The sequence below is a fragment of the Phalangium opilio genome, unplaced genomic scaffold, assembly GCF_054372755.1.
Source record: "Phalangium opilio isolate 3A_F unplaced genomic scaffold, DU_Popi_V2 ptg000103l_1, whole genome shotgun sequence".
Lineage (NCBI taxonomy): Eukaryota > Metazoa > Arthropoda > Arachnida > Opiliones > Phalangiidae > Phalangium > Phalangium opilio.
Window position 1 is genome coordinate 1,473,601 of NW_028324205.1, and position 72,089 is coordinate 1,545,689.

The following is a 72,089-nucleotide window of genomic DNA, read 5'->3' on the forward strand; positions in this document are numbered from 1 at the left end:
ATAATTACCAATTTCACTTGACCATACATCAATCTACAATTGTGAAGAGTTTCACTTTCTAGCCTGGAAATATTCCCGGCAAATTGACTAACCGGTAGACAAAAGGTACTATGCAAAGTAGCGCCACCTATATTAAAGGCAGCCTTGCCCGTAGGTGCGCATCGCAAAACTTTAACTTCCGAGGGATTAGACCCTGCCTGCTTATTGTAAAATCTAGTAACAGCTTCAAATATGGCACTTATCAAAACGCTTTTTCCAACACCAGCGCCACCGGTAACAAATAGCCGTAAAGGCGTTTCCTTGCATTTTAAATGATGCAGAACTTCATAAAATATTTCTTTCTGTTTCACATTCAGCATTCTAACAAGTACATTGTACTCAGAATCATTGACTAACGTCACTGACGGAGCAATAGTTCTTTCCGCATTACCATCAAGAATATCACGGGTAATATTTCCTATAGACTCCTGAACCGTATTAATTAGAAATTCAGAATCTTCAACAATTAAAGATCTATCTATTTCATTTCGATGTTCCAATTCAGGCTGAATATTAGTAAGATCAGCTTCAATAGCTTCACTTTCGAAATCTCGGACAGCCTGTTCAATGGCCGCTTCGTCAATTTCGTTATGAAATTCTTTTCTACATTCCTTTATAATCTCAAGTTTAAGTTCATACTCTGATTTCAGATCCTTTGTCAAAATGTCCCTACTCTCATCGCGCCAAGGCGAGAACAACATTATTTGCTCACGATAATACTGTTCGGGTTCTTTCACTAAATTGAATCTCCGATACCGCATAATTTTAGAATGACCACGTTTTCTAATAAAACCTGAATCATTTTTCAGTTTCAACCATTTACCATATTCAACTTCAAGGTTTTCACTGTCATCAATATGACTTTGGGTTTTCGCAACTCTACGACTTTTGGAAAACTCGTACCACGTCGCAAATTGAGCTAACGTTATTGCCTCTAAATTAGCTGGCCTTTGAACATAATGGTCCATCATTCCAGAAGCGAAAATGTCCATACTATCTTCTGTCAACTGTTCAAGCTCACTTTTGCTTTTGAGAATATGGACTCGATTTTCGGGCAAATTTGTATTAACGTAAATACAGGCTCGACTACATCTAGAGACTGGAATTTGTAAAGCACTATAAGCCGCTTCCTGCGCGCTTACCTCGTGTGCATTCAAAAACTCATTTGCTATCACTTTCAACTTTTGCTTTAACGTACATTTATCTGAGTGTGCTCGTTTAGCAGCTTCACGCAAAAGCATCGACATACCACGCTGAGATTTTCCTATATAAGACACAATATACATAACCAGAGCGTAAGGATCAAGTACAAACTGAATGTCCATATTCGCTTGCCAAAGGCGCAAAGTGCACGGGTTGTACGGATTAACCCTAGTATCTTTAGGGTGTCTTTTCAATAAAACAACTTTCTTTTTTATGTCATACGTAACTGCCTTAATATATTCCTCTTCACTCATTCGCAACTTTGCCAACAACTCCTCGAAACTATCTACCCAAAATTCCTTTTCTTTCGATTGCAAAAGTTCATTCAATTTTTTGGAATTCCTCTTACATTTCAGTTCTTCGTCAAGAGTACCGGGTTCTCTTAAACTCGGATCATAAACAATAGTTCTAGGCATGGGAGGAAATGGAATTCCAAAACGACAAACTGAACTGTTATTTACCTTTTTCTTACACGTTGTCGTATGCTTGTGCATTTGCAAAGACGTTAACAAACCCCCATTATCATCGTTCAATTTACCAGCGCAAGAAATAACTTTATCAATAAAGTCCTCTACCTCTTTAACATTCGACAAATCATCTTTGAGCTTAGGCGCATCTTTAATCCATATCAACCCATGTTGATGGGGAGACCCCCTTTGCTGTATTTCAACTCTAAAGTAATAATCTTCAATAACACCAAGGGGACCTAGTTTTTGCAAAGCTTTAAGCAAAGCCCGAAAACGGTGGTCAAAATATCTAGCACAAGTAACAGGATCATTCTGAATCAACTTGGCCTTTTCCGAAAAACTTAAATCCCTAATTTCATTATCCGCTAAGCGTTCTTGACCTGATGTCACTCTCAGTATGTTCAAAAGCTCAGGCCATTTGCCTTCCGCAGCTGAAAACGTTATAAAAAAGGTAGCCGTACCAAGCTGCCTAATCATAGCCATTAACTCTTTCTGCCTATGCTGCCAATATGAAGGCGAGGACTGCAAATTTTCTAATACTCTAAAACCATCATCCTGCTTAACAATTGAATCGAGTGCACCAGCAGACGATAAAAACCCAGCAGTGTAATTAGAACCATCTTTTCTCTTGGTTTTTCTCATACACACTTGTATAGATTCACTAACTTTCATTGTTTCCAACTTAACAAAAGCGTAAAACAATTTTGAGACATTCTTGGCGCAACGTCGATCAACATTACGAAACTCCCACTTGGCAATATCCCCAAACCTACCTTTCACCTTAAGGTTTCTCTTCTGACCGACATAAATACTGGGGAATGACAATTCCTCAGCGTCCTCGTCATAGAGCAAAGACATTGGCGTTTGACCTTCACCAGGAGCAAACTTAACATGCATGGTGTTAGTCGGAAGGAAATCGGACAATGACACTAACAACGTGTCTTGATTCCCAACTGGTAATAAATTAAGTTCGTTAGCTTCATTGAGTTCATTCCACATATCATCGCTATCATTTTCGTTCGCTAAATTCACTGACCCTACTGGGTTTTCCCTTAATATATCATCTTGATTTAACCGACGGTCATTTTCGTCAACAATAAATTCAAGTTCTTCTGGAATTGGATCCAATATATCGACTCTTACAGATATTCCATGCTTAATATACAACGGTGTTTTCACCAAAACCTTAAGAGCTTCGTGCATTTTTTTAGGCCTAACAGTTTCATACAAATATGGTGTGTTATATTGCATTCTCCTCATAAACTCAATTTGAACAGTATCTGTTTCACGAGGTAACCGTGGTAACACTGACACTGTAGACTCGACATTTATAGGAACGTTGACCACGTTTCCCTTAATCCCCCTTTGTTGATCACAACCCAACCTTCTTATTTGCATAAAAGGTATTCGTGGTGAAATCATCCTTTCCTCCAAATTAGACAAATTAACTAGTTCTGACGGAACTTCAGGAAATTGAAATCCATTTTCTCTGGAAAACTTGGGGATTTCGTTCTTCTTGACAGCTTTATTGCAAGCACTACATAAAAATACTTTGTCACCCAATTCACGACGGTGAATCCCAGGAACTGCCAAAAACACTCTAGACTCAACTAAGCTACCCGATGCTTTAAAAAAAAGATTTGAACACCCTTCACATGTCCACGTTGGACCTTCTTTTATGCTTTCAAAATACGTCTGCTCTATAAACACAGGATCTGTTCTTCTTTCTGCCACAGACAATCTATTCCTAGAACGTTCAGGGTTCCTAAACTCCACATTTGCACGACTGGCAGCCTTACTCAACTGATTTCTAACACGTTCAGCTTCAACGTACTCTGCATCTTGGCGTTTACTAGCCTTGCTCAACTGATTTCTAACACGTTCAGCTTCAACGTACTCTGCATCTTGGCGTTTACTAGCCATACCCATTTGATTTCTAACACGTTCAGCTTCAACGTACTCTGCATCTTGGCGTTTACTAGCCATACCCAACTGATTTCTAACACGTTCAGCTTCAACGTACTCTGCATCTTGGCGTTTACTAGACATACCCAACTGATTTCTAACACGTTCAGCTTCAACGTACTCTGCATCTTGGCGTTTACTAGCCTTACTCAACTGATTTCTAACACGTTCAGCTTCAACGTACTCTGCATCTTGGCGTTTACTAGCCTTACTCAACTGATTTCTAACACGTTCAGCTTCAACGTACTCTGCATCTTGGCGTTTACTAGCCTTACTCAACTGATTTGTAACACGTTCAGCTTCAACGTACTCTGCATCTTGGCGTTTACTAGCCTTACTCAACTGATTTGTAACACGTTCAGCTTCAACGTACTCTGCATCTTGGCGTTTACTAGCCTTACTCAACTGATTTCTAACACGTTCAGCTTCAACGTACTCTGCATCTTGGCGTTTACTAGCCTTACTCAACTGATTTCTAACACGTTCAGCTTCAACGTACTCTGCATCTTGGCGTTTACTAGCCTTACTCAACTGATTTCTAACACGTTCAGCTTCAACGTACTCTGCATCTTGGCGTTTACTAGCCTTACTCAACTGATTTCTAACACGTTCAGCTTCAACGTACTCTGCATCTTGGCGTTTACTAGCCTTACTCAACTGGTCCTTTACTCGTTCGCTTGCTCTATACCACTCATCAAGCCTTTTAACTCTCTTGGTAAGTATGCCAACCTGATTTTCCCTTTCACGATATGCCTCATTCTCCCGCTTTTTCGCCATTGATCGCGCCTCCTTCATTCTATACTCTTCATTCTGTCTCAAAATTCTCATTCTCTCTAACGGATAAACATTACCATGAGACGTAGAAGGTACTTGTTCATCGTTCGCTACCATTACAGAACTATCTGAAATATTACTAACTAAATTCATCGCTTCGTCGGCAGTAATTAACGCTACGTTTTTAGCAACTTCACTTGTACTTCCGTCTAATACATTAGCCTTCCTTCTACTGTGGCCAACTGGCGGCGCAATAGAACCAACAAACAAATTAGGAATAGAAACACTAGAAACCGTACCTTCAACCTTACTACCATCGTGGCCAACTGACGGCGCAATAGAAGTAATGGGCAAACTAGTACTAGGACTAGACGTACTAGAACCTGTACATTCAACCTTCGCTTTTTTCTGAGCTGCTAAAACTCTTCTCCTTTCATTTTCTCTCTTCTTAAACTCAGGGTCTGATCTTTTTGCCCTCATCCTTTCCCGCGCTTTGCGCTTCCGCATTTCATCCTTGCTCTCAACATTATCTTCCTCCATTTTACATACAAAAATCAAATACTCACAAAAAGAAGCGGCAAAAACCTGCTGGCTCTTTACAACCACTTAATTTGACTTAATATGCAACTTCCAAACACAAATATTTACTGGTAGATAAATTGACAACCGACAAGCAAAGAAAAATTCTCAAGAATGGCTCCCGCAAATTTAAAAGGTCTATTTTCAACTAGGTGGGCGTATCAGATTATATTTAAAATATATATTTTTGAAATTTTTGGTCTGTCTGTTATCTACACCTAGATGGTTTTCAGTCAAACAAACAAGGACCATAAACACAATAGTGGAAGCTTCAATCTTATTTAAAACATGTAAAACAATTATCGTCTCTGCAAATAGCTTACACATGTCTTTTTTACCAATGCCTAACTGTTTGGATTTTTCTAAATCAATCTTAGCACCAAAAAATATTTTTTGATACAAAATAAATGTTTTATATTCTTATTAAGAATAAAACAAGAGGATAAAAAAGGTCTGTCCTCTTGTAATTTTTTAAGCTTTTATCGTGATTACTCTATACAACAGTAACAAGGAGTATAAACCCATTAGTGGAAGCAGTATTTTTTTTTTCCGAAACAATCTCGCTTATGTTTATTCTCTGTAGACTTCGCTAAAAACGTATTACTCCTACGTAAAATATTAATAGACAGGCAAGGATTCATACCATTAAAGAAGGAGCGCAATATTATGCATATTTTCATTTCATATACAAAGAAAAGAAATTATTATTAGCGATTTCCACTGACTGCTCCAAAGAGTGCTATCAGGGTTAGGATGACGTAACTGCCCTCAGCGAGTTTTGGAGAGTATAGTTTCGTCAGTGGAACACGATCGAAAGGTCCGAGCACGCTCTGAATAATCAAAATTGGCGCCGGAGAAGAAATTGTAATAAAGTGTGTATATCTTGACGCAAATGGGCTGAAACCAATTAATAGAATTAACATTTCAATTAATTAACAAAAAATCTATTTTTAGTAATGATTGACAACGTCTCTGATATAATTATTGGCTTTAGGACGAGGCGTAATATCTTTAAAGTAAAAAACCTCGTATTCTTCATCTTCAGAACTTTGAGAAGATGATTCCAGAAATGCATAAGCATAAGCGAGTGCCTGTCTTCTATGAGATACCGCGTGGTCCGCCATTTTAATTTTATTACGTCATACTCGAGCACCGTCGCTCCGTCGAATTTTTCGGAGCACGAAAGAGCAATTCTCGGGCAGTTTTTGGGGTCAGTGGAAAACGCCATTCTGGGCGAGTGTTGCACTCGTGTTCCCAGTGGCGGACGAAAACGCGCCGAGAGTGCACTTAGAGTGCTCTAATGCAGTCAGTGGAAATCGCTATATGTTTCTGAGATGAGCTTCCAATTTTGTTGTTGTTTTGAAAAATATATCGCAATGCACGGGCCTTGATAGATATAGGAGGCAATGAATGAAATATATCACAATGCACGGGCCTTGATAGATATAGGAGGCAATGAATGAAATATATCACAATGCACGGGCCTTGATAGATATAGGAGGCAATGAAGGAAATATATCGCATGCACGGGCCTTGGTAGATATAGGAGGCAATGATTTAATCTCTCTCTTTGTACGAGAGGTTTATCTTTAATATTTAAATAAATATAATTATTTTTAATTATTTTAATCTTCAATTATTAACATTAATAATAGTTAAATCGTTTAAAATAAAGTTATACTATTATCTTCTCAAACTTTGCTAATATTGACGTTTAAAGTGAAGGGTACCCCTCTTCCCGCTTTCTTCAAATTTTGGGGTATATATACGATTCGTTTCCATTATAATAGTAAGGAAAAAGCGCAATTGCGAAAACCTTTGGTAGCGATCCTACCTTAGGGAGCGGCTAGACGTTTCTCGTAACCCTAGCTGATCGCCGCGTATATCCTAAAACCAAACGATGATAATGGAGTAGAAGCCAATGATACAGATTGGTGTCTATGTGGAATAGACGGAAGACCAGTGGATGGTGGTGTTAGAAGCCAGTGTAAGTGCAGACTGGTGTCAATGTGGGATTGACAAAGAATAGAAGATGGTGGTGGTGGAAGCCAGAAAAGTACCAGACTGGTGTTCATATGGGATGGACGAAGACCAAACATGGTGGTGTGAGAACTCAAGTATAGAGTAGCCAACGGAGAGAAATACAATTTTCCAAATTTCTGTGAACTGTCAATGCGGTCCGGAAATTGGGAACACGTTTGCTCCGATACGCAAACTGCGAACGCGGTCACGTGGGTGTAACAACGGACAGACAGACAGACAGACAGACAGACACACACACACACAGACAGACAGACACGGCCGTTACAGAACCTCTCCTGGACTACGTCACACGGAGAGGTAAAAACTGGAAAACGTAGAGGGGTGAAGGGTATTTCTTTGGATTCTTATAAGTCCTTATTAAGAACATTAAGTTCAAAAACACCTCGTATTTTACATAAAACTAGAAGAAATCATAAATGAAGAATTTTTCTGAACTCTAGAAACTCTACCATGATATAGCAAACGCCGGAAGCTACGCTGGTGTAAACCAACTATATAGATCCGCTAAGGATAATGGGATAAAAGTAATATATGAAATTTGGCAATTAGACTTAATGGATCTAAGAAACCTATCACGCGAAAACAGGGGTAACAATTACATCTTAGTATGTGTTGACACTTTCAGTAAATACGCATTTTTAAAGGCGTTGAAAAATAAGAAAGGCGTGACGCTTGTTAAGGCATTTAAGTGCATACTTTCAAATTCTAACAATAGAGTCCCACGTCTCATTCACGTAGACAGGGAGTGTGAATTCTACAACCAAACTTTTAAGAAATTCATCCATTCTCGAAAAATGAAATTGTACTCTACAAGTACAGATACAAAGGCATCAATTTGTGAGAGATTAATAAGAACGTTAAAGGCACGAATGTATAGATATTTTACGAAATCGGGTTCTAAGAAATACATTCATATCTTAGATAAACTTACTTCCGCCCATAATAACTCGCATCACAGAGCAATTAAGATGAAGCCACTAATGGTATCCTCTTAATTCGAAGGAGGTGTGGTTAAACTTGTACGGCGATCATGACTTTTCCCCACCCACCGATTATCAGTTTGATGTTGGTGACATTGTACGAATTAGCAAGACAAGAGGGGTGTTTGATAAGCGCTATCTACCATTTTGGTCAGAAGAACATTTTAAAATAATTGAACGTATCCCTAGGAGCCCGCCTGTATACCGGTTAAAAGATTTAAACGAGGATAAAATTGAGGGATTTTTTTATGAAAATGAAATTCAGAAAGTTGGGAAAGATCTTAAGAACTGCGCGTTTAAAATCGAGAAGGTTTTAAGGAAAAGAAAAACAAAGAGTGGTGATCAATTATACGTTAAATGGTTGGGTTACCCCGAATCTTTCAATTCTTGGATTTTTAGTAACGAGGTTACAAAAGCATAAGTACCTCTCAAATCCATCTCATTCGTTTAAGGGTCATGAAATGGATACGTGGTATTTGAAATTTACCCAACCCTCAGCTTGGTTAGTTACAGGGAGTTCGCAAAGTGGGAAGTCGGAATTCGTTTTCAAAACCTTGAGAACAGCATCACGCCTAAAATACAACGAGTTTGCTATTGTTACGGGGCCTATCAGAGTAAATTCGAGGAATTGAGGAAAGTGGATCCCCTTGTAGAATTTCACAATGGACTCCCTCGAAATCTAGATGACGTTTTTGATCCGTTTATTAACAATTTAATAATAATAGATGATTTAATTAACGAGTCCAAAGATAATGTTAACATCGGAAATTTATTTATTAGAGGTTGTCATTATAATAGTTTATCAGTTATATAGCTTTCTCAAAATTTAATCAAAAATGGGAAAATCATGCGTGATGTTTCTTTGAACCCCCATTACATAATTTCAATGCGGAATACTAGGGATCAGGAGTAAAACAAAATATTTAGCGAATCAGATATATAGCCACAACCCCAAACATTTAACCAGTGCATTTCACCACGCTACTTCGAAACCTTACTCCTATCTTATCATAGATGCCCGTCAAGAAACACCCGATCTGCTTAGGCTGAGAACTAATTTTCTAGAAAAAGAGTCGATGATATTTTACATAAATGACGGTGGTTTTTCAAAATGTTAAGCAGTATGAGGCGGTACAGCACCTTAGACGGTCACCCTTTGAGTGATATTTCTCATCCTCTTTCTAACCTTCAAATAAAATCCGTGTGTGAAATCTGCTTAAATATAACGAAAGCGAACGTTGTTCTTCCAGTGAAAGTAAAAATAGATTTAAGCGGTATAAAAACCTAATTAGAAAATTATCAAAGCGGAGAGTTTCACTAAAGGACAATCGGAAAGAACTTTCTAAATCACAAAACGGGGGTTTTCTCTCATTACTGAGCTATTTTTTACCTTCCATTGTAAGCGGGATATCAGCCCTCGGTGTAAAATGGAATCCTCACGACCTATGGTTTTAGTACCATATGGGCAATTGGAGTCAAACAAAGGTGTGCTGGATAATCGAATGACGGCGTTAGACCGTGATATGTATGATATATTGAGAGAAACAGGAATGTCCTCCCAGGAAAAGGCTAAGCGATACATGAACCTGCTAGAAAATTTCCTACATAATAAAAGCAAAATGCAACCAGATGTAGTTCATGTCGACAGAGAGAATTAAGTAGGGAGCGGAAGCTACAGCGTTTAATAGTGCTAAAGGGAATGTAGCGCTAAACAAGCAGGCTACGTTGCTATTCTGTACAATCTCATTTCCGGTCACATGATATTTCTATAAAAACAAATTTTACGCTCGGTTGTTATTGGTTCTAAGGTGTCGGGGCGGTTTCTGAGTGTAAACCAACCAGCGGTTCGGTTTCTGGCGTCTGCTGGAGTAAACAGTAAAGTGAGTAAACCGTATAAATAGTTACACTTTTAGGCGCGCTATAAAAACCCTTAAAAATACGGCAAAACCAAATGTTTCAAGATTAATCGTGACAATTATTATTGGAATATTAAAAGGTAAATGTAAAATTCCCCACATTATTTAAATATGAATTCAAAATGTGTAATAACGCTACTTTTAACGTTTCAAGGTGAAGGTCCAAGGCTTAGGGAGAGAGTGGCAAAGAACCAAACTCACTCCTTTGTTGGAACTGTTTCGATATTTAGCAAGAATAATGCCCCGAATTGTTTGTAAATATGGATCCTGCGCGTCAAAACAAACGTCGGGCAGTCGGCAAACTAGAGGAGCACCCGGTATTTTTTTTGTAAAGTTTCCATCAGTAAAGGAGGAAAAAGAGAAGTGTCAAAGATGGGTTGATGCCTGTAGCAGAAAGGATTTCACTATAGAAAACGTTTCTCGTGGTACCTACATCTTTTCAAGACATTTTCACGGCTTAAGAGGTCCAAGTCAAGAACATCCTGATCCTATTCCTCTATGTAGTATTTGGAAATCTGTTGAAGTAAGCTATTTTATACAACTGTTTCTTTTAAATACTAATGTTTGAAACTTCGGAAACCATTTTTTCAGGCAGAAACAGGAATTACCACAGGTGCAGAAGAAAAACGTCTTGACGTTACAGATACGAAAGAGCCATTTAATAGAGGAAACGGAAAAATCGATGTAAGTCTGATTTATGAAAATACAAACTAATGTAAAAGATATATGCGTAACAAAGCGATTTTTTTAGGTCTATGAGGAGATTAAATCTAAAGATGTGTTGGACCTCAATATCTTATCGCCACCTGTTTCATGGTCGATGGAGAAAACTAATCAAGGGGTTATGTTTACGAAGCACACTAATGGAAAGATTGTTCTATCTTGTTCTTTCTTGGAAAATGGACCTGTGACTGTGGCAATTAAGGCATTGGATAAAGACATAGCTAATGAAAAAATTGAGAATAATTTGATGATTAAGAGCAATATTGATGTATACAACTGCCTATCAAAACTTGATAAGTTTAAAATCTGCCCGGGAAATCATGATGAAGACCTTGTTAGACTTTATATTGAGAGACGTCCAAACCAGCATAAACGAATTGGCAATTATTCAAGTGATTTAAAAACCATTTATAGCAACAGATGTGAAGGCCTCATTCCCGTTAATAAGAATCGATGTGTTGCGTGTCTGAAATATCGGTCAAGTTTACGAACTCTGCGTTGTCGTTATAAAGCCATGAGCAAACAATTGGCCAAAGATGTTAGAATGAAAGCCAAGCCGAAAAAGGCTTCCAAGCCCAAACACGTTTTATCAGAGAAAGGGAAACAAGACTGGTCAAGATTAAAGCTGATTTTTAAAGAGAAACTTAAGCAAGAGGCGCCTGGATCATTCATGTCCCTATTTATTAAACAACAGTTACTTGCATTGGAGAGGTCGAAATACGGCATGAGATGGGACTCTTTCTTTCTTAAATGGTGCTCTTACATAAAAAACAAATCAAAATCAGCCTACAAAGCTTTGGAAATATCTGGAATAATTAAACTACCCACAACAAGAACATTATATAATCACGAACATACGATAACAAATAAATCTGGATTTAACGAAGACGCTATCACCGAAATTATTAAGATTACAGACATTGATAACCTTCCAGAACACAAAAAGTACTTTGTACTTCTTTTGGATGAAATAACTGTCAAGCCAGACTTAATTTGTCATAAAGATACTGGTTACATCACTGGTTTTATTGATGTCTTTGACCAACATAACACTCTTAACGATATTGAGATGAGAGAAAAGGGAACTACTGCACCACCTCTCGCAACAAGTATCCTTCAGCTCATGCTTCGTGGCATCACAAGCAACATTAAGATTCCATTTGCCCATTTCCCCACAAAAGGAGCTACAAGCGGCGAATTATATTCAATTATTTGGGAAGCAGTTAGTATTTTGGAAAATAATGGATTCCGTATTTTAGCGGTCGTTGGCGACGGAGCTTCATCAAATCGAAAGGTTTTTCGTATGTGCGCTGATAATGAAGGAACCACATTTGTACCTTTTAGGACTAAAAACATTCACGCATTTGATGAAGAAAGGGACTTATTCTTCCTTTCAGATGCTCCGCATTTGATAAAAACAGTACGAAACTGCTTTAGTAATAGCGGTGCCAATTCAAATTCTCGCGGGTTGTGGAAAAACGACCAGGATATATCCTGGAAAATAATCTTGCGCCTATATTACACTCAATTAAGAATGAAAGGACAATTTAAAAATGCTTCTAAGCTGACATATAATCACGTTTTCTTGAACGCATATTCTAAGATGAAAGTTAATTTGGCTTGCCAAGTTATGAGCGAAACTGTGGCTTCGGCAATTGAAGTTCTTTTCGGAGATGAAAAATACCAGGAAACAGTCACATTTATAAGGACATTTGACAAGTTTTTTGACATATGTAACGTCGGGAATTCCATTGAAGCCCTAAAAAAGAGAAAACCTAACAAACTTGTTTTCGAACATGAAAATGATGAACGATTAAAGGTAAGGAAAGTGAATATGAAGGTTTTGATAACATAATAATCGTATTTCTTGAATTTAGTGGCTAGAAGAGGACTTTTTAAAGTACTTAAATGATTGGGAGAAAGACGTTGCAAATCGTCCAGGAGAATTTTCAAAAACTGAAAGGAGCAAGATGCTTTTGAGCGCAGAAACAATTGAAGGGCTGCGAATGACAGGTATACACACTCTGAAGTGTTATATAAGCCACAATTAACTAAAGTAAAACCCTTCAAATATAGCCCTTTCAACGGTGCACATCGTAAAATTTCTTCTTAATAAAGGAGCAAAATATGTTTTGACCCGTCACTTGAACCAAGACCCCCTGGAACAGTACTTTGGCAGGCAGCGATGTTCTGGAGGTCGAAACTGCAATCCCTCAGTTCGCCTCTTTGAAGCCAACATGGATAAGCTAAAAGCCTTAAAAGGTCTCGTTGTAGAAGCGATTAATGGAAATACTACCATTTCTGAAAAAACTGTTATTTAAAAATGTTATTATCAAACGCTTTTTACTCTTTTGGGAAAATAATTTAAAATTTGAGAACAAATTTGCCATCAGCAGTAATAACACTGGTCCTGGTGTTAATCAAAGTTATTGCACAGTAGTTTATTTCAGTTTATCAATGAAATCTTTGGCAAATGAAAACATAAAGCAATATCACTTATTTGCAAAATAAAAAACGAAATCCGTTACTCTCACTAAATTATCACATTTGTTTTTCTAATATATAGCTTGGTATATATAAAACTTTGGCAATTATTTTAAAGTGTTACCTTCTTTGAAATAAGGTAATATTTTAAAGTAATGAGAAATAAATACTAAAACACGTTTCACATATGATTTTAGGCACATTTTGATAAGACCTAATGTTGGGGAATGTGATATCACATTTCGTATTGAGGTATAAATTGTTGAAAGAGATCGAAGTCAGGGTCACCATTTAAAAAATCGTAGTCAGGATTTTCATTGATGTTACCCAATGTTTGAGATGAGATGCCAATTTTAGGACTGGATGCCACTTGACTTTGAGGCGGTTTAAATTGTTCAAATAGATCGAGATCAGGATCACCATTTAGGAAACTGTATTCTGAATTGTCATTGACTGTTATCAATTTCTGTGGTGACCTTTTATTATCTGGAATATGAATCACAGGGATGGTTTTTAATGGTTTTGTTGGGGACGGTAATTGTTTATGGTTAGTATTAGCTTTGCGTTTTTTCGATGTTTTGTTTTCTTGTTTAGAGGGTTGAATTTTGGACTCAAGGCTCTTTTCAAGTAACCCTTTTCTTAACGACTTTTTAGCTTTGAGGGCTTCCCTAGTTTCGTATTGATATTGCTCCAACAAGTCACGAATTAAAACCTTTCCCCTGGTGTTTAAAAAACAATCCAAAAGTTTTAGAAGCCATTTCTTAGCATCAGTTTGACTATAAATAGAATGCCAACGTTCATTAATTTCAGAATTTTGAAGAATATGTCGTAAAGCCGTGGTTTTTAAATTTTGATGTCTAATTTTAGAAACATCAGTCACATAGATTAAGTCTGATATTTGTTTTATTAATTTGATGAGATTGAAGTATTGGTCTGTTACTGTGATTAATCCTCCTCTAGATAATTTTAGAGTCCACGCCTCTGTTTCATCAGGTTCTTTAAAATCACCAATAGGAGTTTTGTCCTTCATAATCCTTTTAGCTAATTCTGGAGGGCATTTCTTCTTTTTAATCAAAGAAAATGCGGTGTAGCCCGCAACATATCTTGTAACTGAAGTATTTTCAGTTATTTTGTTGCAATTGGTGATAGTGGTCAAGGCGTTGCGTTTCCGAGGCGACAGTCCAAGAAGGTCAACCTTTTTCCTTTGACGTTCTACTTTAGCATTTTCCTTAGAAACTGCGTTTTCAACTCCAACCTCCATTTTCACCATCACTTCAAGAAAGAAATATTGTACTATGCGACTTACTAAGTTTTTTTGCATTTGTTGTGACACATTTTTAAATGTAGCGCAAGAAGTATGTAAATGATTGACCATTCCTTGCTCATGTCTTTCAGTTTTAAGTATACCATGCGTTTGTTTCAAAAAATCTTCCCTTGTAGAATTTAATTGTAGGCACTGAACCTTCGCTAAAAGGTATGGTGTAATTGCATCTCTAATAGCAACGCTCTCGAGATCCAAAAGAAATTTCATAATATGTTCTTTTTCGAAGCGAAATACAAAACTCAGGGTCCGTATCTTCTTCACAGTTAATTGAAGGCAGTAGTTAACAACCCCTAAGAAATACAACAGTTATACACATTACAATTATACTTTAGTAGTTAAATTAATTAAAGTAAGGACTAAAATATTCACCTTTTAACTGCAAAGTGTTCTGGAAAGACATGCTGCCACCAGCTCTAGCGCCAGAAATTTGAAATTTTACCCCTCGCGTTCCACAACGGCTTTCCTTTAGGCCCGCCCACGAAGGAGGGAGTTACCAACGTCATACCGGAAGACAGATTGTACTACAATTTCAGTCACGTGACCTTTAGAGCTACATTTTTCAGTCGACCTTCCGCTCCCTACTTAATTCTCTCTGATGTCGATAACCTTCCATCCCAGATTCCGACCGCTACAACACAATCACCACATCCACCAAATCTAAACATAATACCCAATGTTAAGCCACAGACGGCAACCCCATCTAATAACAACGCTGTAACAAGAACTCCGACATCTGAAACAGCTTTAAAAAAGAAAAAGGGGAAAAAATCACTCAACGTGTCTCGAAAGCCTAAAATTAAAGCAGGAAAAACGAATGTATCCCATCGAATTCCGAGACCTATATCTCCTTTTCTTTAGGGAATTTAAGGTTTTTAGATACGTATAGATTCATGCCGAGTAGTTTACAAACTTTAGTAGAAAATTTAGCGGAAGGTGGTTTAGCCTCCTTCAAAATTTTAAATTCAGTTTATGAAAAGGAGAAGGCTGAGTTACTACTACGTAAACAGGTTTACTGTTACGATTACATAAGTGATGTTGAAAAATTGAACGAAACCAGATTACCCTCAAAGGATAAGTTTTTTAACAGACTGACAGGGGAAAATATTAGCGATGAGGATTATAATCATGCACTTAAAGTGTGCAGTGTGTTTCAATTGAAAACCTTAGGTATAGACCGCTCTCTTCAGTTAAAAAATTGGAGTAATTTAAAGTAATTTTGAAATTTCTAACTCCTAGGTGATTATCATGATCTTTACGTGGAAGCTGATACACTCCAATTGGCGGATGTATTTGAAAATTTTAGGTCGATGATTAGCGATAACTACGGAATTGATTGTAATAGGTATATTACCCCTCATATTTTTGGTTTAACGTATTATACCCCCCCCCAAACCTTTCACCCCTCTACAGAACATATACCGGACCGGGGTTGTCATGGATGTCTGCTCTCAAAATGAGCAAGGTAAAACTGGAATTATTTAAAGATCCAGACATACATCTGTTTATTGAATCTGGTGTAAGAGGGGGAGTGTCTGTGATTTCCCATAAATTTTCGGAGGCAAATAACCCTTACATTGCTGAATCTTACGACCCTTCTAAACCAACCAACTATTTGTGTTATCTTGGTACGAAAATAAGGGTGGACTATTAATGAGAAACAGATTTGCTGTAAAATATTTTATTTCTTTGAAGATTGTAATAACCTGTACGGTGATGCTATGTCAAAACCACTGCCTATAGATTCGTTTTCTTGGGTGGAAAATGATGAGCTAAAATCGCTTATGGATGATATTAGAAATATACCTGATGATTCAGAGACGGGATACATATTACAAGTTGATCTCGAATACCCTCCTGAATTGCATGATCTTCACAATGATTATCCCCTCGCACCCGAGAAAAAATTCCTAGCTACGATGAACTCTCACCATTATCGAAAGATATTCTAGAAGCTACAGGGAGTGAAGGGGAGTTAAAATTCCCCAAGCTGGTACCTAGCTTGTATGATAAAAAATATTACGTAGTTCATTTAGTACAGGAAAAATAGGTTTTAACCCGCAACAAATTGAAACAAAGCTGAAAATTTCAGATCTTATAGCTTTTTGGGCGCTCTTTAACGTGATGTGGTCTCCCACACTCTCCCATTGGAGGAATTTCCGCCATATTGGAAAATGGCGGACAAAATCGAGAAAACGTTTGATAACTCCGGTTCTACTTAACCGATTAACACGTAATTAGGCTTCAATTGTAGATCGCCTTCAAACACATAATTCATCTTTCAAGATATTTTGTCCTATCACTAACCGGAAGTTCACAATCTGACCCTGAAGATTAGCCTCATATAAAAAGTGGGGATTTACAGCATTTATGGTTTCTATTTTCAGAATACGTTTCCAAAATTAAACATATAGTTCCTATTACTGACAAATTTTGTTACTTTTTTGACAAGAGCTATAATGTATAGTACGGAAGAGGGTAAAACAGCCTTTTAACCATCATAAAACTTAATGTTTTAATATATACCATTGTTCATCCACATTTGTCAATACGGCTAAAGTTGAGTTAAAGCGTGTGAAACAAAGTTGACATAACCAAGAGTATACTTTAAATGAAGATTATGGAATTTAGCTTTTGAATTAGCTTCTCTTCCACCAACAAGTGCGGCAGCAAAGCAACATTCAAATAGAGATTATCACCAAGTTCAATCATGGCTTGGAAGCAACCTAAATGCTAGAGAATGGGGTTGGAGACAGGTAGGATCTGAACTCAAACCAATCGTTACCACTCTACAACCTGCTCCAGCTGAGCTTCTGCAGATGATCCCTCGTAAATGCAATTAAGTCTGTGATTTGAAATGTGAATGCGGTAAAACTGGTCCAGTCGGTTCTTCAATTTGTAGACAATGCAAGGGAGTATCTTGTTCAAATGAACATAGAGATTTTGAGGCTCAACCTCAAGTAGAGGACTATGATTAAACTTAAGCTTAACCAATGTTGATAAATATACTAATATACAAGTTGGTAAACCAAAATAAACCTCTCCGATACGGGACGCAATTAATAATATTAAGAAAATAATTAAGAAAATATAATTGATATTAATTACTTTAGTCGTCAGTAGTTTAACGTAATTCTACTGAAGTCGTTTTAAGAAACTTAATTCCCAAAGTAATTTTAAACATAGCTATTGTTGACGTTTGAATTCTAGCGTATGCCTCTTTAACAATTTTTGGAAATTTAGGGTATATAAGGCGATTCATTCACAATAAATGTTTAGAAATCCGCAATTGCATGAACCTTTGGTTGAAGCCCTGCAATTGGAAGGCTAGACGTTTCTCGTAACCCTAGCCGATCGCCACGCACTTCTTTATCCTAACGTTGGGAGTAGAAGCAAAATGTTTGCTCCGATTTGCCAACTGCGGACGCGGTGACCGACACACAGACAGACAGACACCCCCCCCACACACACGTCCAGTATAATACCTCTCCGTGACGTCATCGTCACTTAAAGAGGTAAAAATATAGTGGGAATAATATATTTTAGGTTTAAAACCCTCTTTGCATTTATTTCGCTTGAAAGCGTTTCGAAATACTCAAAAATTAGATTTGCCTTACCTTCCGGGCTGGATTGTGAACTTCCGGTTAGTTGTAGGACAACATATCTGTTGTATGAATTATGTGTTTGAAAGTAATCTACAATTGAAGCCTAATAACTTATTAATCGGGTTAGTAGAATCAGAGTTATTAAACTTTTTCTCGATTTTGGAAATGTATTCTGAATATAGAAACCATGAAATGCTTTAAATTCCCATTTTTAAATGAGGCTAATCTTCAGAGTCAGATTGTGAACTTCCGGTTAGTTGTAGGACAAAATATCGTAAAAGGTGAATTATGTGTTTGAAGGCGATCTACAATTGAAGCCTAATTACGTGTTAATCGGTTAATTAGAACCGGAGTTATTAAACGTTTTCTCGATTTTGTCCGCCATTTTCCAATATGGCTGAAATTCCCCCAATGGGAGAGTGTGGGAGACCACACCACGTTAAAGAGCGCCCAAAAATCTATAAGATCTGAAATTTTCAGCTTTGTTTCAATTTGTTGCGGGTTCCCTCTATTTTTGGGCTAAAATGACTGTACTAATTACAGTAACTTAAAATACTAGTTCATTTTTAAAACTGGCTGAGGAAGGACCGCGGTCCGAAAGCTCCTAAATTTGTAAAATTTTAAACTTTAAATAAACTTATAAAAATTTACTCCATGAAGTAGCAGTTCTTATTAAATAAACAACATTCGAAATATTAAAATACCATGGATCAGAAATTCAATATCTACGATTAAAATACTACTTAGAACTCGGGATGAAACTTAAAGTAATTCATAAAGCTCTTAAATTTAGACAAGGGAAATGGTTGAAGCAATATATTGACTTTAACACCTTAAAAAGGAAGAGTGCGAATAACGCTTTTGAGAAAGATCTATATAAATTATTGAATAATTCACTTTCCGGGAAAACAATGGAAAATCTAAGATGTAAGGTAGATTTCGAACTAGTCCATACACCCGCAAGAATGGTGAAACTAACAGCCTCTCCAGCTATTGAGAGAATTACTGTTTTTAATGAAAACCTTGTCGGTGTTCATATAATTAAGAAAAAGCTAGTTTTAAATCGCCCCATTTATACCGGTTTCTGTGTTCTAGAATTATCAAAACTCACTATGTACAAATTCCACTATGATTTTATCAAAGCGAAGTACAACAATAGAGCTTTGCTAAATTTCACGGATACAGATTCCTTATTGTATCCTATCCAAACTGAGGATGTATATCGGGAATTTAAGGAACATATGGATAAATTGGCCACCTCCGATTATCCAAAAAACCACTTCTTATTCAGTGAGTCTAACAAGAAAAGGTTGGGCGTGTTTAAAGATGAATTAAATTCCATTCCAATAATTTTCTTCTGCGGTCTTAAACCAAAAATGTACAGCATTAAATCCCTCGCGGGTGAAAAAAAACAGCTAAAGGCATATGTAAAAGAATGATTCAAAGGCATGTACATCATGAGGATTACAAAAAGTGTTTGTTTTTAAGAAAAAACACTACGACGGACATTATTCTCATAACGAGCCAAAAACATAAACTTTTTACAATCCATCAAAAAAAAACAATGCTTAAATTCCTTTGATTCAAAACGATATTTTTTAAAGGACGTAATTACGACGTTAGCATTTGGCCATTATAAAATTAGGGATGAATTCGCTGATTATTAATTCGGAGGTGGTTTATTCGCTATTCCCCCCCTTTAGTCCCATTATCACTGTAAACTAAATCCCCCCTCTTTAGAAATAACACTAATTTCAAATTTGACCAGGTTATTGTAGTTTCTGATGGTGGCGGTGGTGTTGGAATTTTTATTAATCTAGTTTCAGGGCCATGGAAAATGATAATGACACTCTTGAAACCCTGAAAAAACATGGATTCGCGCCTGTTCCTCTGCCCTCACTGCGAGGAGGGACTTAAACATATGCCTGGTGACGGCCAGTTAGATTATTTCTGTACCACTCGGAACTGCGTGAAATTTCGACTATGCGTTTTAAGTCAGACGAAAAAGGTGGTTTGGATGGCCACGCGAGCTCTATCCCGTCGACTGTTGGACGTGAGAAACTTTTGCGAACACTGTGGAGGGTTCAAATATACAATTAGGGGCGAGTGTCCTTGTAATGAATGGCGAAATTCTGATTGCGATGATTCGCTGGAAAATGTAAAAAAATGGTAAAAGGAAAATATATGAAATTATGGATCATTAATAAAATATGGTTTATTTCTTGTTTGAGAAAAAAAATCACTTGTCATATTTTAATGTAGTTGTATATAACGTTATGGTAATTAGTTCTAGGAATCATGTATATAATATGATAGTAATTAGTTGTGGGACGTATTTCAAGGGAGAAGGATGAGGCGAACGTTAGTCATTCCTCTTGAAGTCGTGGAAAGGTTAGAAGCAGCTAGAAAAACTGGAAAACGTAGAGGGGTGAAGGGTATTTCTTTGGATTCTTATAAGTCCTTATTAAGAACATTAAGTTCAAAAACACCTCGTATTTTACATAAAACTAGAAGAAACCATAAATGAAGAATTTTTCTGAACTCTAGAAACTCTACCATGATATAGCAAACGCCGGAAGCTACGCTGGTGTAAACCAACTATATAGATCCGCTAAGGATAATGGGATAAAAGTAATATATGAAATTTGGCAATTAGACTTAATGGATCTAAGAAACCTATCACGCGAAAACAGGGGTAACAATTACATCTTAGTATGTGTTGACACTTTCAGTAAATACGCATTTTTAAAGGCGTTGAAAAATAAGAAAGGCGTGACGCTTGTTAAGGCATTTAAGTGCATACTTTCAAATTCTAACAATAGAGTCCCACGTCTCATTCACGTAGACAGGGAGTGTGAATTCTACAACCAAACTTTTAAGAAATTCATCCATTCTCGAAAAATGAAATTGTACTCTACAAGTACAGATACAAAGGCATCAATTTGTGAGAGATTAATAAGAACGTTAAAGGCACGAATGTATAGATATTTTACGAAATCGGGTTCTAAGAAATACATTCATATCTTAGATAAACTTACTTCCGCCCATAATAACTCGCATCACAGAGCAATTAAGATGAAGCCACTAATGGTATCCTCTTAATTCGAAGGAGGTGTGGTTAAACTTGTACGGCGATCATGACTTTTCCCCACCCACCGATTATCAGTTTGATGTTGGTGACATTGTACGAATTAGCAAGACAAGAGGGGTGTTTGATAAGCGCTATCTACCATTTTGGTCAGAAGAACATTTTAAAATAATTGAACGTATCCCTAGGAGCCCGCCTGTATACCGGTTAAAAGATTTAAACGAGGATAAAATTGAGGGATTTTTTTATGAAAATGAAATTCAGAAAGTTGGGAAAGATCTTAAGAACTGCGCGTTTAAAATCGAGAAGGTTTTAAGGAAAAGAAAAACAAAGAGTGGTGATCAATTATACGTTAAATGGTTGGGTTACCCCGAATCTTTCAATTCTTGGATTTTTAGTAACGAGGTTACAAAAGCATAAGTACCTCTCAAATCCATCTCATTCGTTTAAGGGTCATGAAATGGATACGTGGTATTTGAAATTTACCCAACCCTCAGCTTGGTTAGTTACAGGGAGTTCGCAAAGTGGGAAGTCGGAATTCGTTTTCAAAACCTTGAGAACAGCATCACGCCTAAAATACAACGAGTTTGCTATTGTTACGGGGCCTATCAGAGTAAATTCGAGGAATTGAGGAAAGTGGATCCCCTTGTAGAATTTCACAATGGACTCCCTCGAAATCTAGATGACGTTTTTGATCCGTTTATTAACAATTTAATAATAATAGATGATTTAATTAACGAGTCCAAAGATAATGTTAACATCGGAAATTTATTTATTAGAGGTTGTCATTATAATAGTTTATCAGTTATATAGCTTTCTCAAAATTTAATCAAAAATGGGAAAATCATGCGTGATGTTTCTTTGAATCCCCATTACATAATTTCAATGCGGAATACTAGGGATCAGGAGTAAAACAAAATATTTAGCGAATCAGATATATAGCCACAACCCCAAACATTTAACCAGTGCATTTCACCACGCTACTTCGAAACCTTACTCCTATCTTATCATAGATGCCCGTCAAGAAACACCCGATCTGCTTAGGCTGAGAACTAATTTTCTAGAAAAAGAGTCGATGATATTTTACATAAATGACGGTGGTTTTTCAAAATGTTAAGCAGTATGAGGCGGTACAGCACCTTAGACGGTCACCCTTTGAGTGATATTTCTCATCCTCTTTCTAACCTTCAAATAAAATCCGTGTGTGAAATCTGCTTAAATATAACGAAAGCGAACGTTGTTCTTCCAGTGAAAGTAAAAATAGATTTAAGCGGTATAAAAACCTAATTAGAAAATTATCAAAGCGGAGAGTTTCACTAAAGGACAATCGGAAAGAACTTTCTAAATCACAAAACGGGGGTTTTCTCTCATTACTGAGCTATTTTTTACCTTCCATTGTAAGCGGGATATCAGCCCTCGGTGTAAAATGGAATCCTCACGACCTATGGTTTTAGTACCATATGGGCAATTGGAGTCAAACAAAGGTGTGCTGGATAATCGAATGACGGCGTTAGACCGTGATATGTATGATATATTGAGAGAAACAGGAATGTCCTCCCAGGAAAAGGCTAAGCGATACATGAACCTGCTAGAAAATTTCCTACATAATAAAAGCAAAATGCAACCAGATGTAGTTCATGTCGACAGAGAGAATTAAGTAGGGAGCGGAAGCTACAGCGTTTAATAGTGCTAAAGGGAATGTAGCGCTAAACAAGCAGGCTACGTTGCTATTCTGTACAATCTCATTTCCGGTCACATGATATTTCTATAAAAACAAATTTTACGCTCGGTTGTTATTGGTTCTAAGGTGTCGGGGCGGTTTCTGAGTGTAAACCAACCAGCGGTTCGGTTTCTGGCGTCTGCTGGAGTAAACAGTAAAGTGAGTAAACCGTATAAATAGTTACACTTTTAGGCGCGCTATAAAAACCCTTAAAAATACGGCAAAACCAAATGTTTCAAGATTAATCGTGACAATTATTATTGGAATATTAAAAGGTAAATGTAAAATTCCCCACATTATTTAAATATGAATTCAAAATGTGTAATAACGCTACTTTTAACGTTTCAAGGTGAAGGTCCAAGGCTTAGGGAGAGAGTGGCAAAGAACCAAACTCACTCCTTTGTTGGAACTGTTTCGATATTTAGCAAGAATAATGCCCCGAATTGTTTGTAAATATGGATCCTGCGCGTCAAAACAAACGTCGGGCAGTCGGCAAACTAGAGGAGCACCCGGTATTTTTTTTGTAAAGTTTCCATCAGTAAAGGAGGAAAAAGAGAAGTGTCAAAGATGGGTTGATGCCTGTAGCAGAAAGGATTTCACTATAGAAAACGTTTCTCGTGGTACCTACATCTTTTCAAGACATTTTCACGGCTTAAGAGGTCCAAGTCAAGAACATCCTGATCCTATTCCTCTATGTAGTATTTGGAAATCTGTTGAAGTAAGCTATTTTATACAACTGTTTCTTTTAAATACTAATGTTTGAAACTTCGGAAACCATTTTTTCAGGCAGAAACAGGAATTACCACAGGTGCAGAAGAAAAACGTCTTGACGTTACAGATACGAAAGAGCCATTTAATAGAGGAAACGGAAAAATCGATGTAAGTCTGATTTATGAAAATACAAACTAATGTAAAAGATATATGCGTAACAAAGCGATTTTTTTAGGTCTATGAGGAGATTAAATCTAAAGATGTGTTGGACCTCAATATCTTATCGCCACCTGTTTCATGGTCGATGGAGAAAACTAATCAAGGGGTTATGTTTACGAAGCACACTAATGGAAAGATTGTTCTATCTTGTTCTTTCTTGGAAAATGGACCTGTGACTGTGGCAATTAAGGCATTGGATAAAGACATAGCTAATGAAAAAATTGAGAATAATTTGATGATTAAGAGCAATATTGATGTATACAACTGCCTATCAAAACTTGATAAGTTTAAAATCTGCCCGGGAAATCATGATGAAGACCTTGTTAGACTTTATATTGAGAGACGTCCAAACCAGCATAAACGAATTGGCAATTATTCAAGTGATTTAAAAACCATTTATAGCAACAGATGTGAAGGCCTCATTCCCGTTAATAAGAATCGATGTGTTGCGTGTCTGAAATATCGGTCAAGTTTACGAACTCTGCGTTGTCGTTATAAAGCCATGAGCAAACAATTGGCCAAAGATGTTAGAATGAAAGCCAAGCCGAAAAAGGCTTCCAAGCCCAAACACGTTTTATCAGAGAAAGGGAAACAAGACTGGTCAAGATTAAAGCTGATTTTTAAAGAGAAACTTAAGCAAGAGGCGCCTGGATCATTCATGTCCCTATTTATTAAACAACAGTTACTTGCATTGGAGAGGTCGAAATACGGCATGAGATGGGACTCTTTCTTTCTTAAATGGTGCTCTTACATAAAAAACAAATCAAAATCAGCCTACAAAGCTTTGGAAATATCTGGAATAATTAAACTACCCACAACAAGAACATTATATAATCACGAACATACGATAACAAATAAATCTGGATTTAACGAAGACGCTATCACCGAAATTATTAAGATTACAGACATTGATAACCTTCCAGAACACAAAAAGTACTTTGTACTTCTTTTGGATGAAATAACTGTCAAGCCAGACTTAATTTGTCATAAAGATACTGGTTACATCACTGGTTTTATTGATGTCTTTGACCAACATAACACTCTTAACGATATTGAGATGAGAGAAAAGGGAACTACTGCACCACCTCTCGCAACAAGTATCCTTCAGCTCATGCTTCGTGGCATCACAAGCAACATTAAGATTCCATTTGCCCATTTCCCCACAAAAGGAGCTACAAGCGGCGAATTATATTCAATTATTTGGGAAGCAGTTAGTATTTTGGAAAATAATGGATTCCGTATTTTAGCGGTCGTTGGCGACGGAGCTTCATCAAATCGAAAGGTTTTTCGTATGTGCGCTGATAATGAAGGAACCACATTTGTACCTTTTAGGACTAAAAACATTCACGCATTTGATGAAGAAAGGGACTTATTCTTCCTTTCAGATGCTCCGCATTTGATAAAAACAGTACGAAACTGCTTTAGTAATAGCGGTGCCAATTCAAATTCTCGCGGGTTGTGGAAAAACGACCAGGATATATCCTGGAAAATAATCTTGCGCCTATATTACACTCAATTAAGAATGAAAGGACAATTTAAAAATGCTTCTAAGCTGACATATAATCACGTTTTCTTGAACGCATATTCTAAGATGAAAGTTAATTTGGCTTGCCAAGTTATGAGCGAAACTGTGGCTTCGGCAATTGAAGTTCTTTTCGGAGATGAAAAATACCAGGAAACAGTCACATTTATAAGGACATTTGACAAGTTTTTTGACATATGTAACGTCGGGAATTCCATTGAAGCCCTAAAAAAGAGAAAACCTAACAAACTTGTTTTCGAACATGAAAATGATGAACGATTAAAGGTAAGGAAAGTGAATATGAAGGTTTTGATAACATAATAATCGTATTTCTTGAATTTAGTGGCTAGAAGAGGACTTTTTAAAGTACTTAAATGATTGGGAGAAAGACGTTGCAAATCGTCCAGGAGAATTTTCAAAAACTGAAAGGAGCAAGATGCTTTTGAGCGCAGAAACAATTGAAGGGCTGCGAATGACAGGTATACACACTCTGAAGTGTTATATAAGCCACAATTAACTAAAGTAAAACCCTTCAAATATAGCCCTTTCAACGGTGCACATCGTAAAATTTCTTCTTAATAAAGGAGCAAAATATGTTTTGACCCGTCACTTGAACCAAGACCCCCTGGAACAGTACTTTGGCAGGCAGCGATGTTCTGGAGGTCGAAACTGCAATCCCTCAGTTCGCCTCTTTGAAGCCAACATGGATAAGCTAAAAGCCTTAAAAGGTCTCGTTGTAGAAGCGATTAATGGAAATACTACCATTTCTGAAAAAACTGTTATTTAAAAATGTTATTATCAAACGCTTTTTACTCTTTTGGGAAAATAATTTAAAATTTGAGAACAAATTTGCCATCAGCAGTAATAACACTGGTCCTGGTGTTAATCAAAGTTATTGCACAGTAGTTTATTTCAGTTTATCAATGAAATCTTTGGCAAATGAAAACATAAAGCAATATCACTTATTTGCAAAATAAAAAACGAAATCCGTTACTCTCACTAAATTATCACATTTGTTTTTCTAATATATAGCTTGGTATATATAAAACTTTGGCAATTATTTTAAAGTGTTACCTTCTTTGAAATAAGGTAATATTTTAAAGTAATGAGAAATAAATACTAAAACACGTTTCACATATGATTTTAGGCACATTTTGATAAGACCTAATGTTGGGGAATGTGATATCACATTTCGTATTGAGGTATAAATTGTTGAAAGAGATCGAAGTCAGGGTCACCATTTAAAAAATCGTAGTCAGGATTTTCATTGATGTTACCCAATGTTTGAGATGAGATGCCAATTTTAGGACTGGATGCCACTTGACTTTGAGGCGGTTTAAATTGTTCAAATAGATCGAGATCAGGATCACCATTTAGGAAACTGTATTCTGAATTGTCATTGACTGTTATCAATTTCTGTGGTGACCTTTTATTATCTGGAATATGAATCACAGGGATGGTTTTTAATGGTTTTGTTGGGGACGGTAATTGTTTATGGTTAGTATTAGCTTTGCGTTTTTTCGATGTTTTGTTTTCTTGTTTAGAGGGTTGAATTTTGGACTCAAGGCTCTTTTCAAGTAACCCTTTTCTTAACGACTTTTTAGCTTTGAGGGCTTCCCTAGTTTCGTATTGATATTGCTCCAACAAGTCACGAATTAAAACCTTTCCCCTGGTGTTTAAAAAACAATCCAAAAGTTTTAGAAGCCATTTCTTAGCATCAGTTTGACTATAAATAGAATGCCAACGTTCATTAATTTCAGAATTTTGAAGAATATGTCGTAAAGCCGTGGTTTTTAAATTTTGATGTCTAATTTTAGAAACATCAGTCACATAGATTAAGTCTGATATTTGTTTTATTAATTTGATGAGATTGAAGTATTGGTCTGTTACTGTGATTAATCCTCCTCTAGATAATTTTAGAGTCCACGCCTCTGTTTCATCAGGTTCTTTAAAATCACCAATAGGAGTTTTGTCCTTCATAATCCTTTTAGCTAATTCTGGAGGGCATTTCTTCTTTTTAATCAAAGAAAATGCGGTGTAGCCCGCAACATATCTTGTAACTGAAGTATTTTCAGTTATTTTGTTGCAATTGGTGATAGTGGTCAAGGCGTTGCGTTTCCGAGGCGACAGTCCAAGAAGGTCAACCTTTTTCCTTTGACGTTCTACTTTAGCATTTTCCTTAGAAACTGCGTTTTCAACTCCAACCTCCATTTTCACCATCACTTCAAGAAAGAAATATTGTACTATGCGACTTACTAAGTTTTTTTGCATTTGTTGTGACACATTTTTAAATGTAGCGCAAGAAGTATGTAAATGATTGACCATTCCTTGCTCATGTCTTTCAGTTTTAAGTATACCATGCGTTTGTTTCAAAAAATCTTCCCTTGTAGAATTTAATTGTAGGCACTGAACCTTCGCTAAAAGGTATGGTGTAATTGCATCTCTAATAGCAACGCTCTCGAGATCCAAAAGAAATTTCATAATATGTTCTTTTTCGAAGCGAAATACAAAACTCAGGGTCCGTATCTTCTTCACAGTTAATTGAAGGCAGTAGTTAACAACCCCTAAGAAATACAACAGTTATACACATTACAATTATACTTTAGTAGTTAAATTAATTAAAGTAAGGACTAAAATATTCACCTTTTAACTGCAAAGTGTTCTGGAAAGACATGCTGCCACCAGCTCTAGCGCCAGAAATTTGAAATTTTACCCCTCGCGTTCCACAACGGCTTTCCTTTAGGCCCGCCCACGAAGGAGGGAGTTACCAACGTCATACCGGAAGACAGATTGTACTACAATTTCAGTCACGTGACCTTTAGAGCTACATTTTTCAGTCGACCTTCCGCTCCCTACTTAATTCTCTCTGATGTCGATAACCTTCCATCCCAGATTCCGACCGCTACAACACAATCACCACATCCACCAAATCTAAACATAATACCCAATGTTAAGCCACAGACGGCAACCCCATCTAATAACAACGCTGTAACAAGAACTCCGACATCTGAAACAGCTTTAAAAAAGAAAAAGGGGAAAAAATCACTCAACGTGTCTCGAAAGCCTAAAATTAAAGCAGGAAAAACGAATGTATCCCATCGAATTCCGAGACCTATATCTCCTTTTCTTTAGGGAATTTAAGGTTTTTAGATACGTATAGATTCATGCCGAGTAGTTTACAAACTTTAGTAGAAAATTTAGCGGAAGGTGGTTTAGCCTCCTTCAAAATTTTAAATTCAGTTTATGACAAGTTGGGAAAACCAAAATATTACCTCTCCGTGTCAAGAAGATTATATAAACTTAAAGTATCCAATGAAAACGTTATTATGTTTCTGAGTTGGGGTTTCCCATTTTTGTTGTTGTTTTGAAAAATATATCGCAATGCACGGGCCTTGATAGATATAGGAGGCAATGAATGAAATATATCACAATGCACGGGCCTTGATAGATATAAGAGGCAATGAAGGAAATATATCGCATGCACGGGCCTTGGTAGATATAGGAGGCAATGATAATCTCTCTCTTTGCACCAGAGGTTTATCTTTAATATTTAAATAAATATAATTATTTTTAATTATTTTAATCTTCAATAATTAACATTAATAATAGTTAAATCGTTTAAAATAAAGTTATACCTATTATCTTCTCAAACTTTGCTAATATTGACGTTTAAAGTTAAGGGTACCCCTCTTGCCCGCTTTTTTCAAATTTGGGGTATATATACGATTCGTTTCCATTATAATAGTAAGGAAAAAGCGCAATTGCGAAAACCTTTGGTGGCGATCCCACCTTAGGGAGGCTAGACGTTTCTCGTAACCCTAGCTGATCGCCGCGTATATCCTAAAACCAAACGATGATAATGGAGTAGAAGCCAATGATACAGATTGGTGTCTATGTGGAATAGACGGAAGACCAGTGGATGGTGGTGTTAGAAGCCAGTGTAAGTGCAGACTGGTGTCAATGTGGGATTGACAAAGAGCAGAAGATGGTGGTGATTAGAAGCCAGTAAGAACAGACTGGTGTCCGTGTGGGATGGACAAAGACCAGAAGATGGTGGTGTGAGAACTCAAGTAGAGGAGCCATTTCCGTGACTGTGAAAGCAGTTCGGAAATGGCGAACACGTTTGCTCCGATACGCAAACTGCGAACGCGGTCACGTGGGTGTAACAACGGACAGACAGACAGACACACAGACAGACACACACACAGACAGACACACAGACAGACACACACACAGACAGACACACACACAGACACGGCCGTTACAGAACCTCTCCTGGACTACGTCACACGGAGAGGTAAAAAGGAGAAGGCTGAGTTACTACTACGTAAACAGGTTTACTGTTACGATTACATAAGTGATGTTGAAAAATTGAACGAAACCAGATTACCCTCAAAGGATAAGTTTTTTAACAGACTGACAGGGGAAAATATTAGCGATGAGGATTATAATCATGCACTTAAAGTGTGCAGTGTGTTTCAATTGAAAACCTTAGGTATAGACCGCTCTCTTCAGTTAAAAAATTGGAGTAATTTAAAGTAATTTTGAAATTTCTAACTCCTAGGTGATTATCATGATCTTTACGTGGAAGCTGATACACTCCAATTGGCGGATGTATTTGAAAATTTTAGGTCGATGATTAGCGATAACTACGGAATTGATTGTAATAGGTATATTACCCCTCATATTTTTGGTTTAACGTATTATACCCCCCCCCCAAACCTTTCACCCCTCTACAGAACATATACCGGACCGGGGTTGTCATGGATGTCTGCTCTCAAAATGAGCAAGGTAAAACTGGAATTATTTAAAGATCCAGACATACATCTGTTTATTGAATCTGGTGTAAGAGGGGGAGTGTCTGTGATTTCCCATAAATTTTCGGAGGCAAATAACCCTTACATTGCTGAATCTTACGACCCTTCTAAACCAACCAACTATTTGTGTTATCTTGGTACGAAAATAAGGGTGGACTATTAATGAGAAACAGATTTGCTGTAAAATATTTTATTTCTTTGAAGATTGTAATAACCTGTACGGTGATGCTATGTCAAAACCACTGCCTATAGATTCGTTTTCTTGGGTGGAAAATGATGAGCTAAAATCGCTTATGGATGATATTAGAAATATACCTGATGATTCAGAGACGGGATACATATTACAAGTTGATCTCGAATACCCTCCTGAATTGCATGATCTTCACAATGATTATCCCCTCGCACCCGAGAAAAAATTCCTAGCTACGATGAACTCTCACCATTATCGAAAGATATTCTAGAAGCTACAGGGAGTGAAGGGGAGTTAAAATTCCCCAAGCTGGTACCTAGCTTGTATGATAAAAAATATTACGTAGTTCATTTAGTACAGGAAAAATAGGTTTTAACCCGCAACAAATTGAAACAAAGCTGAAAATTTCAGATCTTATAGCTTTTTGGGCGCTCTTTAACGTGATGTGGTCTCCCACACTCTCCCATTGGAGGAATTTCCGCCATATTGGAAAATGGCGGACAAAATCGAGAAAACGTTTGATAACTCCGGTTCTACTTAACCGATTAACACGTAATTAGGCTTCAATTGTAGATCGCCTTCAAACACATAATTCATCTTTCAAGATATTTTGTCCTATCACTAACCGGAAGTTCACAATCTGACCCTGAAGATTAGCCTCATATAAAAAGTGGGGATTTACAGCATTTATGGTTTCTATTTTCAGAATACGTTTCCAAAATTAAACATATAGTTCCTATTACTGACAAATTTTGTTACTTTTTTGACAAGAGCTATAATGTATAGTACGGAAGAGGGTAAAACAGCCTTTTAACCATCATAAAACTTAATGTTTTAATATATACCATTGTTCATCCACATTTGTCAATACGGCTAAAGTTGAGTTAAAGCGTGTGAAACAAAGTTGACATAACCAAGAGTATACTTTAAATGAAGATTATGGAATTTAGCTTTTGAATTAGCTTCTCTTCCACCAACAAGTGCGGCAGCAAAGCAACATTCAAATAGAGATTATCACCAAGTTCAATCATGGCTTGGAAGCAACCTAAATGCTAGAGAATGGGGTTGGAGACAGGTAGGATCTGAACTCAAACCAATCGTTACCACTCTACAACCTGCTCCAGCTGAGCTTCTGCAGATGATCCCTCGTAAATGCAATTAAGTCTGTGATTTGAAATGTGAATGCGGTAAAACTGGTCCAGTCGGTTCTTCAATTTGTAGACAATGCAAGGGAGTATCTTGTTCAAATGAACATAGAGATTTTGAGGCTCAACCTCAAGTAGAGGACTATGATTAAACTTAAGCTTAACCAATGTTGATAAATATACTAATATACAAGTTGGTAAACCAAAATAAACCTCTCCGATACGGGACGCAATTAATAATATTAAGAAAATAATTAAGAAAATATAATTGATATTAATTACTTTAGTCGTCAGTAGTTTAACGTAATTCTACTGAAGTCGTTTTAAGAAACTTAATTCCCAAAGTAATTTTAAACATAGCTATTGTTGACGTTTGAATTCTAGCGTATGCCTCTTTAACAATTTTTGGAAATTTAGGGTATATAAGGCGATTCATTCACAATAAATGTTTAGAAATCCGCAATTGCATGAACCTTTGGTTGAAGCCCTGCAATTGGAAGGCTAGACGTTTCTCGTAACCCTAGCCGATCGCCACGCACTTCTTTATCCTAACGTTGGGAGTAGAAGCAAAATGTTTGCTCCGATTTGCCAACTGCGGACGCGGTGACCGACACACAGACAGACAGACACCCCCCCCCCCCCCACACACACGTCCAGTATAATACCTCTCCGTGACGTCATCGTCACTTAAAGAGGTAAAAATATAGTGGGAATAATATATTTTAGGTTTAAAACCCTCTTTGCATTTATTTCGCTTGAAAGCGTTTCGAAATACTCAAAAATTAGATTTGCCTTACCTTCCGGGCTGGATTGTGAACTTCCGGTTAGTTGTAGGACAACATATCTGTTGTATGAATTATGTGTTTGAAAGTAATCTACAATTGAAGCCTAATAACTTATTAATCGGGTTAGTAGAATCAGAGTTATTAAACTTTTTCTCGATTTTGGAAATGTATTCTGAATATAGAAACCATGAAATGCTTTAAATTCCCATTTTTAAATGAGGCTAATCTTCAGAGTCAGATTGTGAACTTCCGGTTAGTTGTAGGACAAAATATCGTAAAAGGTGAATTATGTGTTTGAAGGCGATCTACAATTGAAGCCTAATTACGTGTTAATCGGTTAATTAGAACCGGAGTTATTAAACGTTTTCTCGATTTTGTCCGCCATTTTCCAATATGGCTGAAATTCCCCCAATGGGAGAGTGTGGGAGACCACACCACGTTAAAGAGCGCCCAAAAATCTATAAGATCTGAAATTTTCAGCTTTGTTTCAATTTGTTGCGGGTTCCCTCTATTTTTGGGCTAAAATGACTGTACTAATTACAGTAACTTAAAATACTAGTTCATTTTTAAAACTGGCTGAGGAAGGACCGCGGTCCGAAAGCTCCTAAATTTGTAAAATTTTAAACTTTAAATAAACTTATAAAAATTTACTCCATGAAGTAGCAGTTCTTATTAAATAAACAACATTCGAAATATTAAAATACCATGGATCAGAAATTCAATATCTACGATTAAAATACTACTTAGAACTCGGGATGAAACTTAAAGTAATTCATAAAGCTCTTAAATTTAGACAAGGGAAATGGTTGAAGCAATATATTGACTTTAACACCTTAAAAAGGAAGAGTGCGAATAACGCTTTTGAGAAAGATCTATATAAATTATTGAATAATTCACTTTCCGGGAAAACAATGGAAAATCTAAGATGTAAGGTAGATTTCGAACTAGTCCATACACCCGCAAGAATGGTGAAACTAACAGCCTCTCCAGCTATTGAGAGAATTACTGTTTTTAATGAAAACCTTGTCGGTGTTCATATAATTAAGAAAAAGCTAGTTTTAAATCGCCCCATTTATACCGGTTTCTGTGTTCTAGAATTATCAAAACTCACTATGTACAAATTCCACTATGATTTTATCAAAGCGAAGTACAACAATAGAGCTTTGCTAAATTTCACGGATACAGATTCCTTATTGTATCCTATCCAAACTGAGGATGTATATCGGGAATTTAAGGAACATATGGATAAATTGGCCACCTCCGATTATCCAAAAAACCACTTCTTATTCAGTGAGTCTAACAAGAAAAGGTTGGGCGTGTTTAAAGATGAATTAAATTCCATTCCAATAATTTTCTTCTGCGGTCTTAAACCAAAAATGTACAGCATTAAATCCCTCGCGGGTGAAAAAAAACAGCTAAAGGCATATGTAAAAGAATGATTCAAAGGCATGTACATCATGAGGATTACAAAAAGTGTTTGTTTTTAAGAAAAAACACTACGACGGACATTATTCTCATAACGAGCCAAAAACATAAACTTTTTACAATCCATCAAAAAAAAACAATGCTTAAATTCCTTTGATTCAAAACGATATTTTTTAAAGGACGTAATTACGACGTTAGCATTTGGCCATTATAAAATTAGGGATGAATTCGCTGATTATTAATTCGGAGGTGGTTTATTCGCTATTCCCCCCCTTTAGTCCCATTATCACTGTAAACTAAATCCCCCCTCTTTAGAAATAACACTAATTTCAAATTTGACCAGGTTATTGTAGTTTCTGATGGTGGCGGTGGTGTTGGAATTTTTATTAATCTAGTTTCAGGGCCATGGAAAATGATAATGACACTCTTGAAACCCTGAAAAAACATGGATTCGCGCCTGTTCCTCTGCCCTCACTGCGAGGAGGGACTTAAACATATGCCTGGTGACGGCCAGTTAGATTATTTCTGTACCACTCGGAACTGCGTGAAATTTCGACTATGCGTTTTAAGTCAGACGAAAAAGGTGGTTTGGATGGCCACGCGAGCTCTATCCCGTCGACTGTTGGACGTGAGAAACTTTTGCGAACACTGTGGAGGGTTCAAATATACAATTAGGGGCGAGTGTCCTTGTAATGAATGGCGAAATTCTGATTGCGATGATTCGCTGGAAAATGTAAAAAAATGGTAAAAGGAAAATATATGAAATTATGGATCATTAATAAAATATGGTTTATTTCTTGTTTGAGAAAAAAAATCACTTGTCATATTTTAATGTAGTTGTATATAACGTTATGGTAATTAGTTCTAGGAATCATGTATATAATATGATAGTAATTAGTTGTGGGACGTATTTCAAGGGAGAAGGATGAGGCGAACGTTAGTCATTCCTCTTGAAGTCGTGGAAAGGTTAGAAGCAGCTAGAAAAACTGGAAAACGTAGAGGGGTGAAGGGTATTTCTTTGGATTCTTATAAGTCCTTATTAAGAACATTAAGTTCAAAAACACCTCGTATTTTACATAAAACTAGAAGAAACCATAAATGAAGAATTTTTCTGAACTCTAGAAACTCTACCATGATATAGCAAACGCCGGAAGCTACGCTGGTGTAAACCAACTATATAGATCCGCTAAGGATAATGGGATAAAAGTAATATATGAAATTTGGCAATTAGACTTAATGGATCTAAGAAACCTATCACGCGAAAACAGGGGTAACAATTACATCTTAGTATGTGTTGACACTTTCAGTAAATACGCATTTTTAAAGGCGTTGAAAAATAAGAAAGGCGTGACGCTTGTTAAGGCATTTAAGTGCATACTTTCAAATTCTAACAATAGAGTCCCACGTCTCATTCACGTAGACAGGGAGTGTGAATTCTACAACCAAACTTTTAAGAAATTCATCCATTCTCGAAAAATGAAATTGTACTCTACAAGTACAGATACAAAGGCATCAATTTGTGAGAGATTAATAAGAACGTTAAAGGCACGAATGTATAGATATTTTACGAAATCGGGTTCTAAGAAATACATTCATATCTTAGATAAACTTACTTCCGCCCATAATAACTCGCATCACAGAGCAATTAAGATGAAGCCACTAATGGTATCCTCTTAATTCGAAGGAGGTGTGGTTAAACTTGTACGGCGATCATGACTTTTCCCCACCCACCGATTATCAGTTTGATGTTGGTGACATTGTACGAATTAGCAAGACAAGAGGGGTGTTTGATAAGCGCTATCTACCATTTTGGTCAGAAGAACATTTTAAAATAATTGAACGTATCCCTAGGAGCCCGCCTGTATACCGGTTAAAAGATTTAAACGAGGATAAAATTGAGGGATTTTTTTATGAAAATGAAATTCAGAAAGTTGGGAAAGATCTTAAGAACTGCGCGTTTAAAATCGAGAAGGTTTTAAGGAAAAGAAAAACAAAGAGTGGTGATCAATTATACGTTAAATGGTTGGGTTACCCCGAATCTTTCAATTCTTGGATTTTTAGTAACGAGGTTACAAAAGCATAAGTACCTCTCAAATCCATCTCATTCGTTTAAGGGTCATGAAATGGATACGTGGTATTTGAAATTTACCCAACCCTCAGCTTGGTTAGTTACAGGGAGTTCGCAAAGTGGGAAGTCGGAATTCGTTTTCAAAACCTTGAGAACAGCATCACGCCTAAAATACAACGAGTTTGCTATTGTTACGGGGCCTATCAGAGTAAATTCGAGGAATTGAGGAAAGTGGATCCCCTTGTAGAATTTCACAATGGACTCCCTCGAAATCTAGATGACGTTTTTGATCCGTTTATTAACAATTTAATAATAATAGATGATTTAATTAACGAGTCCAAAGATAATGTTAACATCGGAAATTTATTTATTAGAGGTTGTCATTATAATAGTTTATCAGTTATATAGCTTTCTCAAAATTTAATCAAAAATGGGAAAATCATGCGTGATGTTTCTTTGAACCCCCATTACATAATTTCAATGCGGAATACTAGGGATCAGGAGTAAAACAAAATATTTAGCGAATCAGATATATAGCCACAACCCCAAACATTTAACCAGTGCATTTCACCACGCTACTTCGAAACCTTACTCCTATCTTATCATAGATGCCCGTCAAGAAACACCCGATCTGCTTAGGCTGAGAACTAATTTTCTAGAAAAAGAGTCGATGATATTTTACATAAATGACGGTGGTTTTTCAAAATGTTAAGCAGTATGAGGCGGTACAGCACCTTAGACGGTCACCCTTTGAGTGATATTTCTCATCCTCTTTCTAACCTTCAAATAAAATCCGTGTGTGAAATCTGCTTAAATATAACGAAAGCGAACGTTGTTCTTCCAGTGAAAGTAAAAATAGATTTAAGCGGTATAAAAACCTAATTAGAAAATTATCAAAGCGGAGAGTTTCACTAAAGGACAATCGGAAAGAACTTTCTAAATCACAAAACGGGGGTTTTCTCTCATTACTGAGCTATTTTTTACCTTCCATTGTAAGCGGGATATCAGCCCTCGGTGTAAAATGGAATCCTCACGACTTATGGTTTTAGTACCATATGGGCAATTGGAGTCAAACAAAGGTGTGCTGGATAATCGAATGACGGCGTTAGACCGTGATATGTATGATATATTGAGAGAAACAGGAATGTCCTCCCAGGAAAAGGCTAAGCGATACATGAACCTGCTAGAAAATTTCCTACATAATAAAAGCAAAATGCAACCAGATGTAGTTCATGTCGACAGAGAGAATTAAGTAGGGAGCGGAAGCTACAGCGTTTAATAGTGCTAAAGGGAATGTAGCGCTAAACAAGCAGGCTACGTTGCTATTCTGTACAATCTCATTTCCGGTCACATGATATTTCTATAAAAACAAATTTTACGCTCGGTTGTTATTGGTTCTAAGGTGTCGGGGCGGTTTCTGAGTGTAAACCAACCAGCGGTTCGGTTTCTGGCGTCTGCTGGAGTAAACAGTAAAGTGAGTAAACCGTATAAATAGTTACACTTTTAGGCGCGCTATAAAAACCCTTAAAAATACGGCAAAACCAAATGTTTCAAGATTAATCGTGACAATTATTATTGGAATATTAAAAGGTAAATGTAAAATTCCCCACATTATTTAAATATGAATTCAAAATGTGTAATAACGCTACTTTTAACGTTTCAAGGTGAAGGTCCAAGGCTTAGGGAGAGAGTGGCAAAGAACCAAACTCACTCCTTTGTTGGAACTGTTTCGATATTTAGCAAGAATAATGCCCCGAATTGTTTGTAAATATGGATCCTGCGCGTCAAAACAAACGTCGGGCAGTCGGCAAACTAGAGGAGCACCCGGTATTTTTTTTGTAAAGTTTCCATCAGTAAAGGAGGAAAAAGAGAAGTGTCAAAGATGGGTTGATGCCTGTAGCAGAAAGGATTTCACTATAGAAAACGTTTCTCGTGGTACCTACATCTTTTCAAGACATTTTCACGGCTTAAGAGGTCCAAGTCAAGAACATCCTGATCCTATTCCTCTATGTAGTATTTGGAAATCTGTTGAAGTAAGCTATTTTATACAACTGTTTCTTTTAAATACTAATGTTTGAAACTTCGGAAACCATTTTTTCAGGCAGAAACAGGAATTACCACAGGTGCAGAAGAAAAACGTCTTGACGTTACAGATACGAAAGAGCCATTTAATAGAGGAAACGGAAAAATCGATGTAAGTCTGATTTATGAAAATACAAACTAATGTAAAAGATATATGCGTAACAAAGCGATTTTTTTAGGTCTATGAGGAGATTAAATCTAAAGATGTGTTGGACCTCAATATCTTATCGCCACCTGTTTCATGGTCGATGGAGAAAACTAATCAAGGGGTTATGTTTACGAAGCACACTAATGGAAAGATTGTTCTATCTTGTTCTTTCTTGGAAAATGGACCTGTGACTGTGGCAATTAAGGCATTGGATAAAGACATAGCTAATGAAAAAATTGAGAATAATTTGATGATTAAGAGCAATATTGATGTATACAACTGCCTATCAAAACTTGATAAGTTTAAAATCTGCCCGGGAAATCATGATGAAGACCTTGTTAGACTTTATATTGAGAGACGTCCAAACCAGCATAAACGAATTGGCAATTATTCAAGTGATTTAAAAACCATTTATAGCAACAGATGTGAAGGCCTCATTCCCGTTAATAAGAATCGATGTGTTGCGTGTCTGAAATATCGGTCAAGTTTACGAACTCTGCGTTGTCGTTATAAAGCCATGAGCAAACAATTGGCCAAAGATGTTAGAATGAAAGCCAAGCCGAAAAAGGCTTCCAAGCCCAAACACGTTTTATCAGAGAAAGGGAAACAAGACTGGTCAAGATTAAAGCTGATTTTTAAAGAGAAACTTAAGCAAGAGGCGCCTGGATCATTCATGTCCCTATTTATTAAACAACAGTTACTTGCATTGGAGAGGTCGAAATACGGCATGAGATGGGACTCTTTCTTTCTTAAATGGTGCTCTTACATAAAAAACAAATCAAAATCAGCCTACAAAGCTTTGGAAATATCTGGAATAATTAAACTACCCACAACAAGAACATTATATAATCACGAACATACGATAACAAATAAATCTGGATTTAACGAAGACGCTATCACCGAAATTATTAAGATTACAGACATTGATAACCTTCCAGAACACAAAAAGTACTTTGTACTTCTTTTGGATGAAATAACTGTCAAGCCAGACTTAATTTGTCATAAAGATACTGGTTACATCACTGGTTTTATTGATGTCTTTGACCAACATAACACTCTTAACGATATTGAGATGAGAGAAAAGGGAACTACTGCACCACCTCTCGCAACAAGTATCCTTCAGCTCATGCTTCGTGGCATCACAAGCAACATTAAGATTCCATTTGCCCATTTCCCCACAAAAGGAGCTACAAGCGGCGAATTATATTCAATTATTTGGGAAGCAGTTAGTATTTTGGAAAATAATGGATTCCGTATTTTAGCGGTCGTTGGCGACGGAGCTTCATCAAATCGAAAGGTTTTTCGTATGTGCGCTGATAATGAAGGAACCACATTTGTACCTTTTAGGACTAAAAACATTCACGCATTTGATGAAGAAAGGGACTTATTCTTCCTTTCAGATGCTCCGCATTTGATAAAAACAGTACGAAACTGCTTTAGTAATAGCGGTGCCAATTCAAATTCTCGCGGGTTGTGGAAAAACGACCAGGATATATCCTGGAAAATAATCTTGCGCCTATATTACACTCAATTAAGAATGAAAGGACAATTTAAAAATGCTTCTAAGCTGACATATAATCACGTTTTCTTGAACGCATATTCTAAGATGAAAGTTAATTTGGCTTGCCAAGTTATGAGCGAAACTGTGGCTTCGGCAATTGAAGTTCTTTTCGGAGATGAAAAATACCAGGAAACAGTCACATTTATAAGGACATTTGACAAGTTTTTTGACATATGTAACGTCGGGAATTCCATTGAAGCCCTAAAAAAGAGAAAACCTAACAAACTTGTTTTCGAACATGAAAATGATGAACGATTAAAGGTAAGGAAAGTGAATATGAAGGTTTTGATAACATAATAATCGTATTTCTTGAATTTAGTGGCTAGAAGAGGACTTTTTAAAGTACTTAAATGATTGGGAGAAAGACGTTGCAAATCGTCCAGGAGAATTTTCAAAAACTGAAAGGAGCAAGATGCTTTTGAGCGCAGAAACAATTGAAGGGCTGCGAATGACAGGTATACACACTCTGAAGTGTTATATAAGCCACAATTAACTAAAGTAAAACCCTTCAAATATAGCCCTTTCAACGGTGCACATCGTAAAATTTCTTCTTAATAAAGGAGCAAAATATGTTTTGACCCGTCACTTGAACCAAGACCCCCTGGAACAGTACTTTGGCAGGCAGCGATGTTCTGGAGGTCGAAACTGCAATCCCTCAGTTCGCCTCTTTGAAGCCAACATGGATAAGCTAAAAGCCTTAAAAGGTCTCGTTGTAGAAGCGATTAATGGAAATACTACCATTTCTGAAAAAACTGTTATTTAAAAATGTTATTATCAAACGCTTTTTACTCTTTTGGGAAAATAATTTAAAATTTGAGAACAAATTTGCCATCAGCAGTAATAACACTGGTCCTGGTGTTAATCAAAGTTATTGCACAGTAGTTTATTTCAGTTTATCAATGAAATCTTTGGCAAATGAAAACATAAAGCAATATCACTTATTTGCAAAATAAAAAACGAAATCCGTTACTCTCACTAAATTATCACATTTGTTTTTCTAATATATAGCTTGGTATATATAAAACTTTGGCAATTATTTTAAAGTGTTACCTTCTTTGAAATAAGGTAATATTTTAAAGTAATGAGAAATAAATACTAAAACACGTTTCACATATGATTTTAGGCACATTTTGATAAGACCTAATGTTGGGGAATGTGATATCACATTTCGTATTGAGGTATAAATTGTTGAAAGAGATCGAAGTCAGGGTCACCATTTAAAAAATCGTAGTCAGGATTTTCATTGATGTTACCCAATGTTTGAGATGAGATGCCAATTTTAGGACTGGATGCCACTTGACTTTGAGGCGGTTTAAATTGTTCAAATAGATCGAGATCAGGATCACCATTTAGGAAACTGTATTCTGAATTGTCATTGACTGTTATCAATTTCTGTGGTGACCTTTTATTATCTGGAATATGAATCACAGGGATGGTTTTTAATGGTTTTGTTGGGGACGGTAATTGTTTATGGTTAGTATTAGCTTTGCGTTTTTTCGATGTTTTGTTTTCTTGTTTAGAGGGTTGAATTTTGGACTCAAGGCTCTTTTCAAGTAACCCTTTTCTTAACGACTTTTTAGCTTTGAGGGCTTCCCTAGTTTCGTATTGATATTGCTCCAACAAGTCACGAATTAAAACCTTTCCCCTGGTGTTTAAAAAACAATCCAAAAGTTTTAGAAGCCATTTCTTAGCATCAGTTTGACTATAAATAGAATGCCAACGTTCATTAATTTCAGAATTTTGAAGAATATGTCGTAAAGCCGTGGTTTTTAAATTTTGATGTCTAATTTTAGAAACATCAGTCACATAGATTAAGTCTGATATTTGTTTTATTAATTTGATGAGATTGAAGTATTGGTCTGTTACTGTGATTAATCCTCCTCTAGATAATTTTAGAGTCCACGCCTCTGTTTCATCAGGTTCTTTAAAATCACCAATAGGAGTTTTGTCCTTCATAATCCTTTTAGCTAATTCTGGAGGGCATTTCTTCTTTTTAATCAAAGAAAATGCGGTGTAGCCCGCAACATATCTTGTAACTGAAGTATTTTCAGTTATTTTGTTGCAATTGGTGATAGTGGTCAAGGCGTTGCGTTTCCGAGGCGACAGTCCAAGAAGGTCAACCTTTTTCCTTTGACGTTCTACTTTAGCATTTTCCTTAGAAACTGCGTTTTCAACTCCAACCTCCATTTTCACCATCACTTCAAGAAAGAAATATTGTACTATGCGACTTACTAAGTTTTTTTGCATTTGTTGTGACACATTTTTAAATGTAGCGCAAGAAGTATGTAAATGATTGACCATTCCTTGCTCATGTCTTTCAGTTTTAAGTATACCATGCGTTTGTTTCAAAAAATCTTCCCTTGTAGAATTTAATTGTAGGCACTGAACCTTCGCTAAAAGGTATGGTGTAATTGCATCTCTAATAGCAACGCTCTCGAGATCCAAAAGAAATTTCATAATATGTTCTTTTTCGAAGCGAAATACAAAACTCAGGGTCCGTATCTTCTTCACAGTTAATTGAAGGCAGTAGTTAACAACCCCTAAGAAATACAACAGTTATACACATTACAATTATACTTTAGTAGTTAAATTAATTAAAGTAAGGACTAAAATATTCACCTTTTAACTGCAAAGTGTTCTGGAAAGACATGCTGCCACCAGCTCTAGCGCCAGAAATTTGAAATTTTACCCCTCGCGTTCCACAACGGCTTTCCTTTAGGCCCGCCCACGAAGGAGGGAGTTACCAACGTCATACCGGAAGACAGATTGTACTACAATTTCAGTCACGTGACCTTTAGAGCTACATTTTTCAGTCGACCTTCCGCTCCCTACTTAATTCTCTCTGATGTCGATAACCTTCCATCCCAGATTCCGACCGCTACAACACAATCACCACATCCACCAAATCTAAACATAATACCCAATGTTAAGCCACAGACGGCAACCCCATCTAATAACAACGCTGTAACAAGAACTCCGACATCTGAAACAGCTTTAAAAAAGAAAAAGGGGAAAAAATCACTCAACGTGTCTCGAAAGCCTAAAATTAAAGCAGGAAAAACGAATGTATCCCATCGAATTCCGAGACCTATATCTCCTTTTCTTTAGGGAATTTAAGGTTTTTAGATACGTATAGATTCATGCCGAGTAGTTTACAAACTTTAGTAGAAAATTTAGCGGAAGGTGGTTTAGCCTCCTTCAAAATTTTAAATTCAGTTTATGAAAAGGAGAAGGCTGAGTTACTACTACGTAAACAGGTTTACTGTTACGATTACATAAGTGATGTTGAAAAATTGAACGAAACCAGATTACCCTCAAAGGATAAGTTTTTTAACAGACTGACAGGGGAAAATATTAGCGATGAGGATTATAATCATGCACTTAAAGTGTGCAGTGTGTTTCAATTGAAAACCTTAGGTATAGACCGCTCTCTTCAGTTAAAAAATTGGAGTAATTTAAAGTAATTTTGAAATTTCTAACTCCTAGGTGATTATCATGATCTTTACGTGGAAGCTGATACACTCCAATTGGCGGATGTATTTGAAAATTTTAGGTCGATGATTAGCGATAACTACGGAATTGATTGTAATAGGTATATTACCCCTCATATTTTTGGTTTAACGTATTATACCCCCCCCCCAAACCTTTCACCCCTCTACAGAACATATACCGGACCGGGGTTGTCATGGATGTCTGCTCTCAAAATGAGCAAGGTAAAACTGGAATTATTTAAAGATCCAGACATACATCTGTTTATTGAATCTGGTGTAAGAGGGGGAGTGTCTGTGATTTCCCATAAATTTTCGGAGGCAAATAACCCTTACATTGCTGAATCTTACGACCCTTCTAAACCAACCAACTATTTGTGTTATCTTGGTACGAAAATAAGGGTGGACTATTAATGAGAAACAGATTTGCTGTAAAATATTTTATTTCTTTGAAGATTGTAATAACCTGTACGGTGATGCTATGTCAAAACCACTGCCTATAGATTCGTTTTCTTGGGTGGAAAATGATGAGCTAAAATCGCTTATGGATGATATTAGAAATATACCTGATGATTCAGAGACGGGATACATATTACAAGTTGATCTCGAATACCCTCCTGAATTGCATGATCTTCACAATGATTATCCCCTCGCACCCGAGAAAAAATTCCTAGCTACGATGAACTCTCACCATTATCGAAAGATATTCTAGAAGCTACAGGGAGTGAAGGGGAGTTAAAATTCCCCAAGCTGGTACCTAGCTTGTATGATAAAAAATATTACGTAGTTCATTTAGTACAGGAAAAATAGGTTTTAACCCGCAACAAATTGAAACAAAGCTGAAAATTTCAGATCTTATAGCTTTTTGGGCGCTCTTTAACGTGATGTGGTCTCCCACACTCTCCCATTGGAGGAATTTCCGCCATATTGGAAAATGGCGGACAAAATCGAGAAAACGTTTGATAACTCCGGTTCTACTTAACCGATTAACACGTAATTAGGCTTCAATTGTAGATCGCCTTCAAACACATAATTCATCTTTCAAGATATTTTGTCCTATCACTAACCGGAAGTTCACAATCTGACCCTGAAGATTAGCCTCATATAAAAAGTGGGGATTTACAGCATTTATGGTTTCTATTTTCAGAATACGTTTCCAAAATTAAACATATAGTTCCTATTACTGACAAATTTTGTTACTTTTCTGACAAGAGCTATAATGTATAGTACGGAAGAGGGTAAAACAGCCTTTTAACCATCATAAAACTTAATGTTTTAATATATACCATTGTTCATCCACATTTGTCAATACGGCTAAAGTTGAGTTAAAGCGTGTGAAACAAAGTTGACATAACCAAGAGTATACTTTAAATGAAGATTATGGAATTTAGCTTTTGAATTAGCTTCTCTTCCACCAACAAGTGCGGCAGCAAAGCAACATTCAAATAGAGATTATCACCAAGTTCAATCATGGCTTGGAAGCAACCTAAATGCTAGAGAATGGGGTTGGAGACAGGTAGGATCTGAACTCAAACCAATCGTTACCACTCTACAACCTGCTCCAGCTGAGCTTCTGCAGATGATCCCTCGTAAATGCAATTAAGTCTGTGATTTGAAATGTGAATGCGGTAAAACTGGTCCAGTCGGTTCTTCAATTTGTAGACAATGCAAGGGAGTATCTTGTTCAAATGAACATAGAGATTTTGAGGCTCAACCTCAAGTAGAGGACTATGATTAAACTTAAGCTTAACCAATGTTGATAAATATACTAATATACAAGTTGGTAAACCAAAATAAACCTCTCCGATACGGGACGCAATTAATAATATTAAGAAAATAATTAAGAAAATATAATTGATATTAATTACTTTAGTCGTCAGTAGTTTAACGTAATTCTACTGAAGTCGTTTTAAGAAACTTAATTCCCAAAGTAATTTTAAACATAGCTATTGTTGACGTTTGAATTCTAGCGTATGCCTCTTTAACAATTTTTGGAAATTTAGGGTATATAAGGCGATTCATTCACAATAAATGTTTAGAAATCCGCAATTGCATGAACCTTTGGTTGAAGCCCTGCAATTGGAAGGCTAGACGTTTCTCGTAACCCTAGCCGATCGCCACGCACTTCTTTATCCTAACGTTGGGAGTAGAAGCAAAATGTTTGCTCCGATTTGCCAACTGCGGACGCGGTGACCGACACACAGACAGACAGACACCCCCCCCACACACACGTCCAGTATAATACCTCTCCGTGACGTCATCGTCACTTAAAGAGGTAAAAATATAGTGGGAATAATATATTTTAGGTTTAAAACCCTCTTTGCATTTATTTCGCTTGAAAGCGTTTCGAAATACTCAAAAATTAGATTTGCCTTACCTTCCGGGCTGGATTGTGAACTTCCGGTTAGTTGTAGGACAACATATCTGTTGTATGAATTATGTGTTTGAAAGTAATCTACAATTGAAGCCTAATAACTTGTTAATCGGGTTAGTAGAATCAGAGTTATTAAACTTTTTCTCGATTTTGGAAATGTATTCTGAATATAGAAACCATGAAATGCTTTAAATTCCCATTTTTAAATGAGGCTAATCTTCAGAGTCAGATTGTGAACTTCCGGTTAGTTGTAGGACAAAATATCGTAAAAGGTGAATTATGTGTTTGAAGGCGATCTACAATTGAAGCCTAATTACGTGTTAATCGGTTAATTAGAACCGGAGTTATTAAACGTTTTCTCGATTTTGTCCGCCATTTTCCAATATGGCTGAAATTCCCCCAATGGGAGAGTGTGGGAGACCACACCACGTTAAAGAGCGCCCAAAAATCTATAAGATCTGAAATTTTCAGCTTTGTTTCAATTTGTTGCGGGTTCCCTCTATTTTTGGGCTAAAATGACTGTACTAATTACAGTAACTTAAAATACTAGTTCATTTTTAAAACTGGCTGAGGAAGGACCGCGGTCCGAAAGCTCCTAAATTTGTAAAATTTTAAACTTTAAATAAACTTATAAAAATTTACTCCATGAAGTAGCAGTTCTTATTAAATAAACAACATTCGAAATATTAAAATACCATGGATCAGAAATTCAATATCTACGATTAAAATACTACTTAGAACTCGGGATGAAACTTAAAGTAATTCATAAAGCTCTTAAATTTAGACAAGGGAAATGGTTGAAGCAATATATTGACTTTAACACCTTAAAAAGGAAGAGTGCGAATAACGCTTTTGAGAAAGATCTATATAAATTATTGAATAATTCACTTTCCGGGAAAACAATGGAAAATCTAAGATGTAAGGTAGATTTCGAACTAGTCCATACACCCGCAAGAATGGTGAAACTAACAGCCTCTCCAGCTATTGAGAGAATTACTGTTTTTAATGAAAACCTTGTCGGTGTTCATATAATTAAGAAAAAGCTAGTTTTAAATCGCCCCATTTATACCGGTTTCTGTGTTCTAGAATTATCAAAACTCACTATGTACAAATTCCACTATGATTTTATCAAAGCGAAGTACAACAATAGAGCTTTGCTAAATTTCACGGATACAGATTCCTTATTGTATCCTATCCAAACTGAGGATGTATATCGGGAATTTAAGGAACATATGGATAAATTGGCCACCTCCGATTATCCAAAAAACCACTTCTTATTCAGTGAGTCTAACAAGAAAAGGTTGGGCGTGTTTAAAGATGAATTAAATTCCATTCCAATAATTTTCTTCTGCGGTCTTAAACCAAAAATGTACAGCATTAAATCCCTCGCGGGTGAAAAAAAACAGCTAAAGGCATATGTAAAAGAATGATTCAAAGGCATGTACATCATGAGGATTACAAAAAGTGTTTGTTTTTAAGAAAAAACACTACGACGGACATTATTCTCATAACGAGCCAAAAACATAAACTTTTTACAATCCATCAAAAAAAAACAATGCTTAAATTCCTTTGATTCAAAACGATATTTTTTAAAGGACGTAATTACGACGTTAGCATTTGGCCATTATAAAATTAGGGATGAATTCGCTGATTATTAATTCGGAGGTGGTTTATTCGCTATTCCCCCCCTTTAGTCCCATTATCACTGTAAACTAAATCCCCCCTCTTTAGAAATAACACTAATTTCAAATTTGACCAGGTTATTGTAGTTTCTGATGGTGGCGGTGGTGTTGGAATTTTTATTAATCTAGTTTCAGGGCCATGGAAAATGATAATGACACTCTTGAAACCCTGAAAAAACATGGATTCGCGCCTGTTCCTCTGCCCTCACTGCGAGGAGGGACTTAAACATATGCCTGGTGACGGCCAGTTAGATTATTTCTGTACCACTCGGAACTGCGTGAAATTTCGACTATGCGTTTTAAGTCAGACGAAAAAGGTGGTTTGGATGGCCACGCGAGCTCTATCCCGTCGACTGTTGGACGTGAGAAACTTTTGCGAACACTGTGGAGGGTTCAAATATACAATTAGGGGCGAGTGTCCTTGTAATGAATGGCGAAATTCTGATTGCGATGATTCGCTGGAAAATGTAAAAAAATGGTAAAAGGAAAATATATGAAATTATGGATCATTAATAAAATATGGTTTATTTCTTGTTTGAGAAAAAAAATCACTTGTCATATTTTAATGTAGTTGTATATAACGTTATGGTAATTAGTTCTAGGAATCATGTATATAATATGATAGTAATTAGTTGTGGGACGTATTTCAAGGGAGAAGGATGAGGCGAACGTTAGTCATTCCTCTTGAAGTCGTGGAAAGGTTAGAAGCAGCTAGAAAAACTGGAAAACGTAGAGGGGTGAAGGGTATTTCTTTGGATTCTTATAAGTCCTTATTAAGAACATTAAGTTCAAAAACACCTCGTATTTTACATAAAACTAGAAGAAACCATAAATGAAGAATTTTTCTGAACTCTAGAAACTCTACCATGATATAGCAAACGCCGGAAGCTACGCTGGTGTAAACCAACTATATAGATCCGCTAAGGATAATGGGATAAAAGTAATATATGAAATTTGGCAATTAGACTTAATGGATCTAAGAAACCTATCACGCGAAAACAGGGGTAACAATTACATCTTAGTATGTGTTGACACTTTCAGTAAATACGCATTTTTAAAGGCGTTGAAAAATAAGAAAGGCGTGACGCTTGTTAAGGCATTTAAGTGCATACTTTCAAATTCTAACAATAGAGTCCCACGTCTCATTCACGTAGACAGGGAGTGTGAATTCTACAACCAAACTTTTAAGAAATTCATCCATTCTCGAAAAATGAAATTGTACTCTACAAGTACAGATACAAAGGCATCAATTTGTGAGAGATTAATAAGAACGTTAAAGGCACGAATGTATAGATATTTTACGAAATCGGGTTCTAAGAAATACATTCATATCTTAGATAAACTTACTTCCGCCCATAATAACTCGCATCACAGAGCAATTAAGATGAAGCCACTAATGGTATCCTCTTAATTCGAAGGAGGTGTGGTTAAACTTGTACGGCGATCATGACTTTTCCCCACCCACCGATTATCAGTTTGATGTTGGTGACATTGTACGAATTAGCAAGACAAGAGGGGTGTTTGATAAGCGCTATCTACCATTTTGGTCAGAAGAACATTTTAAAATAATTGAACGTATCCCTAGGAGCCCGCCTGTATACCGGTTAAAAGATTTAAACGAGGATAAAATTGAGGGATTTTTTTATGAAAATGAAATTCAGAAAGTTGGGAAAGATCTTAAGAACTGCGCGTTTAAAATCGAGAAGGTTTTAAGGAAAAGAAAAACAAAGAGTGGTGATCAATTATACGTTAAATGGTTGGGTTACCCCGAATCTTTCAATTCTTGGATTTTTAGTAACGAGGTTACAAAAGCATAAGTACCTCTCAAATCCATCTCATTCGTTTAAGGGTCATGAAATGGATACGTGGTATTTGAAATTTACCCAACCCTCAGCTTGGTTAGTTACAGGGAGTTCGCAAAGTGGGAAGTCGGAATTCGTTTTCAAAACCTTGAGAACAGCATCACGCCTAAAATACAACGAGTTTGCTATTGTTACGGGGCCTATCAGAGTAAATTCGAGGAATTGAGGAAAGTGGATCCCCTTGTAGAATTTCACAATGGACTCCCTCGAAATCTAGATGACGTTTTTGATCCGTTTATTAACAATTTAATAATAATAGATGATTTAATTAACGAGTCCAAAGATAATGTTAACATCGGAAATGTTGGAACTCCTCCAATAATGGAAAAAATAACCTACTAATATGTTATCGTTTTTTAACTTGTCACATGTTTTTTAAGTTGTACATATATACCAAAGTTTAACAATGAAAAAGGGCATTCGGTCCGATGGCGGTCTTATCTTAATAAAGTTGTTTTGTTGTTACCTCTTGCGTTCTCTCTCTCTCTCCCCATGAGCCGTTACAACAGTGGTGTCAGAAGTGGGATGTCGTTTTCCGGTCTTCGGGTATAGTCGCGTTACGGACTTCGGGTAAAGTCGCGATACCGATTCCGGGAACATGCCGAAACAGGAAAGCGGATCCTCCGAGGCCTCCTCCTCGTCCGCTCTGGGAGACGTGTTGAACGCGTTTATGCAGCAGCAAATAGCGTCCCAGAAGCAGAACCAAAGGATCATCGACCTTCTACTCCAGAAAACAGGAACCTCCGGTCCGTCAACTTTGACATCAGCACCCACATCCACGATAGCTTGCCTCGACATTCCAATCTTCGAGCCTGATGAACACGATGGCGACAAATTGGAACAATGGCTGAAGAGATTTGACTATCTCGTGGATATTAGTGTCCCAAATCTGACCGACGTTGCCAAAGTCAAGTATCTGGTCTCGAAACTGTCTAACGAAGCATTCAGCGAGTATTATCGGTCCTGTATGCCCAAAGAGCCAACCGACTATCCGTATGCCACGACAGTAGAGAACCTCAAGAAACTTTTCGGGAAGAAACAGACACTCTTCATAGAAAGATTCAACCTAATGCGAATCCAGCGTCAATTGGATGAAGATTATGGCCCGTATTTCAACCGCGTTAAACTACTTCTAAAGCGCTTCAATTTCTCCGATTTGACCGAAGATCAATTCGGAATTCTAGTTTCCCTATGTGGATTGTCCAGACCAGAAGACGAATCCATACGAACCAGAATCCTGCAACGGTTAAATACCGAGACCAACATTGAGCTCAAGAATGTCATTGACGAAGTCCTGACCATCGTCGCTACGAAGACTGAACAGACGGTTTTCCAAGCAAAGGCCACGCCGATCAACAGCTTCCGTCGTCGGAAGACTTCTGTACGGCATCCTTCCAGATCTCCCGAGAAGCGGAGAGCCAAGTCATCTCAAAGATCTTCGAAACCGCCGCCATACGCCTGTTTTCGATGCGGAGAAATGCACTGGGTCAGGGAATGCACGCACGCTAAGACTGAATGCCATAAATGCTCTCGAACAGGTCACCTCGCTAGTCAATGCGAAAATCAGAAACGAGTATCCGGACACCGGAAACCAGACAGAAGCCAGATAAATACAGTCAGCCTGAATTCCATGCGACCTTCGAAACTCATAACGGGGGAATTCTTGGTTAACGACGTTCCCGTAGTTTTCTACTTGGACAGTGGAGCGGAAGGCAACATTATCAATGAGGCGACTTACGAACGAATTGGTAAGCCGAAGTTAACCCCCTGCAGCGAGCAAGGAGTGCTATTCGATGGATCAAGCACTACATTCCTTGGGAAAGCAACGGCAAAATTTAAACTGGGACCAGCAGAAATTCAACACAGCTTCTACTTGGCAAAAGACGGATCCCTAAACCTTCTGGGAGTGGAAACCCTGGATTTCTTCGGTCTTCTGCATAGCTTACGACAATGCTCCCGACTCGGTACTCAAGCCATTAATCTCTGTACCGCCTCACCTGGAACGCCTCAAAGATTAAGAGAAGCAGACTGCATTGCGACGCTGAAGAACGAGTTTCCGGATGTCTTCGAGGACGGTTTGGGGCTGTGTACCAAAGCTAAAGCCCGCCTTACTCTCAAACCCGGAAGCACTCCAGTATACCGTAGAGCCAGGCCAGTTCCGTTTGCCGCCCGCAAAACTATCGAAATGGAGATCCAACGCCTTGAACAGTCAAATGTCCTGAAAGCCGTTGAGCACACTGATTGGGCAGCCCCAATCGTAAGCGTAAGGAAACCTAACGGCACTACCCGTCTTTGCGCAGATTTTTCCACCGGCCTGAATGAGACCATAGAACTCAATCAACACCCATTACCGCTGCCGGAAGACATATTTGCGACGCTCAACGGGGGAAAACTTTTCTCCCAATTGGATCTATCTGAAGCATATTTACAAGTAGAACTGGACGACGAGTCTAAACCACTTTGTACCATTTCCACTCATCGCGGGAACTTCCAATATCAGAGACTTCCGTTTGGGGTGAAATCCGCTCCGGGGATTTTCCAAACCATAATGGACCAAATGCTTGCTGGACTTGAATTCGCAACAGCTTACCTCGATGATATAATCATTGTCAGTCGTAACTTCGAAGATCACCAGCAACACCTCAAAGCAGTACTCTCCCGCATTAAAGGTTATGGATTCCGCCTTCGCCTCGAGAAATGTAAGCTATTCATGACACAAATAAAATATCTGGGATTTATCATTGATAGCACTGGTCGACGACCCGACCCCGAGAAGATCAAGGCTATTGTCCACATGCCAGCACCAGTTGACCTGCCAACATTACGTTCATTTTTGGGAATGGTGAACTATTACCAGGTCTTCGTTAATAATATGCGTTTCATGAGACAGCCACTGGATGAATTATTGGAATCCAAACGGACTTGGTCTTGGACACCTAAATGCCAGAACGCTTTCGAGGAACTGAAGATGACGCTTCAATCAGATCTCCTTTTAACGCACTATGACCCTACACTGGACATCATTGTCGCTGCTGATGCCTCCGATTATGGACTTGGGGCGGTCTTCCAACATCGCATGCCAGATGGGTCAATTCAAGCTGTAGCTCATGTATCACGGGCATTGACCCCTGCGGAAAAGAACTATAGCCAAATCGAGAAGGAAGGTCTCGCGCTTACCTTCGCGGTCAAGAAGTTCCACAAAATGCTCTATGGGCGCCGTTTTACTCTGCTCACGGATCATAAACCGCTGTTAGCAATCTTTGGAAGCAAGAAAGGCATACCGGTCCATACGGCTAACCGTCTCCAACGCTGGGCACTCATTATTATCGCCTATGACTTCAAGATAGAATACCGCAAGACTACCTCTTTCGGGCAGGCCGACGCCCTGTCCAGACTTATCTCGTCACATTCCTCTCCGGACGACGACATCGTACTCGCAAGTCTCCAAGTCACAGACGATGTGGAAGCCATAGTCCGACAGCTTCCCGTCACTTTCCAAGACATTCAATCCTCTGCTCAGGCGGATCCAGTCTTACAGAAGGTTGTCGGGTATATTCGGAATGGTTGGCCGACATTAAAGAATCTCCGAGCGACACCAGAGGCAACCGCCCTCGAACAATTCCACAGAAGGAAGGACCTGCTTACTATCGAGCAGGGTTGCGTGCTTCTACAGAATAGAGTGGTAATACCTTACCCCTTACGAGCAACAGTCCTGAAACTACTTCACCGAGGACATCCTGGAACCAGTAGGATGAAATCTTTGGCTCGCGCTCACGCCTACTGGCCTTTTCTGGACGCTCAGATTGAAGACTACGTGAAGAAATGTTCCAAATGTCGCTCTGCAGCAAAGTTTCCTGTCAAGACTCTGTTGCATTCCTGGCCGAAAGCCGTGAAGGCCTGGCAGAGGATACACATCGACTACGCCGGTCCCCATAACGGCCATCAGTATCTTATAGTCGTCGATGCCTATAGCAAGTATCCCGAGATTTTCGACATGAAAACCACCACGTCATCCGCCACCATATCCGTCCTGAACAACCTATTCGCACGCTATGGTTATCCAGAAGTACTGGTGAGCGATAACGGAACCCAGTTTGCTTCACACGACTTCGCCTCGTTCTGTTCCCGAAAAGGGATCCAGCATATCTTCTCCCCGCCGTACCATCCACAATCCAATGGGCAGGCGGAACGTTTCGTGGACACCTTCAAGAGGGCATTAGAGAAACTCAAGGGCGAAGGAGATGTCCCGTATATGCTAGACGTCTTCCTGCTATCCTACCGCTCAACCCCTAACTACAGTATAGACCTGAAAAGCCCTGCAGAACTCTTCTTGGGCCGAACACTTCGTACCGAGCTAGACCTTCTACATCCTCCGGCCTCTCCGTCATCAGAGCGCAATCCAACCATGGAACGACAATTCAACCGTCATCATGGAGCTCGACGACGCACCTTCAAAGTCGGAGACCTAGTCTATGCTCGGCAACACCAGTCAAAGACATGGTATCCAGGAAGAATTCAAGCGGTCAAAGGCGTAGTTTATGATGTTCTTATGGATGATGCCACTAATAAGAAGTTCCATGCCAATCAACTTTACCACCGTCTGGACAATGATCAAAAAAGCAATCCCTACTCCGTATTCATGGACACATTCGATCTACCCATCCCTGACCGGGGAGTAAATCCCGATCGAGTTCCTGCTGGGACCACAGTGCCCGCTCCCGAACGCCATGTACGGTTCAACATACCAGACGCAGACTCCGAGGATGAGGGAGTACGGCGGTCAGGAAGAGTAAAGAAGATACCCGAGCGCATCAGTATGGATCCCCGCCAGAAGTCCTACGATTTTACTTAAAAGGGGAGGTGTTGGAACTCCTCCAATAATGGAAAAAATAACCTACTAATATGTTATCGTTTTTTAACTTGTCACATGTTTTTTAAGTTGTACATATATACCAAAGTTTAACAATGAAAAAGGGCATTCGGTCCGATGGCGGTCTTATCTTAATAAAGTTGTTTTGTTGTTACCTCTTGCGTTCTCTCTCTCTCTCTCTCCCCATGAGCCGTTACAACAGGAAATTTATTTATTAGAGGTTGTCATTATAATAGTTTATCAGTTATATAGCTTTCTCAAAATTTAATCAAAAATGGGAAAATCATGCGTGATGTTTCTTTGAACTCCCATTACATAATTTCAATGCGGAATACTAGGGATCAGGAGTAAAACAAAATATTTAGCGAATCAGATATATAGCCACAACCCCAAACATTTAACCAGTGCATTTCACCACGCTACTTCGAAACCTTACTCCTATCTTATCATAGATGCCCGTCAAGAAACACCCGATCTGCTTAGGCTGAGAACTAATTTTCTAGAAAAAGAGTCGATGATATTTTACATAAATGACGGTGGTTTTTCAAAATGTTAAGCAGTATGAGGCGGTACAGCACCTTAGACGGTCACCCTTTGAGGGATATTTCTCATCCTCTTTCTAACCTTCAAATAAAATCCGTGTGTGAAATCTGCTTAAATATAACGAAAGCGAACGTTGTTCTTCCAGTGAAAGTAAAATAAGATTTAAGCGGTATAAAAACCTAATTAGAAAATTATCAAAGCGGAGAGTTTCACTAAAGGACAATCGGAAAGAACTTTCTAAATTACAAAACGGGGGTTTTCTCTCATTACTGAGCTATTTTTTACCTTCCATTGTAAGCGGGATATCAGCCCTCGGTGTAAAATGGAATCCTCACGACCTATGGTTTTAGTACCATATGGGCAATTGGAGTCAAACAAAGGTGTGCTGGATAATCGAATGACGGCGTTAGACCGTGATATGTATGATATATTGAGAGAAACAGGAATGTCCTCCCAGGAAAAGGCTAAGCGATACATGAACCTGCTAGAAAATTTCCTACATAATAAAAGCAAAATGCAACCAGATGTAGTTCATGTCGATAACCTTCCATCCCAGATTCCGACCGCTACAACACAATCACCACATCCACCAAATCTAAACATAATACCCAATGTTAAGCCACAGACGGCAACCCCATCTAATAATAACGCTGTAACAAGAACTCCGACATCTGAAACAGCTTTAAAAAAGAAAAAGGGGAAAAAATCACTCAACGTGTCTCGAAAGCCTAAAATTAAAGCAGGAAAAACGAATGAAACCAGTAAATCACCATTAAAATTATTCGATGACGCACTAAATAATTCCGAATTATCACCAAGTTACATCCTGACAAGGAACAGAACGAAATTCAAGAATGCAAAATCTAGTATGATCAAAAAACCTATTGTAATGAACTGGAAAACATTATAATAAAACTTTGACATTCCTAGAAATTCTTCCTTCCAAATTAAAACACTCTCAATAATGTTATAAATCATCAGACTCTTATTAGAACAACTGTTATCACTCTTACAAGGGGAAATATATTTCCTGACGACATTCCTCCTCAATGATTTGGGATCATCTCCACCCCCCCCCCTATTAAAACAGATGTTGTTCGATCGTACGCAAAGTATACACCTATGGACACTCAATCTCTAGTTGAACGCGGAAGTATATTACCACCTGTCTGTCCCCCTGTCTGACCCCCCCTCCTCTCCATAGGGATAGTATACCTAAGTGGGGCATCCAACTCGTAGGAGTCGTGACTCCTCATAGAAATAACATCATAACTCTTGACTCCCCATAGAAGAAGACTCCCCATAGAAATAACATTAACTCCATAGAGATAGTATACAAAAGCGGGGCATCCAGCTCACCTGGGAGTCGCGACTCCCCATAGAAATAACATGGACTCCCGACTTCCGGGTGAGTTGGATGCCCCACTGTTTACCTACTCACTCATTAAAAAGATAATTTAAACCTTCTTGGATATTATTATAGAACTTATTTAAGTTCTATAATAATATCCATTTTCATCGTTATATAGGAATAAAAGTAAACCTAAAGTAAAGTTTCTTTAAGCCTTTAAGAGTTTTTAGAGAATGTATTTGGCTCCCACTTACTCCTAATCAACATGTTTTTATACTGTTCCAAGAATGGAAGTAAACCAATAAAACAGATACTTTAAGCCTAATTGTGTATATTTATAGACGGAATTTAGATACAATTAAGTTCCTCTCAAAAATTCTTTATTTTTCAATTAGATCAAGGTAAACGTATAAAACAATTAAATGCTCGTTAAACGTTTGTTGTAAAAAATGATTTCGACAACAATGGTCTCGTAAATATATGTTATTTAGTAGATCACATTAGAATTTATCGATTGAATTCAACAGTGTAAAATCTTTTAAGGTATCAAATGGAACTTTTTCAGTACGTTGCGAACTTGAGTTCCAAAACCAAAAGAGGTATATTTAAGGCCAAGTAACCCCACCTCAACAAAAGTCAAGGTGTTTTTTCAAAATATCAGCATTCTCCATGTTGAAAACCCAGAAGGGGCCGCCCTGATATAAATAGGGTGTATCTTTTTTATACGCCAATAAAGAAACCTTGAAACCTAGAAGCATTCGAAACATAAAATTATGGCAGAAATTAAAGAGGCCGTTTCTGCAACCTTTTGAGCATCAACATAAATTTCATACAAAGGGCAATTTAAATAATGTTCCTCTGTGTATAAAATAATTGGCCCGGGTTTATCTACGTTTATGGATTTTTTCAAGGAAAAACACTTTGTGCTTAATAATCTAAGCCTTTGTCTATGAAGGGATTTCCACACTAAGCCTGTGGCTTGTTCACACGTGGTTCCCTTTACAATGCATAGAAGAGTGGTGGCTATGCCAGAGCTAACCTTCAGCGCCCTATACTAACTATCACCGTTAACCTCTGCAAGTTTTGATGGAAAAGAGAAACCGGGCTAGACCGCGGAGGAAAACTCCTTTTAACAAGTGGGGAGAGAACTTGCAAACTCTACGCAGTAGGATTTGTTCCCAGATTTTCACCTGGAGCCACAGTCCGGGATCGAACCTGGGATCCTCTTGCTGCGAGGCGAAAGCGCTAACCGCTACGCCACCCCAATTGAAAGAACGTCGGAATAATAAGCATCAAGTTGGGAAACCAAAATATTACCTCTCCGAGTCAAGAGGTCTACTACTACAAACTTACTTACCTAGATATGGAATTATTTCACTTTTTTGAAGTAGAAATTTACGAAATATTGAAGCAGTATTCCAAACAAAGCGAATGTACAGTAAAGCAGACGACATTTTACATCCAATAAGGATAAATCTTGGACACATGGAAATCAGTCAATGGGGAAAACAACAGGAAATGAAGTCTACGCTTCAGCTGTTTAGCCTATATTCTGATAGCTACATTCACAACTGGTTTGCAGTGTAAACACTATCGTCTCGTCTCACCTCAACAATATTCTTAGTTTGCCAACATGAATGTTAACGTTAAATAACACCAAAGCTAAATTGTAGCTAGACGCACTAATAGTCAAAGCGCACCATAAAGAGAATAATAAGTCTGTAACTACTACCCGTTTACCATTAGCCCTTTTACTAATTAAATTGCAACCATGATCTTTTCTTCCATTATAAAATCTTAACCTGATTATTTAAGAGTGTATTTAACTTTCGGCTCACTCTGAATGGTTGATGTCTCTTCATTTCAAACACGAAAATCAAAGCCACAAGTTTACTTCACCTCAGGCCTCAATTATTTACTCTTTATTTCACTAAGCCTATTGCGGATAATACTTGTTATACCCGCCGTAGTCTAGGTCTTAGTTTTCTTCATGAAATCACTAAACCAAGTATTATTCTATATACAGATGTAGTATAGCTTAAGCAATATGTAAACAGCCATTTCAAATAACAATATTAAAAAAAATCTTTGGAATATCAAAATGAAACAGAGCTTTAAAGCTACAAAAGTACTTAACGCATCATAATTACGAAAAATACTTCCACATATTCACTTTATATTATGGAAAAAGGGAATATTAAGGTTCTGTATGATTTCTTAACACATCAACACAAGGCTAACTGCTAACGCGACGCACTAGTGTAAAAATGGACGGACACACACAGACACAAGGAGTATAAACCCATTAGTGGAAGCAGTATTTTTTTTCCGAAACAATCTCGCTTATGTTTATCCTCTCTAGACTTCGCTAAAAACGTATTACTACTACGTAAAATATTAAAAGACAGGCAAGGATTGATACCATTAAAGAAGGAGCGCAATATTATCCATATTTTCATTTCATATACAGAGAAAAGAAAATATTATGTTTCTGAGAGGAGCTTCCCATTTTGGTTGTTGTTTTGAAAAATATATCGCAATGCACGGGCCTTGATAGATATAGGAGGAAATGAATGAAATATATCGCATGCACGGGCCTTGGCAGATATAGGAGGCGATGATAATCTCTCTCTTTGCACGAGAGGTTTATCTTTAATATTTAAATAAATAGAATTATTTTTAATTATTTTAATCTTCAATAATTAACATTAATAATAGTTAAATCGTTTAAAATAAAGTTATACCTATTATCATCTCAAACTTTGCTAATATTGACGTTTAAAGTGAAGGGTACCCCTCTTGCCCACTTTCTTCAAATTTTGGGGTATATATACGATTCGTTTCCATTATAATAGAAAGGAAGAAGCGCAATTGCGAAAACCTTTGGTGGCGATCCCACCTTAGGGAGGCTAGACGTTTCTCGTAACCCTAGCTGATCGCCGCGTATATCCTAAAACCAAACGATGATAATGGAGTAGAAGCCAATGATACAGATTGGTGTCTATGTGGGATAGACGGAAGACCAGTGGATGGTGGTATTAGAAGCCAGTGTAAGTGCAGACTGGTGTCAATGTGGGATTGACAAAGAACAGAAGATGGTGGTGATTAGAAGCCAGTATGTACAGACTGGTGTCCAAGTGGAATGGACGAAGACCAAAAGATGGTGGTGATTAGAAGCCAGGAAGAACAGACTGGTGTCTGTGTGGGGTGGACAAAGACCAGAAGATGGTGGTGTGAGAACTCAAGTAGAGGAGCCATTTCCGTGACTGTGAAAGCAGTTCGGAAATGGCGAACACGATTGCTCCGATACGCAAACTGCGAACGCGGTCACGTGGGTGTAACAACAGACAGACAGACACACACACACAGACACGGCCGTTACAGAACTTCTCCTGGACTACGTCACACGGAGACGTAAAAACGTATATAAATCTTTAATTTCTGAAAAAAAATACAGAAAGCTGTAATTTTAAATTGCACGTATCTAAATTCTATTAAGAGTATTTCACCTTTTCGAAATCGCGGATCAGATTCTGTTAGAACCATTGCAATTATTTGGGATTTTATATTAGTGGTTTCAGATTCTGGGCATTTATTCCATAATAATGGTGAATATTTTTGAAACATCTCGGTGATCTTTTCTTTACGTCAATATTTGTTATTCTTATAAATTTGGCGTGAAGCTGAAATAATTGTTAGGTTTTTCTCAGATATATATATTTATCTTCTTTTTCTTTAAAGGGATAATGAAGTAGAAAAAAGCCATTTTAAGTTGATTAAGGGTGTTTATGTATGCATAAAAACGTTAGGATAATTCACCAAAACGGTGTCGTTTACTTATAATGAAGATGATTATGAAGATTGATTATAAATTAACGAGAACCTATTTTTTAAGTTAACATAATGTTTTATGCGTATTTTAACATCCTTAATGTATTGAAAATAACTTGTTTTTCTACATTATCCCTTTAACAAAGTGGTATTTTTAATACCTGTTTGATTATTTCTTTTACAGACGCTTTGTCTGTAATTTTTTTAGCTCTTTGTGCAAAAGTTCATTTCATTCTTGACTTTATTAAGTCAAAATCGGGATTAGGTTTAGCGAATTCCTCCAAGTCTTTCAGAACTTCTGTTGGAATGAAATGAATTGATATTTTGTACCCGTTCCTCTCTAGCACTGTCACCCGTTCCTCTCTAGAACTGTCACCCGTTCCTCTCTAGAACTGTCACCCGTTCCTCTCTAGAACTGTCACCCGTTCCTCTCTAGAACTGTCACCCGTTCCTCTCTAGAACTGTCACCCGTTCCTCTCTAGAACTGTCACCCGTTCCTCTCTAGAACTGTCACCCGTTCCTCTCTAGAACTGTCACCCGTTCCTCTCTAGAACTGTCACCCGTTCCTCTCTAGAACTGTCACCCGTTCCTCTCTAGAACTGTCACCCGTTCCTCTCTAGAACTGTCACCCGTTCCTCTCTAGAACTGTCACCCGTTCCGCTCTAGAACTGCCAACCATTCCGCTCTAGAACTGTCACTCGTTCCGCTCTAGAACTGTCACCCGTTCCGCTCTAGAACTGTCACCCGTTCCGCTCCAGAACTGCCACCCGTTCCGCGCTAGAACTGCCACCCGTTCCGCGCTAGAACTGCCACCCGTTCCGCGCTAGAACTGCCACCCGTTCCGCGCTGGAACTGCCACCCGTTCCGCGCTAGAACTGTCAGTTGTACTACGTCGGAACAGCTTCCATTGTAATGCTAGAACTGTTACGCGGGCTAAGTCGGAACTGCCCCCCGTGCTAAGTCGGAACTGCCACCCGTGCTTAGTCGGAACTGCCACCCGTGCTTAGTCGGAAGTAAGTAAAAGTGACTTAACTATAGGTCCCACTACTTGTCCCACCTGTTTGCCGTGGGTGGCGTCCCGTTTGCCAGGTGACGGAGTCCTGGAGGGCTGAGATGATGGGTGCCCTGCAATCGTGGTGCCCTGAACCAACACGCTCTCTTTGGTCCCGATCCTGGTTTAGACGGGTTGTCCGGTTTGACTAGTTCCAGATCAATCGGCTGGTGCAATTTATTGTGCTTATAGTTAACTGGGCGTCTTTGACTTGTTCAAAGCGCTCGGGTATATCGCGGGGGTATCTCTGGGCGAGCAAATGCCGCTCCCCTTGTTGGGCTCCGTGGTGGGCGGAGAACACCCGCGAGAATTATATCACCTTTAATATTTCTCACACCTCCCATATCTCCGAGGCTGAAGTACCAATGACCTCTAGCGTTCCGGATATCATGCAATCTACTGTTGCGTTTCTTGAGGATCTTCCCATGGTTAGCGCCAAAGACCTCACCTATCATTAAAAAACCTTGAGGACATTCTAACTGCCCATGGTGCAAGATTTACCGTAGCTGATGCCGCCAAAGTGCGTTCTTGGGCTGGCAATTTTAAGGATAGTTTTTACGAACATTTGGAACGGGACCAACGCTTAACCGCTGAGGTTCATTCCATGACTTCCAAAATTCACATGCTCAGGTAAGACCGGGATCTCCTCTGTCAACAGCTACGGGAGACCCAGGCGTTTTTACACGAAGCCCTGTTTTCCGCTCTCAGGAGAACGAAACTCGAGCTTTATTACAAGAAGCCTTATCAGCCATTTAGAATAGTCGTCCCTTAGATTCGGGTACGCCGGCCATATCACCTCCATTATCTTCTGCAGCTCCTCCGGTTCAGCCGACCCTATCCAACACATCTGCTTGGACTTTGGTGCCTGGCAAAAAGAAGAAGTCGAAGTCTCCAAAGGCTTTGCCTCTTCCGGCGTCAGGCCCGCCCCAAGGTTCAGTCAAATCTAAAACAAAAAAGCCCAAGCCGCCGGTATTCCCCGACCCGGCTTGCACTATTATTGTTTATCCGAGTGGCGCGTCTAATGTGTCCTCTGATGATATAAAAAAGAAACTACAGGAATCAGTCAATCCCGCTCAACTTGCAGTAGGGATTGATGTGATTCGAACTTGCAGGAATAACGGGGTTATTCTCAAATGAACATCAACCTCGCAGGCTACAACTATCTAGGATATTGTAGCGTCATCTCCTACTCTGAAAGATTCTTTCAAGTTTGTGACTCCGTCAAAGTCCAACCCAAAAATTCGTCTCATGGGTGTGGACTCGGATATTAAAGAAAGAAGAGGTCATTCCAGCCATTATGGCTCAGAACTCTCTTCCATTTCAACCTGACGCCCTGACTACACGGCACGCTCTCACGGGTGCTTCCGGTACAATTAATTGGGTTATAGAATGTACCCCAGCGGCTTTTGCCCATCTTAAAAAGGTCCACAAGATTAATCTAGGTTGGACTAAGCATATAGTGAAGGAATACTTCAATATTCCTCGTTGTTTTAAGTAAGGTCTGATTGGCCATACTAATGGCAATTGCTCCTCCTCTACGCAACTCTGCACCAATTGTGAAGACAAGCACAACTTTACCGACTGTCAGTCGTCGTATAAGGCGTGCTTGAATTGCATCAAATCAAATAGTCTTCGTAACACGAAATATAATATCCGTCATTCCAGCATAGAATTCACATGTCCCTGTTATAAGAGGGGAATTGAGGTCCGAAAGAGTCGCACTGAATACCATCACACGACTTTTTCCGCTACAACTTAACCGTTGTAATTTGCTTCTCTCCATACTCTAATTATTAAACTCACTGTTCTTATTATGGTTTCACCTCGCAACACCCTCCCTTGGCTTCTATCACAACACGTTATCTAATGTCAAATTTTTGCTATTCTGTCGATATTCCTTAATTGAAATATACTATTGTACTATGACCAGTTTAAATCCAAATTATCATTTTTAAATTATATGTTTCATTTCTAAGGCAATCTAACATCGCGTTTTGATTTGCCATTATTACTACCACTGGAATGTACTCTGCTTACCAACCAGGGGTATTTAAATCCACAACATCTGCCCCATTATGTGTTCTCCAACACGGTGCAGGGGTATATTAAAATTTAAATCTTGTCCCATTCCCAGTCCCCCCAAAGGTACCACCTTGTCGTGGTGGCGGGGCTTGCGTGCACCTGAGAAACGATGAGCGTTGCCGGTAGAGCTTCTCATGCCGGTTGGTTATCGTGGAGGTGCCAGACTAAGTGTACCCATCCTCTGTTGAGGTTGCGGGTCTCGACAATGGCCCGCGTAAAATGTGTCCCGTGGGTGGCGTTCCGTGAGTTAGGTGAAGGGATACTGGAGGGCTGGGGTGACGGGTGCCCTGCAATCGCTGGTGCCCCGAGCCGACACTCCCTCTTTGGCCCTGATCCCGGTGTAGAAGGATGGGCCTTACTTGTCGTTAATGGTTCAATCGGTCATTTTCTCACCGGCTAACTGGGCGTCCACAGCGGTCTGTCATATTCCGTCTGTGGCGCCTGGGTATATCCTTTTGCTACCTCTGGGTTGCAATTGCAACTCCCGTTATTGGGCTCCATGGTGGGTGGAGGGGTAGACGGATGAATTTTAACAAACTAAATATGGCACTCCATCGGCACTAAGGCTTCTCTTACGTAGTATCTCGATACTTCCTCGAGTAAAACCGAGTTGTTACCCTCCACTGGCCGTGATTCCTTGGCCGACCTTCCTGCCTCGTCTAATGCTCAAACTCTTCGCGCAATTAGAAAATTTGTAATTTAACTAGAAAATACTTTAACTGTTGCTAAAGCTCGCTTCACTCAATGTGAAGCATCCAAAGTTCGCAACGTTTTCAGTCGTATTAGCGCAATGTTGCGCGAACAACTTCATTTGAACACAGAATATGCTGGACAGATATCCGAACTTTCCAATGAATTGACACTTCTTAGGCATGACAAGACTGCGCTGCGGGAGGAAATTTCTAACTCCCAGGCGCTGTTGCGCAACGCTCTTGAATCCATCTGCTCCACTCCTGAATCTGGCCCACCAGATTCAGCCGAACCTACAGTTGCAGCTGAACAACCCTGGGTTACCGTAACTCGCAAACGTGCTCGGCCGCTGCCTCCATCATTACCAACCTTGCAACGGACTGCCCCTGGGAGAATTTAACTTGGCCGGTCGCTAAAGAGGAATTCCGTTACACGACGTTAGGTAGCCCTAATTTAACAAAGGGGGACCTCGTGACAACGTTAAGTCTTAAAAACGGGGATTCTAAAATATTTAGTTAGCCTAATCTGACTGGGAATCTTAATTATAGAAATTACTCATACCTTCCGCTCATGTTACTGATTTTATTTGAGATCAAAAGAAGACAAAGTTTAAAAATAATTAACGCGATCCACTCTGGGATATCGCGGCAAAATTATACAACGCGGTCCATAATTTCGGAGTAGTCTGCGGGGAGAGACTGTGCTCCTCGGCAGTCAAAAAGAATTCTCTCTATCTCGAACCGGCTCGTCTAAGAAGAAATCTCGGCTCGAGACGAAAAAGAAGGGGGAAGTGACGTAGACGGCGGAGAGGCTGAAGCATACCGGCTGAACATATTCCCAGCAAAAATATAAAGTCAAATTTCAGCTCTCCGTTGTCTGCAACGGGGTTGGAGGGCGAAACCGTTGCATTCACCCACTCGGAAAAGAAGTTTGAAAATAGGCGCGAAATTAACATGAGATCAATTTTTAGAAATTGAGAAATTAACTCCGTTAAGCGGATAGCTAACGAAATATTTTTTCTTTTTCCTTTTCACTATTTTGTTTCACGCGATATTTTTCAATTCTAAAAAGAAAATAAAGAGATATAAATTAAGAGTTCCATTGGGATCGGAGTGACACGGATCGCAATGTTCTTGTGATCTCTCGTCTGTGGCTAGACTGCCGTTAACACTGTTCTCCTAGGGTGGGCTATCCTAACTCTTTCCCAAGGAGGTTTTGCTATAGGTACTCGTTTGAAGTTAAAGTCTTCTGGTTCTAAATCGATGATTTCCTTTTCTTTTAAATATTGGGATATCTCGTTTCGAGAACGCAGCATGCGGCATCTTGGGCCTGGCGGATAATAGTATACGTCCATATTCACTTTTCTGGGTTGGACTGTATGGCGGTAGCACAACTCGCGAACCCAGCCTTTCTTGAAAGGTTTCTCATAATTGGTTGGAATTTGTTCCTGAGTAGAAGACGCTATAGGAGGGTGAACTTCTCCGCTACTTGGGGATTCAGATAGGTCGTCTACGGGAACTAAACGTTTGGGAGTCAATAGGAGGACTTGCTTCTAAGAGTTGCGGTTCTCCTTCCGGACTCGTCGATAGTGAATGAACTATCGGAGCCTTTTTCTTTCGTCTTGCCGAAGAACTTCCTGTTGTCGGAACTCTGGCTCGTTTTCTCCTTTTTTCTCTATCGGCGACTCGGTCTATTTCGTCTGAGGATGAACTCAATTGATCTCGAAATTGAGCTTGTGGAAGTCTTTCTCTTCTTTGAATAGGTGGACTAGGAGTAATTAAGGGTTCTTTAGTAGTGGTACTACTTGATAATTTTCTTAATTGTTTCTTCTTTCGTCCTATGGAAGAAGATGTGGTCGTTGGGTGACTTCTCTTTCGGAAATCGGGGATCTCGGATTCGTCACTGGAGAGTCTGCTACTTGATAATTTTCTAACCGGTCGTCTTTTAGGTCCAGGAGCAGCAGAGGAGGTAGTCGGATGACCTCGTTTTGCCGGTTCTGGTTCGGACATTCTATCTTCATCAGTAGACGTGCTTATTTTTCGAAAAGTCTTTCTTCTGGAACTGAATTCCTCTGTCGTCGTTGCTGTAGGATGATATCTTTTCGTCCTTTCGGCTGGAGGAGTTGAAGGGGGAAATTCTTGAATTGTCGCTGGAGGAGGTAGAGGTCCTTGAGGCAATGGCTCGGTTACTGGATGCGTCTCTCCTTGATTGGCAATGGGTTCCTGTGACTCCTTTTCCGGCTGGATTTCTTCCGGCTGATGTATTTCTTGTTCTTGAGTTTTCTTTTTCGGGACTATGTCCACAAATCTGAATGGGCCGATCATTTCTTCTATTTTCTCGAAAGATTCGGAGGAAGGCTGAGGTCTTTCTTCTGGTATATCTTGAGGTGGTGTTCTTTCTGGAGTCTGAGCTCTTGGTCTTGGTGGAGAGGTGATTTCTTTTGTTCGAGTAGTTTCATCTTCCTGGATAATTTCCTCAGGGATGACTTCGACTGGCTCGACTATTTCTTCTCTCTGGGTTTCTGAGTCTTCATTTTCTTCCAGTGTAACATCTAAAGTTTGATAAAGCTTGAGTTGAGACATGTTGATGGGACCTGTTTTCTGTCCAGAGATGATATCTTCAAGGATGTAAACAAGAGGACTTCTTTTTTCTACTATCTTGAATGGTCCAGTCCATTTCGGGCAAAGTTTTCCCATTCGTCCAAGATTGGCGTTATATAGAGGATGAGTTAATTTCCAGACTTTCCCTCCAACGTCAAATTCGAGATCTTCTCTTCCCAAGTCGTAGAATTTTTTCTGTTTGGCTTGAGCCAATTTCGAGAAGTCCTTTGTCAATTTCCATTGGTCCTTGAGGATCATCAATGTCTCGGATCTATCTTCAAGTTCTTCCAAGGGCATACCGATGTCAATGTCCCATGGGAGTCTTGGTTCTCTTCCCATATTGAGGTAAAACGGAGATCTTCTCGTCGTCTCATGTGGAGCTGAATTTATCGCGAAGGCGAGAGCGTTCAAAGTTTCGTCCCACATTCGATGATTGTTCTCCACGTAGATTGAGATGGTCTCTCCGAGAACTCGGTTTACTCGCTCTGTGATGTTCGACTGAGGATGATATGGGGAAGTATGGATGGGCCCAATGTTGAATAATTTGCAGGTGTCATGCCAAAGAGATGACACGAACTGGGTTCCTCGATCGCTCAGGATCCGTCTTGGCGCTCCCCATCGGCAAACAAAGTTCTTTAGGGCTATAGCGCAAGCATCTGCTGTTATTCTTTTCAGAGGTATTATCTCGACGAACTTGGTCATGTAGTCTGTGAGCACGAGTAGTAATTTATATCCTCTTCGGCTGATGGGAAATGGTCCCATGATGTCTACTCCTTTCTTGTCGAATGGTCCAGTCGGAACTGTAAGTCCGGGAGTTTTCCGGTTGCTTATCTTGTATTGCTGGCATAGGACGCAATCTCTGACGTATTGTCTGACGTCCTTGTCCAGATCGGGCCACCAATATCTATGTCCGACTTTTTCTCTTGTCTTGTAATTTCCTCGGTGTGCGGAAAGAGGATGGTCGTGTAGAAGTCTCATGGTTTCCCTTCGGAGAGATTTTGGTAGAAAGGTTCTTGCTGGACGTGTTCCAGATGCTTTTCTGTATATCAAGTTGTTGACCATCTCGAAATCTGGGTGTTCCGGAGGGTTGTCTTGTCGTAATAGTTTAATGATATCGCGGATAATGGCGTCTTCTCCTTGGGCGGTAATGATGTCATCGCGGTCGAAAATGTGAAAGTTCGCGTATGGATATGGAGGAAGAACATATGCATGGTGAGCATGATCCGATTCTTCCGATAATGCTTCTTGATTTTCTTCTTCCACGGTGGAGGCTACTGACATTGCAAACAGTCCAAGAGGAGCTCTTGAAATTGCTTCTGCGACAGTATTTTCGACTCCTTTCTTGTGTTGGACTTTGAAGTCGAAGGTTTGGAGATACATCGCCCATCTGACGAGTTTCGAATTTGGCTCCTTGAGTCCGAATTGAAAATGTAGTGCTTTATGGTCGGTCACGACGGTGAAAGGTCTACTTTCCAGGTACGGGCGGAAATGTCCAATAGCCCAGTATATCGCGAGACATTCCTTCTCGGATGTGCTGTAATTTGCTTCGGCATTTGTTAGATTTCTGCTGGCGTAAGCGATTGGCACTTCAATTACGTCTTGGATTTGTGCCAGCATTGCTCCTAGGCCTGCATCTGAGGCGTCCGTAGTTAGGATGCTTGGTGCATCTGGCTTGTATGCTGCAAGAGGTGGAGAGCTGCAGATTGCGTCCTTGATCTTCTGGAATGCTTCCTCTTGGGTGGGACCCCATTCGAATTTGACTCCTTTCTTCTTTAACTGTTTGAGAGAAGTGGCTATCTTCGAGTAGTGTGGTATAAATCGGTGGTGCCATCCAGCCATTCCAAAGAATCGTTGAAGTTGTTTCAGCGTCTTTGGCTGGGGAAAGTTCTTGATGGCTTCCACTTTGGACGGATCTATGTAGATTCCGGTTTCGTTGATGACATGTCCCAGGACTACTGCTTCTGATTGGGCAAATCGGCATTTCTTCAGTTGAAGTGTGAGGACGGCGTTCTTCAATTTGATCATGACGTATTCCAGAGCCTTCATCTGCTCCTTCCATGATTCGGATGCAATCAAGATGTCATCTAGGTATACGACAATAGAGAAATTTTCTCCATCCCGGAAGACTTCATCCATCAGACGCTGGAAGGTACTTGGCGCATTGCAAAGTCCAAAAGGGAGAACGTTGAATTCGTATTTCCTAGCGTGAGTGATGGAGGCGGTCTTTGGTGAGCTTCCTGGTTCCATCCCGACTTGCCAGTAGCCTGACTTCAGATCCATCGCGGTGATGTACTTGGGTTTCCCAACTTACTTAATGTTTCGTCTATTCGGGGAATAGGATAAGGATCCTTTGCGGTGATTGCGTTTAATTCTCGAACGTCGATACAAAAGCGGTATTTCTTTTTTTCTGTTCCTGACCCGTCGTCTTGTTCAAGGACTACGACTGGTGAAGCCCATGGCGAAGTTGATGGTTTTATGATGCCATCCTTTTGCATGTCGTAGATATTTTGTTCGATGATTTTCTTCTTTTCGTCGCTAACTCGGTAGGGTCTTTTATGTATAGGCTTAGCGTTACCTGTGTGTATTTCATGGACGCCCAGACTGGTTCGTCCTAACTTGTCACTGAATAGTTAGGGGAATCTGAGAAGGAGTTCCTTCAACTCTCTCTTCTGCTTGTACGAGAGAGAGGTTGAATCAACTGCTTCGTTGACGTTATTGACCATTTGAGGTGACGGGGGCAATTTGTCCTCTGACATCTCTAATAGTTTCAGTGTTAGTCCATTTATTGAGCATGTTAAAGTTCCAAAATCGATAATGGTATTCCAATCTTCTAGGAAATCTTGGCCTAATATAGCGTCACAAAGGAGTGAAGGGACAATATGGATTTCTTGACTAAATTTTCTACTGATGTCTTGTTTAAATTTTATTTCAAAGTCTAATACTGTCGATCCTTTAGTAAAAGAGTAATGTCCATTCCCCATGACTATGCATTCTGATCTTTCTGATTTAGGATCTAGTCTATTTTCTCCCCTAAATCTATGTAAGGCCCTCCATTGGTCTAGGCTTATCATGGATACTTCAGCACCATTATCGATTCTTGTATGTAAGATTGTGTGTTCAAATTTTATTTTTATTAAATGAGGGTTCCTCTTTGAGAGTCCTCTTCTTTGAATTGCGGCCAAGTGAAGTGAAGTGGTCACAATCCGGTCTTCTTCTTGAGGGACTATTGAGTTGCGGGAGGGGAAACGTCCTCTGGTATTCCCCCCGAGTTGGCGTTTCCCGGAAACTGACCTAGATTTCTTTCCATTCTGGCGGAATGCGTAGTGACCCAGGCCACCACAGTTGAAAACTGTGACTGGTCGGGCGTCCTGGTTGACTACCGGAGGGTTTTGTCCTTCCTGGGTCTGGTTCTGTTGACGTCTTGGAACTGGTGGAAGAGCTAGCTGTCGAGCTTCTCGTTCCCTGGTTTCATTAGCTGGATTTCTCGATTGGAAGACTCGTGTCTGGCGAGGATCTTCGTCTCTTTGTTGTCTTCTTGGTTGATTTCTTGACTCAAGGTGGTATTGCCTTGTTTGGGGATTGGTTCTCGGGAAAGGAACTCTATAATTTTGAGCTGGGTAGCTTTGAGGAACATATTGGACAGGGAAAGGATTTTGAGATCCTTCCGGAAGAGGGAGGGTTGTGTTCCCATGAGGGATGAACCGCTCGAAGTTTGTGTCCGTGTTTGTGTAATATGTTCCCATATGCGGGATGTACCCGGAAGGAGTTGTTACTGGGGTATAAACCGCTGCTGGGGGAGCTACCTGCTGTATAACTGGCTGTGGAGATATTACTTGGGGTTGGGGTATTACTTTGGGCCGTGAAACTACTTGGGGTTGTATCTGATATACTGGTTGTTCTCTAATTATTATGGGTTCCTGATATGTCTGAACCTTGACTTGAGTCTCAGGGGTTTGTTGAGCATTTCCCCATTTGGATTTGTCTTACTTGGGGTTTGACTAGGTTTGGGTTTATTTAGGCCTAAGGTGTGTTCGACTTTTAAACATGCGTCATGTAAATCCGCAGTAGTGAACAGGGGGATAAACATAAGAAGTCCTTTTAATTCATTTCTCAAATTTCTTTTTATCATTACAAGTAATTCATCATCCGGTATTTAGTAAAACAAATAAAAAACATTCCCAGCAGACTTTGGTGCCAGATATAATCCACCAAAAGCATCGTCTGCTATAATGTCTGATAGCGCCTCTATGGCGAACGATACCGCTACAGCGGTGACGTACGCGGGTCCCATTGCCTTCTATATTGTGGAAGCTAGCGTCTGAGACTCCTTTGTCATCTGCTCCTGGTTCTATTAGTAACTTAGTCAAGTTCTTGTCCTGAAGAAAACTTGTTCTACTTGTAACTTAGGCAAGGTCTCTGCTTGAGCAAATTTTTGTTCTATTAGTAACTTAGTCAAGTTGTTGTTCTGAACAAAATTGTGTGGTTTTCGCAACTTCGTTAAGTTCTTGGCTTAATCTTAATTTAGGTCTATTAGTAACTTAGGTAAGTTCTTGGCTTAAACTTAATTTAGTTCCATTGACAACATAGGCAAGATCTTGGCTTAAATTTAATTTAGTTCTAGTTACAACATAATCAAGTTCTAGGCCTGAACTAAATTAGGTTCTAGTAATAATCTACTGACCAGCACTACTTGAACAAAATTTTTATTTATTTACAATTTAATGAAGTTCTCAAACCGAACTAAATTGTCCTCCATTCAGAATTTAGCGTAGTTCATCACCTAAACTAAATATTGTTCAATATTGATATTAGTCGAGTTCATTGCCTGGATTAAAATTTTATTTAAAATCTATTGTTGTTCTAGGACGTAACTATGTATAGTTATTGCTCTATTTCGAATTTAGTCGAGTTATTTGCCTAAAATAAGAAGGTTTCAGTTTAGAATATATTGGGTGTTAAAAAAAACAGGATTTTATGCAAAACTAAAAAGTTCTTTAATATTTTAGATCAAGTCTAACAGATTTGATTTACGAAATTCGTAACAGAAATTGAAATTTTTCTGTCATCGATTCCAAAAATTATCTTTTGGAAATATTCCATCGTTTTGATGGATATTTCAAATTAAATGAATAAAACAAACTAAACCAGCAAATAATTGCTTTTTAATTGAAAAGGAAATGATTTCCAAGTTATCTACGGTCACTTTCATATTTGACGTGAAAACATTTTGACCCTCGAATGCTATGAATGGTGTTACAGGCAGATCAATTTCCTAAATTGAATAAAAAAAGGGCGATGATATTAGAATATCATAATTCAAAAATATTGAAAATACTTACATCCTTTAAAGCATACATTAATTTGGCATTTTCTTTCATTCCGATTGGTAAAAGAAAAAAAACTTGCAGCCACTTCAAAATCTACTAAAATAAAAAAAATGGGCTATTAATTTAACAGTAACTGTAGTTATAATATACCTTGAAAGACGTCTTCAGTTAAGATTTCCTTTTCATTGTCTAGTTGGTTTAAGATTTGCGACACCTTAGTTAATTGTCTCGCAAATTTAATAAGTGGTTTTGATATTTTTTTAAATATCCCCACAAACTGTTCTCCAATTCTAATGTAGTTTCGTTGCTTATTATGGCTCGCTCATCGATCAACTGCAGAGTATAAATAGTTGAAAAAGGTTTAACAAGTAAGAGGAGAAAATTTTCAGTATTTACCCCTTGTTCAGTTTTTAATAAGGGAAACTTATCAACCAACGTTAAAGTATCCGTTCCCCTAGCCAAGCGTTGGCGCAATACGAAGGTTTTTCTCATTTTTTCTTTCAGAATTACATTGTCAGGCTTGTTTTTGCACTCTTTTGTTAAAGCCACCATGTGGGACTCTAAAAGAACTTTCATCCACGGCCATATCTTCGATATTTTTCTACAATAATCAACTTTGAATAAATGTTCGAATGCATGAAAACCTCTAATTTTTCTTACACTAAATTCTTTTTCACGGTTTTGCTTTTGTATTCCTCCTTTACATGAACTAGATTCCCCTCTACCTGATTTCCTGTTTTTGTTGAAATAGGAATATT

The 72,089-nt window shown here is 38.5% G+C and overlaps 6 protein-coding genes across 9 annotated transcripts; 3 read left to right on the forward strand and 3 right to left on the reverse strand.

Annotated features, from left to right (window-relative positions):
- Positions 1 to 13,408: 13,408 nt before the first annotated feature.
- On the reverse strand, positions 13,409 to 15,091 carry LOC149630114 (uncharacterized). Of its 2 annotated transcripts, XM_089851261.1 has the most exons (3): positions 14,867 to 15,091; positions 14,581 to 14,787; positions 13,409 to 14,445 (listed from the first exon to the last, which is right to left on the reverse strand). In XM_089851261.1, the coding sequence occupies exons 1-3, from the start codon at positions 14,895 to 14,897 to the stop codon at positions 13,409 to 13,411; spliced, it is 1,275 nt and encodes a 424-aa protein (XP_089707387.1). In that variant the 5' UTR covers positions 14,898 to 15,091. The 2 variants fall into 2 exon arrangements, with proteins under 2 accessions (XP_089707387.1, XP_089707386.1); XM_089851260.1 differs by having other exon boundaries at positions 13,409 to 14,787.
- Positions 15,092 to 18,854: 3,763 nt separating this feature from the next.
- On the forward strand, positions 18,855 to 19,538 carry LOC149630115 (uncharacterized). Its single transcript, XM_089851290.1, has one exon. The coding sequence runs from the start codon at positions 18,855 to 18,857 to the stop codon at positions 19,536 to 19,538; it is 684 nt and encodes a 227-aa protein (XP_089707416.1).
- Positions 19,539 to 26,544: 7,006 nt separating this feature from the next.
- Positions 26,545 to 28,227, reverse strand: LOC149630116 (uncharacterized). Of its 2 annotated transcripts, XM_089851263.1 has the most exons (3): positions 28,003 to 28,227; positions 27,717 to 27,923; positions 26,545 to 27,581 (listed from the first exon to the last, which is right to left on the reverse strand). In XM_089851263.1, the coding sequence occupies exons 1-3, from the start codon at positions 28,031 to 28,033 to the stop codon at positions 26,545 to 26,547; spliced, it is 1,275 nt and encodes a 424-aa protein (XP_089707389.1). In that variant the 5' UTR covers positions 28,034 to 28,227. The 2 variants fall into 2 exon arrangements, with proteins under 2 accessions (XP_089707389.1, XP_089707388.1); XM_089851262.1 differs by having other exon boundaries at positions 26,545 to 27,923.
- A 4,824-nt stretch (positions 28,228 to 33,051) lies between these two features.
- On the forward strand, positions 33,052 to 33,735 carry LOC149630117 (uncharacterized). The gene has a single exon (XM_089851291.1). The coding sequence runs from the start codon at positions 33,052 to 33,054 to the stop codon at positions 33,733 to 33,735; it is 684 nt and encodes a 227-aa protein (XP_089707417.1).
- A 7,006-nt stretch (positions 33,736 to 40,741) lies between these two features.
- LOC149630118 (uncharacterized) lies at positions 40,742 to 42,424 on the reverse strand. Of its 2 annotated transcripts, XM_089851265.1 has the most exons (3): positions 42,200 to 42,424; positions 41,914 to 42,120; positions 40,742 to 41,778 (listed from the first exon to the last, which is right to left on the reverse strand). In XM_089851265.1, the coding sequence occupies exons 1-3, from the start codon at positions 42,228 to 42,230 to the stop codon at positions 40,742 to 40,744; spliced, it is 1,275 nt and encodes a 424-aa protein (XP_089707391.1). In that variant the 5' UTR covers positions 42,231 to 42,424. The 2 variants fall into 2 exon arrangements, with proteins under 2 accessions (XP_089707391.1, XP_089707390.1); XM_089851264.1 differs by having other exon boundaries at positions 40,742 to 42,120.
- Positions 42,425 to 46,188: 3,764 nt separating this feature from the next.
- LOC149630119 (uncharacterized) lies at positions 46,189 to 46,872 on the forward strand. Its single transcript, XM_089851292.1, has one exon. It carries the CDS (start codon positions 46,189 to 46,191, stop codon positions 46,870 to 46,872), a length of 684 nt encoding a protein of 227 aa, XP_089707418.1.
- Positions 46,873 to 72,089: the final 25,217 nt, after the last annotated feature.

What these genes read in the sequence shown, in the direction of transcription:
- LOC149630114 (XM_089851260.1), bottom strand. Translation starts at nt 14,897, where the DNA reads ATGTCTTTCCAGAACACTTTGCAGTTAAAAG. An exon ending in GAACACTTTGCAGTTAAAAG is followed by an intron (nt 14,788 to 14,866) that starts GTGAATATTTTA and finishes TGTATTTCTTAG; the next exon opens with GGGTTGTTAACTACTGCCTT.
- LOC149630115 (XM_089851290.1), top strand. Translation starts at nt 18,855, where the DNA reads ATGAAACTTAAAGTAATTCATAAAGCTCTTAAATTTAGACAAGGGAAA.
- LOC149630116 (XM_089851262.1), bottom strand. Translation starts at nt 28,033, where the DNA reads ATGTCTTTCCAGAACACTTTGCAGTTAAAAG. An exon ending in GAACACTTTGCAGTTAAAAG is followed by an intron (nt 27,924 to 28,002) that starts GTGAATATTTTA and finishes TGTATTTCTTAG; the next exon opens with GGGTTGTTAACTACTGCCTT.
- LOC149630117 (XM_089851291.1), top strand. Translation starts at nt 33,052, where the DNA reads ATGAAACTTAAAGTAATTCATAAAGCTCTTAAATTTAGACAAGGGAAA.
- LOC149630118 (XM_089851264.1), bottom strand. Translation starts at nt 42,230, where the DNA reads ATGTCTTTCCAGAACACTTTGCAGTTAAAAG. An exon ending in GAACACTTTGCAGTTAAAAG is followed by an intron (nt 42,121 to 42,199) that starts GTGAATATTTTA and finishes TGTATTTCTTAG; the next exon opens with GGGTTGTTAACTACTGCCTT.
- LOC149630119 (XM_089851292.1), top strand. Translation starts at nt 46,189, where the DNA reads ATGAAACTTAAAGTAATTCATAAAGCTCTTAAATTTAGACAAGGGAAA.